This window comes from Sabethes cyaneus, chromosome 3 (assembly GCF_943734655.1).
Source record: "Sabethes cyaneus chromosome 3, idSabCyanKW18_F2, whole genome shotgun sequence".
Taxonomy (NCBI): Eukaryota; Metazoa; Arthropoda; class Insecta; order Diptera; family Culicidae; genus Sabethes; species Sabethes cyaneus.
This window is the reverse complement of record NC_071355.1, coordinates 144000646-144056325: the sequence shown is the minus strand read 5'-3', so window position 1 is coordinate 144056325 and position 55680 is coordinate 144000646. Positions and strand designations below refer to the sequence as shown.

Sequence of the window (55680 nt, the reverse complement as noted above, 5' to 3'; positions counted from 1 at the left end):
CTCCAGGATGTCCCCGAAACGCGCACGTAGCACATCACTCACTCCAGAGTAGCTTTGATCATCCTTGTCAATTTGTCCAGAAATCCGTACTCGTGCATTATCTGCCATAGCTGTTCTCGTTCAACTGTATCGTATGCTGCTTTGAAAGCTACGAAAATATGATGCGTGGGTGCGTTGTACTCCCAAGATTTCTGGAGAATTTGTCGGTGCGTAAAAATTTGATCCGTAGTAGCACGGGCCCCCATAAAGCTCACTCAATACTGCCCTACGAATTGTCTTGCTATTGGGGATAGACGACGCAGCAAAATCTGGGAGAGCACATTGTAGGCGGCGTTGACCAACGTGATGCCGCGGTAATTACAGCAATCTGGCCGGTCGCCCTTTTTGTAGATGTGACAGACTACACCTTGATCGCTTTCCAGTCCATTACGCAATCCTGCATTTTGCCCAACACAACGAAGCCCGTTCCCAGCTCGTTGGTCGCTCCATCGCTCTGGCAAAATTGGGCAAAATTGCCGCCATGGACCCTCCACACCTTCTCGACTTTGCGACAGATCTCCTGCAGTGCCACGATGCCAAACTTTCGGGGTTCTCAATGAATTTCCTGAATTAGAATTTTCCCGACTCTTTTTAGTATTTTGGATTTAGATAGGTAGCCGTACTAAGGCCTACGCTACCGAGTCTCGTGATGGGGCTGTCATCGTACAGTGTCGAGACAACACTGTGGCTCCTTCCCCGTTTGGTATACGGGGTATACTTAGTTTCCACCGGGGTTGGTTACCCGATCTCCGCTAAGGCTGCTCGTATTCCGGCTGGTACCACGTGGAGATAGGGATAGGAGTTTTTGTAACTTATTTAAACGGACATAGCGGAATCTTTGGTTACACGGCTACAGTTGTACCAACAATTGATTTTCATATATTCAATTCAATCGCAAAAAAAACTATAGGACATATTCCATTTTGAAAATTGGTAAAATGCTTAACACTATCTATCTACTGTCTTATCTGACACATAACAAATATACGTGGTGCTCGCGTAAGTTCAATGTCGGAGAAAAATCGTTACGAGCAACGTTTTAAGCGTTACATTTTAAGTGACAGTAGTATTATGCAATGATTTGTTTTTTAAACTAAAAAGTTGTTCGTGCAACTTTTTACAAGTTTAATGTAATACATAATAAAAACATAAAGTTATTATCTACATATACGAAAAAACGAACAAAATGGTAAGTATACCACCTAAGAAACAATTTAGGTTTTATTACATTCTTATGCTGACTTTTATAACCAAATTGGGCAAGAAAACCGCGACAAGAGTGCAGTAAAACTTACATTGTTATTTAGGCATGTAATTTTAATAACACTTATATTCCTTATGGGTCTGGTAAGACAGTAGCAATGGTGAAAATATGCCTGAATATCTTATTAAAGTATCCAAGTAATTTTATGTTTAAATGCTCTAGTTGGACAAATTTCAACATATAGAGTATAAATTTGAATTGCTACACGTTCATACGTTCATAGAACTGTTCATACCTGGTAGCCGTCCGCTCCAGTGTTTGTCCCAATAACTCAGACTATATGCCGTAGGATCTTCTTCAAATAGTTTTGTCTGTTTATATGTACACATGTTCAGAATGATGACAGCCTAAAACACTCATTGATCAATTGAGATAGCTGACAACTTTTTTCTGTCGCTAGTGTATACATTGGTGGAACTACTTACGGAGAGCATTCAGTAATTTACATTTAATTTGAATTAAGAAGGTCGCAAAAAATGCCGAGGGCTATAGTTTTCCAACTGAATAGTTTTTTTCTGGATTACAAAACTAACAGATTGTTTGGGTGCTAATTTCTAAACGTAAGTTTTGGAATCACAACACTAAGCTTGCCTCTGGCACTAGTGTACATGGACTATTGAACATTATACCGGCTCCAGAAGCAAGCTTTCAACTATAGTTTCCAAATGATTTGCATATGTTTTATCCAAGTTAGTACCTATTGCTTGGATATCTGTGACTAAGTATCCTCAATCACTATCGTTATACAAATTACATTTATAGAATGTAGACAGTAGGAACAGCAGAGCAGAAATTTTGATTAAATACGCCATGATCATACGTGATTACTTTCATGCTGCTTTGAATTTCATCTGGTGTCTACTGAATTAACTCATTGAACCCGGTATGTAACTGGATTAATTGGAATAGATTGAGTTTATTTGTTTCTATTTTAATACTCCGTGCGATGTTCAATTTACATACAAATATCATTATTATTATCGATTGCATCCGATTTGATCAAATACTTTAAATAACATATGTTTTTTTCTGGCGTTAACAAGAATACCATTCAATCAGAAAACTGACACATCGGGTCCAAGAATAAGACCGAACATGTACCAGTATCCTGCCACAGGTGCTAGTAATATACAGAAATGTCGCTGCAAGTATATAAATTGCCTTCACCAAAATCCATTAAGATCTAAATTATACGTTGAATAAATGTGTTACGTAGACAAAAGCACATACTATGCGTAGAAATAATGTAAACACATAAGACAAAAAGGACATCATGCATACCAATGTAATCAATCAGTCGCCACTTATTTATACATCTAACCATAAAGGCTCTGCGAAAGTTTTGGCAAAAAAACAGTCTCAGTTAAAAAATAAACAACTCCACTTCGACAAATTACTGCATTCGGATATTTTGTGGAATACAAACGCGTTAGCTCTCTCTTCAAAAGGAGATTCGTAATGATAATAATAGATAATAACTTTGATATGAATTAAATTCATCACATTTAATTGAACGTTATGAGAAACTAAGGATAAAGAATTTACCACAGAGCATCTTCGTGTCGCATAATGAGCTGGTTGAGCATACTAATGTTTCAATCATTATTAAAAATACACATGTACATACAGCCTCCTTTCATAAAACAATCACTTGACCGCAATGAACGATGGGTTTTGTTTCTAATACGACGGAATATAAAAATCGGGGCTTATTCTGCGAGACGACTAACCTACACATCATTTTTAGCATCATAAAATTCAAATTGTTTGAATCTCATCTAATCAGATATTTTTGCTTATTATGAAAAAATAATTTATTTTAGTTTTTCGATGTATTTTTTTTTTGTTTAGATTATAGTCACTTTAACCAGCTTTGGGTCATTCGTGACTTCTGCGAGGTTGGGATTTGAACCTGGGCTCTTGGCGTGAGAGGCGTGAATGCTAACCATTACTTTTTTTGTTTTTTTTTTTTTTTTTTTTGAAACGGTGGTTCTACAATTGATGAAGGGACGGTAGTGAAAAGTAATGAAGAAAAAAATAATACATGCCTGACCGCATTTCAAGGTCAAGACTAAAAACACGAGGTTTGGCTAACCACTACGCCGGGACTGACCCCTGATCGTTGTATTTCATATATGGCACGTCTCAAAATATTCACATGTTTTTATTATGATAACAATCAAATGTCGTTATAATTATAAACCAATAACATTTTCTACAAATTCTAATAAAAAATCATTTTTAAACTTTTTCAATGCATATGCAGACACCGACATAAACAATTATTTACGAAAATATGGTTCTAGCAGGTCCTTATGACACGGAGACACTCTACAGCAAATAAAAATGTATGAAAGAATAATTTTAAGATACAAAAATAAGGTTTACATAATTGTATACCACCAAATCGCAATTCCATTTCGTTCGAGCAAGCAAGCATTTCCATCGTCGAAATAAGTTTATTCGACGAAGAAATATCCCCAAAACACATTTGGGTTGGGAATAGTAAAACAATAGACGCCCCTCAGTTTTAGTAATCAAGTAGTAAAAACGCAAATTATAGCAAGAATATACGGCATTATATATAGACTATCCAATAGATAAGCAAAAACCAAAGCACACTGAAACTAGTAAAAACAAATACAATTGGTAAAACACTTAACTATTATGCGAATATTATTCCAAACCAATAGTGTTGAGCAAGGAAGATAAAAAAAACAAGCAAAATAATTGTACATTCAAACAAGTAATTACCCAAGACACAAAGAAGATAGAGAAAACGCATCATCATCTATTCTGTTTACCTGTAATATATTGTAACAAAATATTTGAATAACGAGTCGCATATTTCTTGAAAAATAAAGAAACAACAAACAAAACATGAGCAACATCTGGAGAAAAAACACAATAATAAATTAGATTGCCTATAACCTAAAAATTACTAAATAACGAGTAATACTGAAGAAACTATGTGAACTCTATACAACACAACAAAAACAACAAGAAAGAAAACAACAAAGCGAAAAAATGAAGAAATAACTCTATTGAAGTTTAAATAAATGGATTAAAACCAATACTTAGCGCTATTTACTTCGAGGATAAAGACTAACACATTAAAGGTAACTTTTAACATCTTTTATTATCATTACTTCTGCATCGTAAGTGCGACCAGTATCTGGATCTATTAAGATTATCTAGGTGTTTTGCTAAATATTGCACTTCATTTTTGATTTTATTATATCATAAAGAACAGACATCTAGGCTAGAACAAATTTATCCAAAACTTATCCCTTTTTACAATATAAATATTCCTCCGCAATTTTTCATGAAAATTTCGGAATGCTAACAGTCATCAGCGGCGCCTTATCTAGGTATTGCCAACGCCCTGCAAGACGACTGAACTGCTCATTGCTGAATACGTAAAAATTATTGCTAACATATTTCTATCTGCTCACGACTGTACATTAAGATCGTCTTCGGGGACATGAACGCCCAGGTCGGCAGGGAAGCAATGTATAGACCGGTGATCGGGACCCATAGCCTGCACACCAACACGAACGATATCGGCCAGCGATGCATCAACTTGGCAGCTTCCTGAGGCTTGGTGGTCAGAAGCACTTTCTGTCCCCACAAAGATATCCACAAAGCCACCTGGAGATCACCTGTCCAACGAACTTCGAACCAAATTCTCATCGAGGGCCGGTTTTTCTCGAACATCACCAACGTACGCTCCCTACAGGGTGCGGATATCGGCTCGGACCATTACCTAGTAGCAGTACACATGCGCCTAAAACTATCGAGGGTTTATACGTCGCGGCAAAACTGCCCTCCTCGGTTCAACATTCGGCAGCTAAAAACCTCACCAGTTGCCGAAAACTACGTGCGCGTACTGGATGAAGCTCTGCCTTGCTCTGTGGAGCTAGATGCTTCCCAGTAAACCATTTGGTTTGTATATCTCGATTGCAACTGAGATGTACGAAATCATATCTGAACGAAAAAGTTATATTTCACGCCATATAAGAACATATATGTACCAAAGTGGAGGCGATATACGTGCGAAAATTTTGACAACCATTTGTAAATCTATTTTGCGTAGTTTTTATAACACGCAACTAAATACTCCTGAATATATGATTAAGATATAATCAAATATTGCAATTGTTTATCCAGCTTTTTACGAGCCATAATGGCGGAGGCGTTCGTAATATTTGAACAGGATTTTTGACACTTACCTAATACATCGCACGTTTACTTTCCGCGCGTTCACGGTAAAACTAAAGGAATGTGTGGAAAGAAAACGTGCGATGTATTGGGGAAATGTCAAAAATGCCGTTCAAATATTACGAACACGTCCGCCATTATGGCTCGTAAAAAGCTGGATACTGCTTTATAATTCACAGTCATGAATTGTATATGAGGACACGCACGACTGCAAAACAACTTAATGTTCACTTCGATTTGACATACTCTAATCATTATACAATTCCAATGTGAAATTGACATGAAAACGATTTAATGTAAACTTTCTATTACGATTTTGTGTTATCTGGGTTTGACCCTCGAAAACGGATGGAGTATGATACGCTCGACCGTCAACGAGGCTGCAACCGCGGTGCTAGGAGTGGAAACCTCGAGTGCACGAAATGATTGTTTCGACGAGGAATGCCAACAAGCGATAGAGAGGAAACAAAGAGCTTGGAAAAATTATCTAAGCATATCCACGAGAGAAACTTTGGATAAGTATTGACGAGCGTGGAATGATTTTACCACGATCCTGATGAGGAAAAAGCGCCAGAAGGAGGACAGAGATCGTGAGCAGCTGGAACAACTATTCCGGGCTAAAGATACGCGCAAGTTTTACGAGAAAGTGAACCAAACTCGTAAGGGCTACACTCCTAAACCTTACATGTGTAGGGACGAGGGAGGAGATCTAACCACAAACGAGCGCGAGGTGGTCGACAGGTGGAAGCAGTACTTCGACGGCGATATAGCAGCAGGAGACGCAATGGAAGTTAACCTCGGAGTGCCTACAAACGACAACAGCGTGCCGGCTCCCGATCTCGAAGAGATCCGGCGAGAAATTCGTCAGCTGAAGAATAATAGAGCCGCCGGAAAGGACCGACTCCGGCAGAGCTCTACAAAAATGGCCAAGAACCGCTAGCTACGGCACTTTAAGTAAAGTAAGAAGGAACTCAAATAATCGCAGGTGTCTGTAGAAGGCCGATAATCGTGTTATGTCCGGCAAGAGTTCAGTTTCAGGGCGCATTCAGGGTAACATACGGACGACAGAGCCAACAATATCTTTTTAAACGACCTATTAAGAATTTTTCGCTAAACCAAAAAGAATGCCAAAAAGTTTTCTATCACAACCCGTCGTTCGTCGTAGCTTGGAATAAAAAAAAAGTATTTAATCGGTAACTGGACGAACGGGAACGTGAAGACTCCTTTAGAGAGACCTAAACAATCATTCAGTTGAGGGAAGTCAGCACTCTCTACAGGGAAAAACACTTGTACAATTTCAAAATTATATACTGCGCAGTGTCATATTTTTACGGTACTTAATGCTACTGGGCCATTCAATTGGTTTTCATTGGCCTTTCCACTAATCTACTTTTACGTAACTGTAGCATACTTTCAACTGCTTACACTGCTGTAGACCCGACGACGAGATTTACGATAATTGTTCTCCATGGTATATCAAGATCGTCACCCGGGTTATGAACTATCAGGTCGATAGAAAAACGTTGTTAGACCAGTGATCAGCTCTGTTGCCTGCACATGAACGAGAACTTTGCAACTTTCCGAGGTCTGATGATCGGAAGCACGTTTTTTTTTCAAGTAAACCCATTCAGAAGGCCGCCTAAGAATCACCTGACCAACGGGTATTGAGCCTAATCTATCAAATTCTCATCGATGGCCGGTTCACCTCACCTCACCTCACTTCTCTCACCCGTCCTATTCTCACAGTCACCCACACCTCACCTTACCGGCCCCATTTGATTTGTACAGTCATCCAGGTGAGCGGAGTCACCTAGGTGAATATCCCAGGATGAGTACAGTGGACCCTCGTTCGTTTGAACGATTCCTCATGCAAACTAACGGGTTTTTTTCCTGTATGGACTCATCACTGCGACTAACTAACTAACTAACTAACGGGGTTAGTTTTTAATTTAAACAACTGGCAACCCTAAATATGCTGGAACTTGTGTGAACTAACCGCCCTGCTCTTTGTTATTGTTTTGGTGGTTTGATTCAGTTGGCAGTTGCAAGCAGCGAATATTTCATTTTCCGATCGGATTTCTATCATAATCGGTGGGAAAACGCAATGTGAAACAGGTTAAACACGTTAGATCAGTACAAACAAATCGTGTTTATGTGCATTGTCTGCACAAGCAAATGATGTCATGTTGAGAATGACATTTGAACCATTTTTAATTTGCATGTCGTGCAAACCAGCGATGCGCAAATGTTTGTATTGATCTAACGTGTTTAATCTATTTCACATTGCGTTTTCCCGCGTTTTTCCAATGGTTATGGTAGAAATCCGATCGGAAAATGAAATATTCGCTGCTTGCAACTGCCAACGGAATCAAACCACCAAAACAATAAAAAAGAGCAGGGCAGCCAGTTCACACAAACTTCAGCATATTTAGGGTTACTAGTTGTTCAAATTAAAAACTAACCCCGTTAGTTTGCATGAGGAGTCGTTCAAACGAACGGGGGTCCACTGTATAATGGAAAAAGTTCTTGATACATCACAAGCAACACCGGGTCCGTACGGTATGCCTTATATTCGTTTTTGTCTCAACACAAAGGTTTTCTGGGACTTGCCCTCTGGGTTTCGGTGCCATTTCGTAGTTGGGTTTAGTTGGCTCATTGAAACTCACCATAGCCATGGTGGCCAGTGGGTACAACTTTCGGAAAACGTTAGCAAGCTTTTGGCAACTTTTTTCACGCCAGGTTGATATTTTTTCAGCGTTGATTGTTGCTGTAAAACTCTCAAGTGCACGTGAGCGTAGTTCCAAAAAACAAATAAACATTGTCGAAAAGTGTGCCCACTAGCCGCCATTAACAGCGCGAAAAGGTGGATACAAGAAAGCATGTTGCTCTACAACTGTGTTCAATTTGGTTATCTGTATGGTTGGAGTGGTATCATCATCACGATTATCATATACACTGAAGTCGCTTTTTACGCGACTATTTTTACGCGGTTTTTTACGCGCTTTTCGGAATTTACGCGGTTTTTTACGTGGTTTTCGGAATTTACGCGGGACGTATCCTTCGCGTAAAAAGCGACTTGAGTGTATATACCGCACTTTCCACCAAACTGGACTCTGCAGTTTGAAAGTGCGACTGCACCAAACTGCGATCAAACTGCGACCAACTGAAATCACTGTAGTAAGAAAGAGAAAGAGTAACAACGATAGTGTTGCTGTTTCGTTCCGTCATATACATTGGTGTTAGGGAAAATAGTCCAGATTTTGCTGCCAGGCACAATATCTACGAGTATATCCAGCATTGTGTGACTTGTATCTTTTGTAGCCTAAGCAGGTTTGCGTTAGGTTAGCCACTTTGTCGAATCTAAATCTTCATAAAAAATGAGCAAAAAATGTCTTGATTTTTAGTTGGACCGATATGGATACTCTACAAAAATGTTTTACATCACACGCTTAAAAAATTTGACCCACTTTCACGAAAAGTGGAACAGCTCAAAACATGCGTATATTTTACACACTATTTTGAGTAACTCTTACTCCTTTTATGAGTTCCACCGTAGAAGCTCATTAATGAGCAATATTTACTCAAAAATGAGTGCCATTTCACCCAAAACTGAGTAGTACTTACATAAACTATTAGTAAATTTAACTCATTTATGAGGTCGACCTAAATTACTCAGAATTGAGAAATTGCCATTACTCAAATTTTTGGGCTGTTCCACTTTTTGTCATAGTGAGTCGGTTTTTACTCATTTTTGAGTTGAAAGTCACTCATTTCTGAGTTAATCTTATTCATTCGCGGGTTAAATTTTTTAAGCGTGCATTGTACTGCAGCCAATTTCCTGGCAAAAATATATTTTTCGGGTCAGAAAATCCATAGAAAATTTCTTTTCTTTCACATTCAGAATTAGGCTGGTGGTTCATCTCGCTGCCACATGCAGGAATTGAACAAAACCATGCTAAGAACATTCCAAACATTTGATCAAAATCCATCAAGCGCTTTCAAGACTCTATTATTTGTAAGAGGTTCTCTAATTTAAAGGGGTACTCAAAATTCGAGCAGTTTTCCGCGATTTTCGAGTAGTTGCAGACATTTTTATAGAAAAATCTGGCATCTCTGTCCCCAACGTGGATGTGGAAACCAAAAAAATGGAAAGGCACAGCAAATTATAACTTTTTAATATTGAATTAATCGTAGTACGCTATGCTTGCTATGTTTGATTACTCTTTATCCGAGCAATACTCAGATTGCTTACATTAGCAAGGCAATTTGGTGTACATTATCGTTTTTAATTTTCTTAAAATGTATATAGACTCCGATCTTTGGTCACCGCAAAAAAATAGTCGTTTTTCGGCAGTATGGCTCGCAGCGACCAATCAGACACTATTCCACCGGTATTTTAAGCGCAGTCATTGCGAAAACATGATTATCGACGATTTGTGGTAAGTGATTGCGATAATGTCGGATATTTCCATTTATACTTACTTCCTCGTGTTCCATACCTTCAGCAAGTCTATCATGGATTACATGAAGCTAAATAAACCTTTGTTCATAGTAGCTAAACTTGCATACGGATTGACTTACATTTACCAACAGCAGGTGAATTTCCTTTACGGTGAGTTTCCTTTCAAACTTTTATATTTTTAAATTTATTAGGTACATTGTCGAGTGACATTCCATCATATCAGTTTGTTAACAGTTGAAAGTTATGTTAAATATTTTAATATAATTGTGTGTAAATAACAACTTGCATGATCATCATTTTACTCCAACCGATTCTAATCTATTTTTAGAAAAGGTCAGCGCTGCAATGTTTAAGCAATCTATTGTATTTTACAATTTGCCTCATTCAAAACCGTAAGCATTTGTTACAATTGTTAAAATTTTCTTTATAAATCATTAATCCGTTATATGTTGTTAGTGCTTCAGTTAATCAACGATCTCACAAACAAAATGAAACTGGGTTTGCCGATATTGACGACGAACCTTTACTTTCAATGGAAAACATAATATCAGAACTGCTTTCTGGAGAAAACTGCACAATAGTTCAACGTGAAGAAGATATTACTTTACGAGATTCAGAGGCATTTTCGTCAGATATTACTAAGAAATTAGATTTCAATAGTATACATTCAAGTGGTTATAAGAGTGTTTCAGAGACAGCTTTCGAAAACTTAAGCTTTGAGGAGATGTCTAACACCTCATGTGCAGAAAAGCAACCAGACGGCGATGTTGAGTTACTCGTCGATAGTGGTCTGCAAGAGAATCTAATCCTACGTGAGAACAGATTTCAAAAGGAACTTGAAAGTCCTTCGATAGCCATTCTGTAAGTATTCATCATATTTTATTACCGTATGAACCTTAATTACATTAAATCTGCCTCAAATTGGTAGGTATATTTAGGAAAATCTTTATACTAGTAGAACTAAAACCGCGCTTATTGTTACTGTTTCTTGCAGGGGAATGTCTGTCGCAAGTACTAGCGATTCACATTTAACACAAGCAAATCACTACGCCGAAGATCCATATTATCTGCCAGATCAATTGTCTAATGCTTCGATCAGCGCAAGGGATTATTCCAACCACCAGTAAATGATGTTAGTAATTACAGGTCAACAATCACTGATTAGAAAACCTATACTATTCCAGGACCCTTACATCTGAAAAAATAGAACAGCTTGACGCACCAAATTCAGAAACCACACTAACTGCCCGCAAGAGAAGAGGAACTAAACATTTGATTATCGACAAAAGAATCAAATTAGAAGCCGAAACCATGAAGCATGCTATGGAGCACAGTGAAAATACCCTGAGATGCCAAGTGAACCAAACCAGATCACAAACCTTTGAAAACACTGAAATATTTTTTGCTAATATTCTAGGATCCTCGCTACGATATAACACCAATTCGTACCATTCGTTACCCTCTCGACGTAATGGCGACAATTTTTAAGCATCCTGCACGAAGCACACGGTCGCTTCTTTTAATAAACTTGTTTAAGCGAAATACTCGAAAACGACTAGCAAACATTGAAGACGAACTAACGAATGAATGGTTTGACGACCTTCAAATTTCGAGGAATGAAATTTTTGAAACTGAGCGGTTTTCTAAGTTCCAAAAGATGAGGCGTTTAGATGAAAATCTCGTTTTAAATGCAGACCAGTTGCAACCGCTATATAGTGATATACAACAGCAACCAACGATTCCAATGCCTACAGTAGAATCAACAAACGTTCGAGACAATTTCGATGAATTTTCCGAAGAAAGTTTAATGAAGCTCCTAGAAAACTTGTGGAGCAATGAGCCGGACTCAGTAACGTTCAAAACATTGGAAAAGTATTTTAATCACAAACTGGATGCAGTTAGATGCTTCTCATCACTTTTAGGTAAGTAATGTATCCCTTTTTTAATATTATTGTGTATTTCTACCATTGATTGACACGATTGTATGTATAAACCACACTTTAGAACTCGTTTCAAAAAGAAAACTAGAAATAACTAGAACCGGTGGTAATCAGATTTATAGCATAAATCGAGGATCTAAATTCTAAGTAAATGTTTCTGGATGTTATCATTAAATTAACGATAATAAGAAGAAAACACGCTGCGATTTTCACATGTTATATTTAAACAAGATTTCGTTAAAAATCATGTATTATAATCAATAAATAAACAGTTTAAAGCACACCACTACTTTAGCCAGTTTTTATAATAGCAGTTACCTACTCACAGTCCAATCGACTGAGCCAACCCAGAGTAGATATGGAGAGTCACAAACCCAAAGCTTGCCGTAAGTAGCGCTTTCAGGGCTAGTCCGAACCACGCTCCTGCTGACAGGGCTTGCAAGGTTCCTTCCAACCAAACTCCGCGGAAAGATATCGCCACCAGTAGCATTATCACCACCGGGAAGTACTTTTTCTCGAGATCGTGACGTGAAAATAGCCACAGCAGTGTAGCGGTGGTCAAATGTTGCACCAAAAGGATATTGGACTCCAAACACCGTTGAATGTAAACCCATGAGAACTCGGCTCCACGAGCGCCGACCCAGAGCATTAAACCACGTGACAAAATAACTTCAGCTGTTGCCCATCCCAGCCCGGCAGTGATGAGTTTGCTATGCCCTTTTCCTGGTATTTTGGATAGTACAAACGCCAATCCAAGCAAATCCACTAGATCAACACTGCAACGGAGAAACTCCTAAAAATAAACGACCAACAGGGTTACAACTTTCGCAATTTTCCGGAAAATTCAGTTTGTCAATCATACCGCAATTACACTAAACTGGTCCTCTCCCGTAAAACTGTCCGTATCCGGAAAGAAAGTCGCCAGTACCAACATTTTGCACAGTTGAGTAAAAATGTAAATTCCGCCAGCTTGAATGCATTTCCAGAATGCTCCATACTCTGAACTGAAGAAAGTGTAGATTAATTACTAATTAATGCTAACTAATGAATTGTGAGAGTCGAACGTTTTTACTTACAGACCAGAGTACTTGTATGTCATGTAATATGGGACATACACTAGAGCTACACAATTGCCGAAATGGTATAAAGTCATTGTTTTCACAATTTTGGTCGAAGTAAGTGACCAAATTGGCAATTTTGATGAATGAAAAATGAATTAGCTCGCGACTAGCGAAACCGAAATAGGATTGGGCGATACCGTATCGATACCCGCGATATCGATACTCGAAGGCCGATATTTCGATAAATTTCATCGATACTTACGGCGTCGATATTATGCTAAATCGATAATTTCATCCCGATACTGTTTTGATAAAGCGGGATATGCATGCTGAAAAAATATAGACTAAAACTAGGCCAGGAAATGCGCAAGAAAGCAATATTTTAAGCATTTTTTCTCGCGCTGTTTTCTTTTCAGGTATCTACTAAGCTTAATTCTCAAATTTACTTTATTGGAATTGACTCTTATGCAAAACCTTGAACAATGTCACCTACATGTTTAACGCTTATTGAACGGTAAGTGCATACACTGAAACAAGAACCATGGTATTTCGCGCCATTTTGCAGAAAACGCTTGCTTTTTGTAAGTACCATGAAAAAGTATTCAAATTTACCATGATTCTTGTACAAGTAACATGTTCTCAGATAATTTTACCACATTTTTTGGTAATGTCTAGTAATTTTGACTACAATTCTGTTATTTTTTGTGTTCGGGGTAACGCCGAAGGTAACACATAGAATTTTAACCAGAACACTGCTTAAGCTAAACAGAATTCTTTTCTGCAAAAATTCACTGGTGTGTCCTCTTAATTTTATCCTCTAATATGGTAACAATTACCATGATCCTTGTTTCAGTGTACGATACGCGATTTTCAGCAATTTAGAACTGACCAGAGAGCACAGAGAGTAGTATTGGGCGTTGACGGCATTAACAAAGACTTTCCAGCTTTTTACGCGCCATAATAGTAGTGAAAGTTGCAGAGGTGGGGCAGAGATCGAGAAGAACTAGAACTGGAAAGGAGCAACTCCCAGCGGAACTCTGCGGGAATGGCCAAGAACCGCCAGCAACGACACATCACTGGATGGTTTCAGGGGTTTGGGAAAGGGCTGCCGGACGAGTGGATTGAGGGTGCGGTTTGTCCTATCTACAGAAAAGGCGATCGAATAGATTGCTGTAATTACCGTAGCATAACGCTAGTCAAAGCCATCAACAGATTTTGTTGCGTCGTCTGTCTCCAGTGGCAGGAAAGTGCGTAGGGTAGTACCAGGCTTTATGGAGGCCCGTGCTACTACGGATCAAATATTTACTCTTCGGCAGGTCATCCAGATGTGTCGAAAGTACAACCCATCATATTTTTGTGGATTCTGGGGCAGCATACGATTCAGTCGGATGCGAACAGCTCTGGCAGGTGGTGCGGTTTTCCGTACAAAGCGACGTGTCCGAAATAGAGCTTCCATGGAGCGAGTGATGTGTTATGTGCGTGTTTTGGGGGCACTCTCTTTGCTCAACATGTTTTTTTATTAATTAATTTTTTTGAATCCCTGTTTTTGTGCAGCATTTCCTAATCCCAGAATGCCGCCCTAAATAGTATCGATAAATCTAATATCGATGCTTCACGAATGATATATCGACGGTATCGATAAAGCGACGGATTTGATATTGATATTCAATTATCGATACTTTCGGGAATTTTGCCCAATCCTAAACCAAAAGCAACAAATTAATGCAAAGCAAGCATGTATGTAATATTTTTTTAGTGACAGCTAGAAAGCAGGCTAGCACCGAACAATTTGTTGGAATTGAAGATGGGAAAGAGAGTCGAAAATATCGATATTTTTTTTTTTTTTTCTTCTCGCTTGGTTTGGCGCAGACCGAGGGGTCCATATCAGCCATGTCATATCATTGTAACAATGTTTACATTTAGAACTTAGTAAACGAGCGCGTTTTGGAATAAATTCAAATTGAAGAAGTGGTGGTTGTGAACAGTGTTAAATGCTTAATTTCAATTCTTTAAGGAATTTCGCGTATTGTATGATCTTATCTATTTGGTTTTCCGCAAGAATGGAAGTTATGTCAATTTTATTATAGAGAACAGGATATTTACTTCTGATACTATTGTGTTTAGGACAATCATGTAAAATGTGTACCGTGTGTTCCGTTATATTACAGTGTTCGCAATTATCATTTGCGATTAAACCCCATAAGCAAAGTCTATCCTTAGTGGCAGTATGGCCTGATCTGAGTCTGTTGATAGTTACTGTGTATTCAGTAGAAATTTCAAAATTTTTAAACCATGGGTCCAATGTAAGTTCTGGCATTATTTTGCGGTGATAACATCCTTTGGTTTCAGACAATGTTTTATACCGTTCTTTCCAGAAGCAAATCGTTTCGTTTCTAAAGCTTAGTATCAAGTCATTTTTGGTAAATATTGATATTAATTTTGGTGGATATTTTAAAAGTACCTATAGTCTGGCGGATAAAAAACAAGCAGATCTCTGGGTATTCAGGAATTAGGACCATGAAGAAATGCGTCCAGCTTTTTACAGAAAATATTTATTAGCGGGTGTTGAAAATGAATAGTTCCATAAAATTCAAACGTTTTTCTGAAAATTGCTCCTACATTTCTGATTGCAAATAACAATAAGGCAAATAACGATTGGCTTTGCTTGACGTATACACAAGCGCATACATACGACTTGGTTCTGGCTTTGTATCCGCCAGTCTATATACTGTAGGGGCTATCGCTGTCATCATGACTGTTCTGTCACTCTCGGTCGTACCGTACCGATGTGAAGTAGTAGAGGTGTGGAACAACGTACCGTTTGTATGTGTTAGCAGCGCAAATAATGTAAACAGCAAGGGTGACGTCAATCTCGCCCTATTCTTCTACGGGTATAAAAAAGCATAAACATTGTGCCGTACAACGATGACACTAACACAACCATACTTTTTAGCATATTACGAACACAAACATGCCGCGTTTGCCGTACCTAAGTAATAGTGTACATAGGTACCGTACTCGTAGTCACGAAATCGAATTGGAATTGCAAAACACCGGATCAGCGAAACAGATTATGTACTTACTGTCCTCGCCGTTGACAATATAGCTTGGTAATTAACATTTTTATTAACTTTTGAAACTGGTAAGCTCGTGAAAAATGTTACAACGTTTTGCACGCACTATTTTGCAACAAAGCAAAAATATTCATTACCCAAAAGCGGAAAGTGGCAAAATTTGCTGTAATGTTACCTTAGTTCGCTCCGCTGCTACTAGAATCGACGACCCTATGCGAGGTAAAGGGCCGATTAATTGGAGAAACCTTGCATTGATTGCCACAGCCGGTCTTGGGAGTCTTGGTTTTATGTGGTATGTTAAAGACGAAAAGGAACAAGGTACGTAACTTAAATATCCACAATGATGTGTGTTCCTAATTTACGCAATTCTAGCCTTGCTGAAGGAACGCAAAAGGCAACTGGGTAAAGCTGCCATTGGCGGAGCATGGGAGCTTGTGGATTCCGACGGGAATAATCGTAAATCGGCTGATTTTATCGGACAATGGTTACTAATTTATTTCGGATTCACGCATTGTCCCGACATTTGTCCAGATGAACTGGAAAAAATGGCAGCTGTAGTCGATGGATTGTGTATTTACGAAGAAGCTGAACCTATTCAACCTATATTCATTACGGTTGATCCACACAGAGATACCAAGGAATTGGTAGGGAAATACGTGAAAGAATTCCATCCGAAACTACTTGGACTAACGGGTACGGTAGAACAAGTAGCGCGGGTGTGCAAGGCGTTTCGTGTTTATTTCAGTGCCGGTCCTAAAGATCAAGACGAGGATTACATTGTGGACCACACCATTATCATGTACTTGGTGGATCCAAATGGTCAATTTGTTGACTACTATGGACAGAATCGCGATAAGGAGCAAGTTAAAAATTCCATACTTATAAACATGGCAAAGTTCAAACAAGCGAATAAAAAATCTTGGTTCTAAAAAAGTTTTTTTCCGTAATTTTGTCATATAGTCATCAATACATGTCTAATAAAATGTAACATAAACTAGATAGCTTTACTAAAAACGAATAATCGTTGAGGAAAGAGCGTTCACTTAACAGCATTTCAATGTTGAAAGGAATATACCAAATCGTTATATTGCAAGAGACCGGAAATCAATCGAAATTCAAGTTCGAACCAAGGAATAAATTTTATTTTTAAAAGTAAATATTGTTACATATATTACTTTTTTGAAAGCGGTCGAACGAAGAAACAATAGCGCGTTAGGCAGCACACAGAGTACGCCAAAATATAGTAATTTTCGAATTAAAACTAGAGTTTTTCTCAAAAATAATCCACCCATAACGCAAAGCGAATGGAACTTTAGGTCTGTTTTGGGCCTGGATCAGGTTCATCGGCTATAGTTCAACCATTGTTATCGAAAATAGCTGGATATCTGAAGAATGGTATAGAGTCTAACAAGTTGATTGCAACAGACCACACGGAATGAATCCTTGCTGACGATAATTTCAGAAAGCTTTGAGGTAGTTTTCACTACATTTGCCTCTATTCTGCATACTGATTGGACCCGGATTCGATCAGAATACAACGTACGTTATAACACACATACAGGTAACACTGATCGTTTTGAGAATAAAACAAAATAAGTTACGTTAAAATAGTGAATATTTATGTGGGATAAACTAATTTAAATATATACATCAACGTAACCAACAGCAGTGCATTTAACTAACAATTCGGTTGTCATATTTCTTGTTCCCTAGATACAACGAGTCTGATCGGAAGGTATGACCAAGGAAAAATTATGCTAAAAACACCACAAAAAAGATGAAGAACAGTATCAATATACCAAATATCTTTATCATTAACCAACGGTTCTTCGTCACCGACTGGAAGTATTTTAAAATTTCTCCATGCGCTGCCTCGACATTTAGCTCCACATCCTGCAAGTTTGTGTCAATGCGTTCCACCATCTCTTCCTGCTCTTTGACCATGTGGGCTAGCTGTTGAAAGATGCCGCCTAGTTCCACGATAGTGCTTTCGATATTCTGCATCGTTTCGGCACGTTCCTGCACATAACTGTCGGATTCATCATACAAAACCAGCTGATGTTGCTGTTGAAGTAGCGGTACTCGTTCTGATGCACCATTCATGTCAATACTGGTCTGTTCTTGTTGCTCCTGCAGCAATAGGCTGCTCTGCGTTGATCCGCGCATTGTCGATGGGGGTAAACTGCTCGAAATTGGCCCTTGACTGAACTGCAATATCATAAATTGTGGTCGGTTAACCCGTCCCATTTATTGTCACAAAAAATACCAACCTGATCGCGGCGCGATTTTTGCTGTTTGAGATTTTCAGTGCGCACTTCCAGTACCTGCTTGAAATCTGAACTCATGTTAGCCAACTTGGCCTGTAAGGCAACAACCATATTTGAGGAATGTGATAGCAAATGCTTTCCGCTAGTCGACTTCCGTTGGGACTTAGAAACCTCCTGGAGTCTAGCAATTTGTTGATTTAAAGAATTCAAATCACCCTTGATGATGTAGGTTAGCTCCTGAACCTCCGCTGGTCTATCATCAAAAAGTGTTTTTCGCTTCGCCACTAAAAAGCTCGAATAAGTTATTTCTCTACATTGGATTACATCGTTTATTACTTACGCAAAGTCAACTTCTCAAGCTTCGTGTATGTACTGGCGATGTTTTTCCCGATATGCTTAGCAATCATCATAAACTCCGAGTAGCTTTGTAGCTGTTTAGCTTTGCGTGGATCTCGGACATTGGCAGCCCGTTGGATGTTTCTTCCTTGCAATGACCGTATAGCGTTTGTAAACTCCGTCGATCTATCGCGAGCCGTCATTATGAATTCAGGTTCGTTCTCCTCGTACTCCTCTTGAAAACAAGGACCACTATTCGCTTTTGCAATCGAATGCTGATTAGGTTCTGGCCCGCTCGTGGAGTTGATAATATTCGATAAAAATTTTTGTGGAATCAAAGGCAACCAACTTGTTCCAGATGCGGCTGGATATTTGGCCTTTTCTTCAAATTCTTCCTTTGCTTCAATTGAATTTATATCGGTGTGAGTTTCTCCGATTTTTACCCCAGAAAATGTCTCGTTTCCTTCCGATGGTGCAACACGACGTCTAGCTATAGATTGCATCTCATAATCAAGCCCACCAAACAAAACATTCAAAGGATGACTTAAGTTACAACTTAATAGTTTTCAATGAGCAATTCACGGTTAGCACATTAGGAAAAACTAATTTCGAATCCGTTTCATCCAGGAAATAAAATATGTTCAAGGAAATGAAACTTAAAAATATTTTCACTTCGTTTTTCAATGACGTGGAATCACAAAACTAATAAGTCCTTTTCTCTTTTTCTAGTAAAGTTCTGCAAACTTATTTGACATTTTCACTTCATTTTTTATTCGTGAAGAATGTGTATTTAATTTGCGATATGCAATGGTGTTGCTGATATTGTTAAGGTTTTTGCGTAAGAAAAAAGAGAGAGAAATACTTCTGTCATTGTCATACAAATTGACAGTTCAAAACGAAATTTTCTGTGCACTCTAACAAAATAGTACCCAACAAAATGTAAAAAACAAAAAGAGGTAAATTTAAATTCTAGATAAAATTAACAAAAGGGCGAATGTCGCAAGTGTAAACAAAACGGGTGAGAGTTATTTTTTGCTGGACCAGCATACGAAAATCAATCCTCACTTGGTTTGTTTACGCGTGCGGCATTCGCTCTTTTGTTAATTCTATCTGCATTTGTCTTACGCACACTTCGCGTATATACGTATCCAGCTTTTTACGCGCTATAATGGCGGACGCTATAAATTGTGTTCGTAATATGCGAACAATCTTTTTGACAACTCTGCATCCATCAAAACTGGGCACTCTTCTCCTGTACGGCAGTGTTACTCTTTCTTTCGTTTACGCAAAAGAAGGAGATCAATAGTTTTGTTTACATTTCGCACATTTTTACTTTCCTTCTTTGGCGTAAACGAAAGAAAGAGCACGGTAGTGTTGCAAGAGAAGAGTGTAAGATTTGATGTATGCAGAGTTGTCAAAAAGATTGTTCGCATATTACGAACACAATTTATAGCGTCCGCCATTATAGCGCGTAAAAAGCTGGATACGCGATTTGTATTCATCGAGAAATTTTTTTTCTACAGTGAAATCATTCCCCGATGCACACAAACTACCAATATAGTCACGCATTAGCAACCCTTATTACATATCCAGCTTTTTACGAGCCATAATGGCGGAAGGCATAATCCATGTTTGTATTATTTCTTGTATTATTTTAACAACCTTTTTCACATTTCAGTTTACATCGCACACCTTCTTTCCGCACTTTCAGCACGTTCCTTTATAGTTTTGCCACGTAAAACTTTCGCTGTCGCGGAAGCTTCGGTCAATGTTAACCGTCAATGTTAGCTTTTGCCAATGTTACCCGTATGGGCGCGCTTCTTGGCACTGACGGTGCACGGGTTATTGTTACGTGCTTTATGACATATGATCGGCGTTAAATCAAGACCGGATCAAGTCGCAAAATTTAACAAAATGAGTTAATGACAGCAAACGATCAAGAATTTTCTAAGCTACATTTTAGTCTAATCAGACTACACAAATGTTACAAACAGCCAGAATTATGAGATGATTTCGAACGTTTGATACGTACCATACAGAGCAGCAAACTTTGAACGCGTTTTCGAACGAGTTTTGTTACCTGGTTCGGTTTACTTAACACCGACCATATATTGGCTATGCTTTTTGCTTTATAGCGTTTGTATGGAATGTCAACTCGTTGCCCAAAACGCCATTCACGAATGCCACCCCCCCCCCCCACCCCCCCTCACCTTGTAACAATGGATCAATGAGTATATCTAATTTGGAGTGACAATTGTTTCCAACTGGCTAGCGCTGCTGTCTTACCTGACTCACAGCTTAGATTATTAAAGGTACTAGATATGCCGGTTTTTGGTTTCCTCATCCATGAGTAAAAAGTATGTCATCAGCACTATCTACTGGCGGCAGGGTTTACTAGACTATCACAGTCTTTGTATCGCCTTCTCATTTCACACAAGTATTAGTAACAGATGATATAGTTAAACGTCCCAGGTAACCAATAAGCATTAGTATAAGCAATAAATCAATCGTTTATTAGCATCCCTCGTGATTTATACTGCACGTTGCTGTTTACGAGCTTTTTGACTGCATAGTTTTTGTAAATTGGCATCCACAATTCTGTTTTAATTCTTCTTGTCGGAAACTGCAAATAAGATAAGCAAATAAATTGCATTGGTAATGCGTATTGGTTACCTGGGGTGTGCCTATGAGAACGCTTTACAAACACTAACAGGTTAGTAAACCCTATTGCCGTCAGGAGCCACTTCACTTACGATTGAATCTGCGAAGAGTGGCGTATCTATATACTTTAATAATCTAAGCTCATATGTATCGCGAATATGCATACGTTATCTTCGTGATGGCTCGAATATCGCCCTGCATCGAAAAATATCGTTAATTTTGATTACTGAAAATAACGTATTCAAACCACAGAGAACAGATTCCATTCAGGAACAAAGTTTTTGAGAATTCTTGGATAAAATTTCAAAGTAAAATCGTCTAATATACTGGCGCCACCACTACTATAGCTTTCCGACTTAATGATTCTTTTTTAGGCTTAATGATTTGCACACTGATAACATTTTGCCTCTAGCGCTAGTAAATATGGATCATAAACATTGCACTGGCGTCAAACGCTTACTGTTGTGATCTTAGCGTAAAATTTTATGCGCCTTTAAAGACACCATCTCTATAGTTTTCCAGTTTGGATGTCTGTTCTCTGTGGCAATACTTAGAAAAACTTCAAGAATTCATGCCAGCCTGCTTTTTATTGTATGAACTGAATAAATCCGTTTATTTTACAATCAAACTGATTTTCTATTGTTTTCTTTCAAATTAGTAGACTTTCTGAATATGTATCAACATTTTTTTTCTGTATGATCATAAAGATAGCTATCTATTGTACAACAAAGAAATGGATTCTCACTATTGGAAATTTACTGTGAACGGATTGCTACGTTACTCAGTGACTGCCAAATCGAGCATGTAACTGTTACGTTGAAAAGAAGAGAAAAAACTAAAATAATCGTGCAACCACAAGAAATCGCAATACAAAATTTCAAAATTCGCCTATTTGCCTATCATATTAATCAATATGATACATCTGACGTTATCACATCGTTTTACTGAAAATTTATAAAAACAAAAAATACTAAGTTATATTTTAAGAGCGGATCCGTCCCTAATTAAAAATGCCTAAAAGATTATACAAGTTGAAAAAAAACTTTCAATCATTTTCTGGATTTCGATCGTGTTTTTCGAGTTCTATAATAGGACGGAGAAATAGCAAAATTCAAGGTTTAGCTTGTATCCTTTGAACATTACAGCATTTTTGTGTATGCCTTCCGTTAAATGTTATTTTTAAACTTTATTTCTACGTTCAGTTTTGATATTCAAGAAATTGTTTAGATAGCTACGAACAGCAAACTAAATACTGATCAAGCTAAATAGCTATACGTATCTTTCTGCCCTTCCTGGCGCTCAAGATATTCCTTTTCTATGAGAATGTCAATACATTTCTGTAAAAAATAAATAAAAAATGCATTTAAAAATCTATAATTGAACAAAGATAAAGATTTACTTGGTCAAACATACCTTGATCACTTGAACCTTAGGTTTAAATCTGGTCGATAGTTGGTTTAGTACTTCTCCGACCAGATGCGTGTGATTTAGTACTTTGCGCATCTTCATAATCCTTACAATTGCTGCCTGTATCAGAATCTTGCGATCTTCCTCGATGTGCTTATGTGTGGCTTCTTGTTCCACCTTCAGTTCTGTTTTGAGCGGGAAGTTTATATTGATCCGAAGTTTTTTACTGCTCAAAAAAAAAAATAGATTAGATGATAGCACTAATGTTTGATTAAAAAATTTACTTCTTAAATCCAGTATTAAGCTCAACACATGATCCCAGTTGAAGGTTAGCTTCATCGTCGTAACATGTAAGCAGCTTTGTTTTCAAGAGTATCTGAAGTACTTGAATTAAACTTTCGTGATTGATACCTAGAAATAAAAAGCAATGAAAATTATGTGTAGGTTATCATAAAATCGTTAATTTTTTCTATGTTAAAAAGTACGAAGGTCTGTACCTAGGGGCACGAACTAATGCAGGTTCAATTCGACAAAGCTTGACAACTGGCTTGAAACGAATGTCAACTGGTTTAACATTCGTCTGGTGCACATTAATTAATAGCCAAAGCAAAGGGCTTGTTGTTGAAGGCACGAGAAAGAGAACGATGTCCTTCTGCGTCCATAATTTCCACTATCTTGCTTGCGAATAGTTGTAGGGCATCTTAGGATATGGTAAACAGTCGAAGTCGCAACATATTCGCTTTTTAAATGTTGTACCGTATACTTTTTGCCGAGATTTTCGTGGCAGTTCGTTGAAGTGTACAACGCACTCGCAAAATGCTTCTTGTTTCAATGTCATTTTCAGCAAAACTAGGCATGCATAAACAAAACAAAAAATATTGACAAAAAGAGGAGAAATCGAGCTAACACATACATACTCTCATTTCTCTCTGAGCTCGTTTGTTATTGAGTGTGGGCGCCTCCAAAAAAATTTCAAAATTTTAGTTGTCACCCGTTAATTGCCTTTCAACTAACATACGAACAGCGAGTTAAAATTATGACAGTTATAATATCATCAATTAAAGCAACATATTAAACGCCCAAACCTCATTTTCGGATCGGACAGTCGCTAATTTTTCCTCACTTTGAAAATTGCTGCCGCACGTCACATGCATGAATATTCCGTCAACCCTTTTGTGGTATCGAAACTAATCACAGGGCGTGGATTTTTAGTTAGACATGCCTTAAATTTTTCTATTATTTAAAGGTTTGTAATGGAAACATGTAATCTGCAGTATTGTAATGGATTCTTAGAGAAATTTCCAATCGATTGATATCGATATCTCTTGAATCTATTGAGGAATGACTGAGTTATAAGCGAGCAAACCATAACCACTTTGCGTTACATGTTCCCTTTTCGTTTTTCTAAAGTGTACCCCAATATAGAAATCAAAGACGTAGTCCTACGTCAAAACTTAAGGGGCAAAAGAAAATAAAGCCAGCTATTGGAAAATATGAATCAGGCAACCAAGTGACTGTAATTCGGGAAAATGGAAACATCACCACGGATTCACTGCAGAATTGCACGGCTTTTAATGAATATTTGTGTAAAATTGGTACTGATCTGGCTTCTTCCATCACGAGTAATCGCACATCCACCGTTTTGGAACGATGCCGTCGACTTTAACATCTATGTTCCTAAGACCAGCCTCCATCAATGAGATAGTGCTGATTATTAGCAATTTAGACTCCAAAAAATCTGCTGGGGCAGATAAAATAACAGCGTTATTAAAACCTATCACGAATTTATCTCATGGCTATTAACGGATATTTTTAATGAAATCTGTTTTCAAATCAGAAGACACGAAGGAACTCAACAACTATCGACCAATCTCAACGTTGTCTATAATCGACAAAATGGTTGAAAAGCTCATTGTATCTAGGTTGATTGAGTATACTTCTCGCTTCAACTTAATCTACAACCATAAGTATGGGTTCAGGAAAGGCTCTAATACGCTCGTAGCTTCAAGTGACTTGGTAGAGGATATTTATGACTCACTCGACAATGCTCGCTTTGGTGGAGTTTTATGTATCGATCTGGAAAAAAGCGTTCAACACTGTTGATCACATGTTACTGGTGCAAAAGCTTGAATCCTTTGGAATGAGGGGAACGGCCAAAATGCTCTTGGAAAGTTACCTGACCAACCGCACTCAATATCCCTTTGTTCTGACGGACCGGCGACTTATTGTCACATAAGTAAAGTAAGCTATTAGGGACACGGTGGAACATATTCTTTTTGTTTCTTCCAATTTTGCTTCCAGACTTCCAGTTGTAAACTAGCCTATTTTTATTTATATCTTTCTATGAAACGGTTCCGCGATCAACCAGCTACAAACGGGCGTCGTAGTGATAGGCAAAATGCATGATCGCGTAAAGGACTGGAAAGCGATCAACGAGAGGATGTGCGTATTGAGGATAAAAGGTCGTTTCTACACCATCATAAACGTGCATTGTTCACATGAAGGTAGATGTTGATGTCACAATCGTCATCGAAGATATGACCGATCGGGTCGGCAGGGCCCCATAGTTTGCACTTTCTTTCCCTGCAAAGATATCAAATATCAAAGGCACCACCTGATCAACGAACCTTGAACCAAATCGACCATATTCTCATAGAGCGCCGGTTTTTCTCGAACATCACCAACGTGCCCTGCCTATGGAATGTGGATATCAACCCGGACCATTACCTAGTAGCGGTACATGTGCGCTCAAAACTATCAACGGCTTATATTTCGCGACAAAGCCGTTCGACTTTCGACGCCGTCAATGAGGCCGCAACCGCGATGCTAGGTGAAAAAACCTCGAGCGCACGAAATAATCGGTTTGATGGGGAATGCCAACAAGCGACGGAGAGGGCAAAAAAGAGCCTGAAAATCATCAAATCAAGATATCAAATTCGCCGAGGTTTAATCGTCACGCAGTAAAGAATTTGCGATCTGTTGGGACAACGAACTTGTTGCATTTTTTCTGGCACACTTCCCTAACACAGACATCAGATTGGACTAGGTTTAATCGCGTTCGTAAGAAATCTGTTGGCACGAGGGGGCTTTGTCACTCTCTCTGGCTTACTTCCCAAGCAAGGACATCAAAATGGTCTAGGTTGAACCGCGGTGTTAAGAAATCTTGTTGAAGCGAGGGAGCTTTGTCATTTGTTTTGGCTTACTTCCCAAGCACAGATATCAAATTGGTATAGGTTTAGATCATCGTTAAGAATCTTCCAACCAATCACGAAGCGAGAATTCTGGAAAAACATAGGTTCATTATTTTCAATTTTTCAATAGTTCAACATCAAGAATCCATACTTTTCTTCATTTGGGTCAATTCTTAGAAGATTTTCCGATTGATTTATGTAAGAATATTGAAAATCGATCGGAAAACCGCTGAGCTATTAGCGCTCAAAACCTTTCATTTTCATTTCACGCTCGCATTTTTCGATTTTTTGGAATGACACCCTATCTCAAAACTTGCCGTAAGACGTAGTCCTACGTCAAAAGCTAAGCATATCCACAAGGGAGAATTAAATTTGGCCAAATATCGACGAGCGCGGAATGAGTTAACCGCGATCCTGAGGAGGAAAAAGCGTTAGAAAGACAGAGATAGTGAGGAGCTGGAACAACTATTCCGGGCTAATGACGCGCGCAAGTTTCACGAGAAGGTGAACCAAACTCGTAAGGGCTACACACCTGAACCTGACATGTGTAGGGACAAGGAAAGGGATCTAATCACAAACGAGCGCGAGGTGACCGAGAAGTGGAAGCAGTTCCTCGATGAGCATCTCAACGACGATATAACAGAAGCAGCCTACAAACGATAACAGCGTGCCGGCTACCGATGTGGCGAGAAATCGGTCAGCAGAAGAATAATAGTCACCGGAAACGACCGACTCCCGGCAGAACTATACAAAAATGACCAAGAACGACTTTACGCAACTTTACTGGATAATTTGAATGATCTGGGAGGGGGCGAAACAACCGGCGGAGTGGATGGAAAGTGTAGTCTGTCCCATCTACAAAAAGGGTGATCGGCTAGATTGCTATAACTGCCGCGGCATTCTGCTGGACAACGCCGCCTACAGGTGCTCTCCCAGATTTTGTTATGTCGTCTATCCCCAAAAGCAAAAGAATTCGTAAGACAGTACCAGCCGGTACTTTACGGTGGCCCGTGCTACTACGAATCAAATTTTTACTCTCCGATAAATCCTCCAGAAATGTCGGGAGTGCAACGTGCCCTCGTGTCATATTTTCGTAAGTTTCAGGGCAGCATACGATACAGTCGAACGAACGAACAGCTATGGCTGATAAGGCACGAGAACGGTTTCCCGAACAAACTGACGCGGTTGATCAAAGCTACCCTGGAGCGAGTAATGTGCTACGTGCGTACTTCGGAGACACTCTCGAATCCCTTCGAATATTTGGGTTCTCTGGTCACCGTATAACGAAATTCAACGACGCATTTAATCTGGAAGTCGAGTCTACGAGCCAGGAGCATACGCCTCCGCAATAAGCTAACGATGCACAGTGGTCCGAAAATCAAAAAGGTTGGCAGAAACCCTATTTTGCAAGTATTTTTAATTGATCAAATAACTCAAAAGTGTTTTCCTACATACCCATATAAACTTAAATTTTCGTTTTGGTTGTTCGTTTATTAGTTATCTAAAAGCTATGGTCTTCTGAACTTGTTAAATAACGTTAAAGTCGGTAAAATCTTTTTAAAAACACGTATGGTTGTTTCTTACCGGTATGTAGAAGATGTTGCATAAATGTCATGAATAATAACATATTTAGTTGAAAGACACCTATTTCAATATTACAGTGGGATTTCGAATTTGGCATGGTTCGATTTTGGCATGCCTCGATTTTGGCAACAAAAGTATCCGTTCTAGGCAACACAAAATATTTCCCTTGCACAAATATACATAAATACCAGTCAGTTTTTGCATGCATGCTTTAAATGACGCAAAAATGATGTCCTTAGTGTGTTCATGCAAAAATTTTTGCTGTTATAGAATGTTTTGAACAATAATATTTGTATTGCCATAGGACTGCGTCTTACCGCAGATTGCCAAAAACTTACTTGCAGCTCTTGGCGAACTATTCAAACATAAACATAAATATTTACTCAATTTCTAACGCATTTACATTCAATTTTTTCATATCAAAAAAGGGTCTCGATTTTGGCACGGTTTCGATTTTGGCAACATAGGCGGCACGCACTTGTTGCCAAATTCGAAATCCCACTGTATTTGGAAGGCTGCACTAATTTTAAATATTATTGGCTCACCAAGTCTGGCTTGATTATGACAAAAATGAGGACGAATATCTAAACTCTTTCGAATTGACAGTCGTAACTTAGGGATTCCGTCGAGTTCCGCTGTCATATTAACTTTTAGTGTGCAGGTATACTTGGCTGGCAAAGGGTGAACATGTGCATTCCATAACCTCTGTTCATTAACTCCTATTCCTACCTCCACGAGGTGCCGGCTGGGGTACGCAACTTCGGTTGTCGTATGCTAACAGGAAAGGGGGCACAGTGGCTCCCGCCCACATTAAGATGGCAGCCCCATCAGCGGGATAAGGACCTTAGGTTAACAGCCTACTGTACCAGAACATACAAAAAGTTACCGAAAATGAAAGAAGAAATCTCTCCAGATTATTGGCAACGACCTTTAGCATGAAAACACGGACACGAATCGGAACATGGAATATACTGACCCTTGCCCAGCAAGGCAAGCTGGCTCAACTTGCAAGGAAAGCTAGCCGCCTGAAGCTTGAAATCCTGGGGCTGAGCGAGGTCCGCTGGCCGGGTACTGGCGAACACAGGACATCATCCGGGCAAGTCTTGCTCTACTCTGGCATACGAGGTGAAAATGCTACTCGAGAAAGAGGAGTTGGATTCCTACTGAGCCCAGGGGCACATGCGGCCCTGATGAAGTGGGAACCAATAAATGAGCGAATAATCGTTGCCAGATTCAGAACACGGGTTAGGAACCTTACGGCAATCCAGTGCTATGCGCCAACAGATGCTGCCGACCTGCAGGAGAAAGAGAGCTTTTACAGCCAGCTGAACAGCTTGGTTGAGAAAATCCCGAAGGGGGACATCCAAATTCACATGGGCGACTTCAACGCGAAGATTGGCTCAAACAACGCGGACCTTGAACGTGTCATGGGACGCCATGGCCTAGGAGAGATGAGCGAAAACAGGGATATGTTTACAGAATTCTGTGGTAATAACGACATGGTCATTGGTGGATCGCTCTTCCCCCATAGACCAGTACATAAAGTCACGTGGGTTTCCCGCGACGGCCGAACAGAAAACCAAATCGACCACATCTGCATCAGCCGGAAATGGAGAAGGAGCCTTCTTGATGTACGCAACAAACGCAGCGCTGAGATACGTCTGCGCGTCGCACGTGTCCAACGACGGGAGGAGAAAGTTGGGTGCCGCTACGACGTCCGCCGATTGGAGAATCCTGAGGTGAAAAGGACCTTTGTTGAACAACTTGAATCTCGAGCCTCGGAGTTGCCAACTGGTGGAACCGTCGAAGAGCAACGGACCGGCATCAAGAACGCCTTCATCACGACCAGTGATGAAACCCTCGGCAAAGCGCGTAGTGGGCGGAGGGAGTGGATTTCGAATGAAACTTGGAGGAAGATCGACGAGCGGAGAGAGGCGAAAGCCGGCATTGAGCGAGCGCGGACCAGATCGGCTAAGACAGCTGCCCGTCAACGATACGCCGAACTGGAGAGGGCTGTTAAACGTGCTTGTAGGCGGGACAAGAGAGCCTGGACTAACTCCCTAGCCGAACAAGGAGAAACCGCCGCCGCCAATGGTGATATCCGTTTGTTGTACGATATTTCTCGCCGCCTTAGTGGTGCCAGGATGAATACAAAGATGCCGCTAAAGGACAGAGCTGGTCAGCACAGCTTAAGCGATGGACTGGTACAGAACAGCTTAAGCGATGGACTGAACATTTTGAACAACTCTTCCGAGTTTCAAATATCAGAGACCAACAAAACCAGCAGCGTACGACGCCTACAGTTCGTCGAATAAATCGCGTGAACTCGGAGGCGCCATCGCTGGATGAAATTGTAGCAGCCATCAAGAGTATGAAATCCAATAGAGCGCCAGGGATAGATCGTATTTCAGCCGAAATGCTCAAAGCTGACCCATCTTTGTCAGCCCAGATGATGCATCAGCTTTTCAGCAATATTTGGGAAACCACAACTTTTCCGGTGGACTGGATGCAGGGCATATTGGTCAAAGTCCCTAAGAAAGGAGACCTAACGGATTGCGGTAACTGGCGTGGCATCACGTTGCTCTGTATTACTCTCAAAGTACTCTGTAAGGTAATCCTCAACCGGATCCAGGAGAAGATCGACGCTACTCTCCGGCGGCAGCAAGCAGGATTCCGTGCTGGCCGATCATGTGTAGACCATACCACTGCTGTATGCCTGCGAAACGTGGTGCGTCTCAGCGGAGACAACGCAAAAACTGCAGGTATTCATTAACCGGTGCCTGCGATACATTATTCGTGCCTGGTGGCCTGATAATTGGATATCCAATGAGGAACTCCATCGTCGGTGTCATCTACGGCCGATAGCCACAGAAATGCGTGAACGTAGGTGGAAGTGGATCGGACACACCTTGAGGAAAGGAGCGAACGAGGTTTGCAGAGTAGCACTCAACTGGAATCCACAAGGACAGCGTAGAAGTGGCAGACCCAGAGGCTTATGGTGACGGAGCTTAACCAACGATATCCGGGCTGTAGACGAGAACCTGTCCTGGCGACAGGTAAAAGCCATGGCGGGTAACCGTCAGCAGTGGAGATCTCTGATTTCATCCCTTTGTTCTGCCGGACCGGCGGACATGGACACATAAGTAAAGTAAGTAAAGTATACTTGTAAGGAACCGATTAAGCCTAAATTTCGCTGCAACTTTCTGCAACTAAGAAAGTAAAAACAGATCTTTGAGAAGATGTGCACATATATATCAGCGAATTTGATTATAACGAATAATCCTTGCAATGTCCTTGCTATAGTCCAGGATATCGTCGAAATGAAAGGTACGAGCATTAATATAGTTAATTAAATTGATTTTGGAGTATACTCCAAAGAAAGTTTCGTAGCGCAAAACAACAATTTAGCTTGTGTCGGGAATATCGAAATAGAAAAACGCGCTTCTAAGGCACATCTGATGCAAAGGCTCATTGCAACAGGATTTACAGGAGACATAGCACGACCATTACATCTTATTGTTAGTCTTGCCTCTTGCATTTTAGATTGAAAACCTTTTTTTTACTGCCATCCGGGGTGACATTGGGCCACGGGGGTGAGATTGTGCCAAAAACCAAAAATGTTTATATGTGAAAATTTATTATATCTGTAGAAACTGGTGACTTAAATTCAAAATGATAATGAACATAACATATTTATTCATAACTTAGAATGGAACACAGATAATATTAGCAAACTATTTAGCCTAAACAGGGTTTCAAAGTTCGCGATCAAAAATACGCGGAAATAACGCTTGTAAAAAATGTCCCGCATAAACCAACCCAAACAAGAAATCGCATCAACTTGCTATCTTGAAGGTATATAAACTAATCATTTACAATGTTTTGAAAGGTTATTATGCGATGGATAAGTTTTGATTACGAAAATAATATTTTTCGAAACTTTGTACTTTTCGAGCTTCACGGGGGTGAGATTGTGCCAAGCCATAATGATCGATCCAATTTGTGGATTTCACATACACAACAAAAATACGTCAGTATACACCAACACACTCACATTCTTTTCTATTGAGCACAATATTTTGACAGGTTAGATTGCATCATCCATTTTGGAGCAAACAGTATCATAGGTCTGCTAAATAATTTAAACTAATTTTTACTTTTTCTCTGGAAATTTCAGATACTTTGAATAAACACTCTAATATAAGACAAATATATTATACCATGTATAAACTACCAGCTTTAAGGAGGGGGAGGGGGGTAGGATAGGCCACATGTTCTGCGGCCGCGGGTTCTTGAACGAAGTAATGGTTACTTTTGTTAAATAATCAAATATTTCATTTAAATAATCAGATATTTCACCGATCGTGATCAATTTGAATACATTCACATAATCAAATAGGTATGCTTCCTTGGGATACACCCCTTCATATATCTCCCCCTTGTCAACCCTAGAAACGCTACTGGCTACATAAAGGCTCTCCATTGACTACGAACTCATTTTTAGTTATTTCAGACCACTCCGGGTTATTTTCGTTCATATTTTTTGTATGATGCGCTGTTTTTGGCCGGCCCCCTGCCCCTAATAGTCCACTTAGTTCATGGACGGCACCATGTGAACTACTTTATACTTATCTTTATGTGTATTGTTTATAAACATGCTAATGTTCACTATTTAGGTTTTTAGCCTAACTTTATGTTTTTGGCACAATGTCACCCCCTAGAAGGGGTGAGATTGTGCCAAAGTTGATGCACTTCCAGTAAAACTAGGTTTCATTGTAACTAGACCATCTCTACGGTAGTTGTTAATTGAACAATTTAGTATATATTGACAGCTTCGAAGTCAACTTAGTTCCTAAATTGTGTGTATACTGAGCTAAAGAACAAAAATATATACTTTTTTGGCACAATCTCGCCCCGGATGACGGTACGATAAGGATGTACAAGATCTCAAACTAATATTTTATTTAAAAAGTAATCAAAACTATTCAAAATATCACACAGTATCGAAACAAGTCATGAAACTGTAATTATTGTTCGCTGTATGTTACATTACATTAATCAGGGTGTCGATTATCCAGCGAAAATAAAATTCCCTGACTTTTCCAGATTGTATTTCGAAAAATTTCAGACGCAAAATATCTCCTTAATTTCACTTATCAGTGTTTATTTGGCTTAATTGGTTGTTTACGCTTGAGTTATCATTTCCTAATACATTCAATTTTCCTTTTTAATTCAATTTAATCTTTTTATGCAAAAGTTCTTCAGGAATATAAAAATTTTTGAGGCAAAATGACTCAACGAGCATCGCAGCATCGTTGTATTATTTAGAGCCTAACCTTCTGTTTCTATTCGAACTACTTGTAGCCAGCTTTTGATATTCACAGGAAAACTTCGGAATTGCGACTCTATCGACCTTCTGCTCGCATTCGAATTTCGAAGATATGACTGATTTGTTAGACTAAATCAGAATTTTGAAGCTGAGATGGTCTTTCATTCGAATACGCATTAAGCGTAGGTTTTCACTAGTGATCGACATGAGAATAAAAATTAAAGTCCGGGTTCTGGCCCGTTCAGGTTGAACATCGTAGTAAATTAAACACAGCAAATTCGTTGCACGTGAGTAAAAATAACGTCTCGTATTTTATTTGATTTAGGCATACGCGAAAGCCTTGAATGAGGTCTTAAGCTTTCCGGTATATTTTCTTCCCATGTCAAAAATCTCTGACTTCAAATGAAATTCCCTGACTTTTCCAGGTTGAAACGAACTTCCTTGACATTTCCAGGTTTTCCCTGATTTTCCAGGTAATCGACATCCTGAATTAATGTGTGCATCAGTCCAAATTCGCAGCTATTATAAATAAATATATCTAATAGAATAAAAATAATAAAAAAAAATAATTTCACACTTTTCTGTGGAACAAAATAGAAGTCTAATATTAATTAATCAAGGGCAAAGCAGAGGCTGAAAACAAAGAAATAGGAAAAAAGTTTTTCTGGTAAACTTCTATTAGTTGTTTCATTATTCAGACTGATACGTATTTCGCCTACGACTTGCCGGCTTTATCAGTGTTTTTTTTTAATTTGAATATTTTTGCATTTCTTTACTTGAAAACATGTTTAATAATAAATAGTTTTTCTATAAATGTGGCGTAGGCGTATGAACCACGAGCTACAAGGACTGCTTGGTGAGATTCCCATCGTACACCTGGCGAAAGTTGGGAGACTACGGTGAGCCGGCCACGTCGCAAGGACTGTGCAGTAAATTCCGTTCTCTTCAAGAACCCAACCGGCACCAGGAATAGAAGGGCCCAACGTGCTAGATGGTTCGACCAGGTTGAAGTCGACTTATAGCCGAGAACCGAGTACAGTGGAGAGGAATTCATGATATGGCAAGAGCCACCTCGACTCACGGCTGGTACAGGTTAATCGAACAAACCTCGTGATTTTAGTCATGGCCTTGAAATGCGGTCAGGCATGTATTAATATATGTCAGGCATATATATAACGGGGCCTTCATCCGAAACCCCGCGCTGAGAACCGCAGCTAACACGCTGGCAGACGAACAGCGTTCACACGCAGTGCCTTGTAAGTCGCAAGGGACTGCATAGTGTCATCGTCCCGCCAGGAAACACAAAGTTAGATTGAACTTCTCGGTCGGTGGTTTCTACAGTAGGTGGAGGAAGAGGCTCAATTCGTGTCTAAAAATAGCCCAATCTATGTCGCTACATTAATAAGGGGGGTTGCGGTCTCCTTTTGTCCAGCGCCTCTATGGTTCAAAGGTACACGGTTACCAGCGAGCCACACGCCCTGGCGGGTGTTGTGGGTTCAAATCCGGTTATTATCTCTGATTATAGCTTGGTTCGATCCATGAACCTTCCAGCATTGAACAAAAGGTAGGAGTAACAACGACAACTTGTTAAGCGTAGCTATCTATTACGCCCCCCAGGGGGCATTTGCCCGGTTGCCCGGTGGGCCCCAGTAAAAATTTCGTTGTTACACAAAATGAGATTTTCCAAAATTTTTATTTCAGTTAAACTCTTTCTACGACTCACGAATGTTCAATTCCTGCGCCCCATGATTTATGAAATCGACCGATTTGATGATTGAAAATTCAGCTTCAAATGGGACTGTTGGGGCCCTGACCTTTAAACCAAAATTTCTCTTTCAATTAAACTTTTTCTATGACTCACAAATGTTCGATTGCTGGGGCCCCATGATTTATGAAATCAACCGATTGGATGATTGAAAATTCAGCGTCAAATGGGACTGTGGGGGCCCCGAACTTTAAACCAAAATTTCTATTTCAATTAATCCTTTGCTACGACTCACGAATGTTCAATTGCTGGGGCCCCATGATTCATGAAATTATTTAAGTTGAACTGTTGGGGTCCAAGCTCCGAAAATTATACCAGCTTCAATGAGTATTTAAAAGTAGAATTAGTATTTCATCCGCAGTTATTTGACTACTTATAAATATTGAACTGTCGGCTCAAGCTCCATACTCAGTTTACTTCAGTGGCGACGGTCCGTTATCGATCCTGTGCCGAATGAATTATGATCCTCCAGTACTCAATCCTGGGCTACCTTTCTTCAAACCCCTCGAACACCAGCTGAACGTGCATCATCCTCGATAGCGCACATCTATCAGTGCGATGTCTACTCCGAAGTCTAAGGCCTCTTCTTGATTCTCTGCTTAAAATAATTTTGGCTACTCTTTCGTCGGGCATTCTAGACACGTGACCAGCCCAGGGCAGACTGCCACACTGTACTACCTTCATTATAACAGCATATTTGCATTCTTCATATAGCTCGTGGTTCATGCGTCTGCGCTACACTCCATTTTGGATTTTGCCAAATTTTACGCTAAAGCCCCAAGCATTCGTCGATCAGCTTTTTTAGCGTCCATGATTCATGTCCATAAAGGGCGACCAAGAGGATAAGTGTTCTCTAGAGCGTCAACTTTATGCGAATTTGCAAGCAACGGGACTTCAGCTACAAAATGTAATGCCTGCGTAAAGGCCAATTCGCAGCTGCAATTAGTCGTTTTATTTTGCGACTTACATCGTTGTCACATGTCACGAGCATACCAAAATATATTCAGTTTCTCTTCGACACCAACGGCATTTGGATTTCTACGCTATGTACTTCGTTTTGGCGGTGTTAATGGTAAGTCCCAATTTCTCAATAAATGACCTAAAGGCTTCTTTCGCTGCTCTACTTTTGATTTCGGTGATATCGACGTCATTCGGAAAATCAAAAAGCACGTGAGGTCTCATCTGCTATTCTGACTCATAATTTTTACTCATCCAGCGTCATACGAATCAACGTAACTAGTTCTGTGGGAAAACCATGTCCTAGCGTTAACTGTCACAGCTCATTTCGTTTGACTGAATCGTATGCCGCCTTGAAATCCATAAAAATATGATGAGTCTGCAAGTTCTACGCCCGGAACTCGTCAGTTACTAGACGCAGGGTAAATATCTGATCCATCTGAGGCGACCCTCATGAAAACCAGCTTGATACTCGCCGACGAAGAACTCAGCTAACGGACTCAGTCTAAAACACAGGATAGGGAGAGCACATTATAGGCAAAATTGAGCAACGTAATGCCTCGATAGTTTTTACTCTCAAGTCGATGTCCGTTTTAAAATTATGGGAAATGAGGCCAATCAACCACTACCCCGATATTTATTTTCCTCCCATATTCTGTTCCTGACAATGAGATGGCGAATTGTTTCGTACAGCTGCTCGCTCCCCGTTTTTAGAAATGCAGCCAGGATACCATCCTTTACAGCAACCTTACCGTTTTTCAGCTCACAGATTGCGCTTTTGACCTCTTCCTGTGTTGGTGGCTCCACAGTTTGGCCGTCGCTCAAAATTCTTATCCTGTACCTGCTGATTCGCTGACCTGCGCTTCGTGTTTACTTCTCTATTCAACAGCGTCTGTAAATACTCTTCCATCTGGCTGCTACCGTCGTTTTGTCAGTAAGCAGGTTACCAGTACTATCATTGCACATCACAGGTATGGCAAAATTCTTCCACCTGACCGTTTTGTAGAAACTCCGTGTGTCGTTAATGACGAACCTCTCCTCTGGACTGGCGAGCACGTGCTCTTCGTACTGGCGTTTTTAGACGGTGGGTTCTTTTTTCCGCAGCTCTACCAGGACCAACCAAAAAGATTCGCGCAGAGTCTCGGGCATTCCTCAAATTGGAATCATGTGAAGAAATTCTACAGAGGATTCGCACAGAATACCTTGCTTATAGAAGCAGGATTCTTATAGGAGAATCCAAGAGTTTAATCCCAGGGATAGTTATAACTCGGCACGGAAATCTCCTGCACTATGAACTGTTCTGTTCTGACGTGTAGACGCAGTAAGCTACTCATATATATTGAACTATTGACATCCTATCATTTATCACGCAAATCAAATCAAATATTCACGCTGCGGCAGATCCTCCAAAAAGTCCATGAATACAGAATTCAACGCACAATTATTTCATTGATTTCAAAGGTGCGTATGATACCATCGACCGTAAAATCATGGCCATTCTAACCTCGCAGGGGACTTTATCAACGTGATGGTCCATCATGTGGGCTGTTCAACATGCCGTTACAGGATGTTATGAAATGAGCAACACACAGGCACAATCTTCAGCAAATCTAGTTAGTAAGTATGGACATTGTCGATAGAACACCATCTGTGGTGGTGGCTGAACAAACTAAATCTCAAAGTAGCGAAGATTGGGTTGAAGAAAAATGCGTCCAAACTAAAGCACCGTGAACCGCTAATATGACGCACACGCTAAAAGCTGGTAACTCGGTCCTAATAACGACTGAGTTTGTTTTGTTTCGAGCATCGAGCCGCTATGCTGCCCGTTCTCTCGATACTCGACACTCGATAGTGCCTGAGTCGAGTCGAGTTGCACGACATGACTTACAAAATAGAGCCCATATTCATTCGATTTACTGTCCTTGTAACGCTGATGTCTTTTGAATAGATGTCGTTTTTTGTGTTAATTTACTATCATGAGAATATTGCAAGCTGGGGCCTCTAATCTCAAAGGCCCGGTGGGCCCTTTGGCTCCCAGTCCGCCCCTGCGCCCCCCCCCCCCCCCCCTTTCCATTCTTTCCCCTCCATTCGTTTGGGGAAGTTTTTCTGGGGAATGGTACATTCGGGGGAACGATTTTCTAGAAATTGGTGTTTTCTGGGGAATTGAGTTCTGAGAAAAGGGAATTGCTATGTTATTTGAAGGGTTCACTTCACTTCACTAGTAAATTTATTAGTACCAAATGGACACATTATTTACATGCACCAATAATATTCAACCGACTCTGTCCCATGGTAGCACAGGTAATCAATCCATGACTTCCGATACTAATATCAGCCGATTAAATTTTGAAGACATTTGAAAATGGATAATTCGATTTCAGAACGTAGTAAAATCACTTATTAATAGCCTTTTCAGACAACTGAAAACTGTAAACCATACTAAATTTTTTACTCACTCGTATTTTCACCTAACTGTTGAATAGTCCATGTTGTTTGCTCATTAAACTGTAACAAAACAGCCATTTGGAACGTGCTGGCCTGTTTAAAATAATAAGTTATTTGTAAGTGATAAGCTATACCTATTATTTTCACCTTAAATACGTACCTGTAAAGTGTATCGCAATCGAAAACAGTTGGTAATAAGTTCTCCGCGACACATGTTGTACAGCCAGTTTAGCTTTCGTCCGGAATGTTGTTTGGCGTAGAAATTGTTGAATCGATGGACAGATTGTTCCAACTGTAAAAAAATGACAACTAGGTTAAAATAAAACATAAAAAACGGACACAACCATACCTCAAACGGCAAAGAAAACGTAAAGCTTTGATTGAACGGCCAAGAGCCACTCGACAGTACAAGAATACTGAAATCAATATCGTTGCCTGTAGATTTGGACGCCTCACGCAGTCCTTTCACATGCTGTCTATATTGTTCATTGAGATCCTTCGAAACTCCTATGTCCTGGAACATTCGCTGTAGTTTACTAGTGTACTCGAAACCACAAGCCTGTTTTAGCTTGGAAATCATCGACGCTTCGGCATCATCACTAGCAGACATATGATGACAAAGACGCTTAGCAAGCATCTTACTGTAGAACTTTTGAAACACGTCCTTATCTTCAATGTACTTGAAAACGACCATCTTCAAAGACAAACAAAAGCTAAAATATAAGCTATTTTTATCTCTACGGGTAGTATACGTACAACTTGATTAAGGGTATCTTCGAGCTCAGCTTCCTCTGGATTCTTGCTGGATTTTTTCAACAACAGATCACAGTATTTCGCAAGCAGTTCAGGACTTTTGCTGGCACTTTTGCTTGCTTCCGTAACTGCATTTGTGTTTATGAATTTTCCACATGCTTTATCCAAAGCAGCAACAAATCCACTGTCATTGTTGAATGCAGTAAGTACCAGAGCGTTATATTTCTTGTGAACTTCTAAAATCGTCTGGACATAAATTTTAGGATCCTGAAAATAAGATTCAATATATTAATAACCTACTGCTCAGGTTAAAACACTAAAAATATTTTACATTCAACGCAGCTTCGCCACACTTGGCAATTGCAGCCAATCCTTGGTTATGAATATGCATTTCAAGAATACTTTTTAGTTCAACCAAGCCTTCGACGATGCGTGCTACCAGTGAATACATTCTACGCAGATCAGAGTTCTTGTCGGAATCGAGTAGATTTTGAAATTCGGTACGAAACTGTTCCAAGTGCTTTTGAATCAACACCCGCTCGCATGTTTTTGCTAGCCTGTCCTGTGTGCTTTCATGCAAATATACCTGCACACGTTTTTGCTCTTCGTTTAGGCGAAGCTCCACGCGTTTCATGTACTCGGTAACGGGATTCTCCCGCAGGAATTCCGCGCTTTCACGGGTGTAAAACCTGAGCAAATACAAACAATTATTAGAAAAGTGTATACTTTATCATACCAAACCTATACGTACATTTCGGTGTCTTCAAGGAATATATTTTCGAAGCTCTCTTTATACACCGATAAATTTTGCCCTTTAGCATTCGGATCCTCTTCGTTTAGACCAAGCTCTACGTAACAATTTATAACACCGGATACCAATCGTGAATTAATTGTTTCACCATTACGTTCTCGTTCAATCAACTTAAGCACTGCATTTGTAACCTGCTTATTCAGATGCTTGAAAAGATTTCCACGCCACGTTACTAACGCCAATTGATAGATTTCATATACGTCTTTGCGACCTTCCTCGCACTCTCGTTTCACCCAGTGTCGATTCAGATAGGCACATACGCCGTTGAGGACCTTACTAGAAAACTGATATTCTTCCCAACGTTTAGTGTAAAAACTGAGTACTTCCTCGTCCATGAGATCGATACCATTCTCCTGTAGGGCTATAAGATAGTACTCCAGAAACTCCTTCAATCGTTTGTATAACTCTTGTCCTACGAGTTGTGCCCCACCTGCAACGTACACACGCAAAGCTCGAACAATTTTTTTATTATAAGCAAGGACTGTACGTACCAGAAGGAACTGCAGTTCCCTTTTTCGACACTTTCGAAGATGTTTGTCCTTTCGCCGGTTGTTGATGAACGCTTGTGCAGTAATTGTAGACATGTCTGAACGAAATAAATTGAAATTGCACTTTAGTTGTCACTGGTTTCACGATTTAGAAAATATGTTATGAACTAAAACTATTTCCATCAACCGTTTATTTGAAGAAACTCTTAGCTCGGTACACCATTGCAGTGATGTCGAAAGCCATTTCAAACTCGCAAAATGATTGCGTTATAATAATGGTTTTTGAGATAAACTGTTAAAGCAGTTAGAAATTTCTAAAACTTATCAAATTTTAATACTATTGAGTATTCATCGCAACAAACATTTTGTTTGAAAATAAAAAATAAACATGCAAACAATTTTTCGACCCGTTTTCTCAAACGAAATTTTATGGAAAATATACGTATTCCGAGCATTAGCTGTTTAAAATAACAATTTTCGTTTCCGTTTCAATTTAACAATTTTGCGAAAATATTCAAAAACATTAAAAATTAATATAAGAGGTTTACCTAATTTTTGCCTTAATTTTAGTAATTTTTCCATTTGTTTTTTCAAATACGAAACGGACTCTTGCAGAGCGCAGACAGGTGAATTATATGAAGTGCTGACAAATCGTATTACTAGTTCCTCACACTGTAGTTATATTATAACAAACAATAAATCTAAATATTCGCAATAAGAAAAACTTTCAAAAATTAATCACTCGGCCATTTAGTTAACTTAAGTTTGAAAATTAGTTGTGCCAAACTATTATTTATAAAAAATATATTCGTTATAGGAAATATTTTCTAGGTGAGTTTGCTCTTTAGATTCTTTTCTAGATCAGTAATTACTGTTATAGCTCCCATCAAAATACAAAATATTCCAAAAGCAATTTTTAAATTTTCTCAACTATAATCATCAAGTAGTAAATTTTGCTCGTCTGCCTAAAACAAGAATAATAGTTTTGCAATCGGAACAGCGATCAAACCCGATGTAGGTATATAAATATTTGGTTTAAATTTACCTTATCTCAGTACCACCAGTAAAGTTTTTTATAGTTTGTGTTTCACGGTTTTGTTTTTAAAGAAACCATTATTGTTGTTTATTATAAACTATGAAAGTGTCTCCAAATTTTGTCTCAATTTTATAGGCAAATTTTAGTTAATTCGTTACTGCTATACAGCTAAACCGATCAAATTATGTACATCCATTTTTGTATGAATAATCTACTTTGACGTAGATAGTTAACAATTAACAAATAGAAACACTAATAACACTTGTAGTTTTCAAATGCCACCCAGTTAAATCCTGATGAGAATCGAAACCAAGTATTAAAAATTTTCAAATCAACACAATCACACTAGTTGCATAAAAATAAAATCACAGATCTTTTTTGTAAAATGTTTATCGACAATCAAGGAATACCACTTTTAAGGAACTTTTTTTTTCTCTTACGTATAGAGCTGCATGTAACGGGCCGATCGAAGACTTTGTTCTTGCTTGTAAACTTGTTTTATTCCACCTTCCAGGTCCGCCCAGATCTGAAATAGAGAAAATGCGCACATAACTTTTTACTTTGATTGCATTGCGGATGCACTTTTCGAAGCTAATTACGAAACATTTTTTTCGTCACCATCTTGTACACATTTGCCAAGAAAAAAATTAGTAATCTGAAAATCATCACATACCTCTTCGAGATTGATGTTTCTAAGCCCTGTCGCTCCATGGGAATTTAGTTTGGACATTGGAAATTTAGTTGCAATAGTGAAAAATCCTGCAAGCAATGGTTTAACAATCAGTACAAAGGAAACAATAACGTAGAAGAAGACCCTTTCTAAGCTGAGCTGATGAACGACTAGTTTTGCTTTCGCAAGAAAAGACTGAAACTTCACGCACACCACAAACATAAAAATTTATTTATCGAATTGAAAAGGAAAATTTACTTAAAGTTTAGTTAAATAATTTTTACTCAAATCGGCCTTTCTGATGATGCGATGTTCGGAAAAGGTAAATATACACTCTAACAGGAAAGTACCCAATGAAAATATTGTCGTTTTCGTTAGAATGCCAGTGTCGCTGCAGTGCGCGTGGCAAACATCATACATATTCAGATAATGTATTTACATTATACTTGCATATGTGTGTGTGCCTGAGATACAGCAAAAGGGGAATCCCATTGTCAAACTTTGACAACCAGTTTAAAATTTCGAATATGGCTGCCAAGTAATGTGATTGTAAACTTCGCTTGCTTCAAATTTCTGAAAAAATCGGTGCAAAAAGACTCAGTTGAGGGATTCAATTCATCCGGACGAAAAGAAAATGAGCGTTTAAAAACAATTCACTGGCATGAAAACACAGCGCACTGATGACAGCCAGGGATGCCATATATAGTTCTGTGTTTTTTGTTGGAAAAATCTGACAATCTGTACGGCGAGGAAAAATATCTGTGCGAAAATCTGTCCAATGCAAAAGAATGAGAGTGAAAGAGATAGAGAGTCATTTTGCTGACTATTTCCGTCTCTTTCACTCTCATGTAAAAGCTCAAAAATCTGTTTAATCTGTGTAATTTGGCGAAAATCTGTATTCTATGCATACAGATTCTGTATCACTCAGAAAAATTTCATGGTAAATTCTACCATTTTAGGGGTAAGCTTGACCAGAAAAGTATGGTGGTTTTCAACCGACTGGGAAAACTGGTCTAGACAACATTTTCATGGTTATTTCGACTATAAGCTTGGACAATGCATGCATGGTACGGTTGACCACGCATAGCAGGGGTAACTATAATCTGTATACCATAAAATTGTCATCATTACAGTGCTTTAGTTATCTTAACCTCTTTTTGTATGGTTTTACTGACAAGAAAATAGTCATCTTGGACAAAAATCAAACGGAACTAGCTGGTTGCAGTGACAATTTTATGGTAAAAATGACCATGCATGAATGTGACAACTATAATTTAAAACTATAAAATTGTTATCATAACAATGCATTTGTTATCATGACCAGGTTTTGTATGGTATTGCTGACAAGAAAATAGTCATCTTAAACACGCAATGAACGTGACGAGTTGGTTGTCGTGACAATTTCATGGTAAAAATGACGTTATTAGCTATTGTTGAAATAACCATGAGCGTAGTCATCTCAACTATAAATTTTAGTTTTTATGATCATTCATGTTTTACTTACTCCGAATGAAACAAGCGAATCTTTTGCAATAAATAAATGTGGTGCACCTGCAAGTATACTTCCAGCTGCACCACATTTATTTATTGCAAGATTCAATTGATTCATTCGGAGTAAATATAACGTGAATGGTCATAAAACTAAATTAGACCAATTTCTCATTATCTCACAATTCAAATAACAAACAATCGTTTATGTCAACATATATATATATATATATATATATATATAAAATATATACATATTGTAGATTACCTATAATTTAACAAGAATGTTACATTTTGGAATTGTTTTCTTTTCTTATAAAATAACATAAGTTGGTTATATTATATAATATCGAACAATATGTTTCTTAGTGGTTTCTTCTGCTGTTACAAATAAGTATATCTATAGATAGCCGCTGTTTCGAAGTCACAGATTTATTTCATTTTGAAATGTTCAGACATTTATTCAAAATAGTCCTGTACGTAACCTAATAATATTTTTTTAATCTTATTAACTGTTTATTGTTAATTTTGTACACATGTATTGGGGGTCCATCAAATTCTTCTGCTTTGCATATAACATATCTGGAAAGGCTATCCATGATTTCAAAAGAACAAAGAGTATGTATATAGCCCTGAATCAACCATTCTTTGCATGATATAAACAATTCTTCGCCGCATATTATCAGTTCTAAAATTTCCATGAGTTGTATATTGTTCATGTTGATCGATGAAATTGTTAAAAAATATCCCAATCGATATTCTGTCCCTTTGTATGTTACTAAATTACAAGTAGATATATTTAAAGTAGGAAGTTTATAAATGTTTTCAAGTAATGAACAATTTCTAAGTTCGGAAGCAATAATTTTCCTAGTTTTGGTGTATTTTATAATGGGTGGAATGAAATTATTGTCTTTCAAATTATTTGCAAATACTAAACCAGCTTTAATGCAAAGGGTTAGACAAATATTAACACGGGACGTTATGTTTCTACAATATTGTTTGAATATTTGATGAAATGCTTCAAATCTGAAGCACCAAATATAGCGGATAGGACCTACATGTTTGATTGATTGTACATAATGTAACGCTATATGATATTTGGGTTTTAATTTAGTTTTAAAAAGTTTTAAATATAAGGTATGATGATATACAATTTGTTCCTGCAAAGTATCTAGAATTTCTGTTGTATACCTAGGTAACAGTATTAAATCAACCAATTCTACTAATGAGCAAGCAAAATCCCAAACTTTATCGTTTAAAGGAAAAAGTGTACCAAAAAGCAGCGGGAAGTAATGAATAAACATCATCATCTCGCGAGCAGTCATCTTGAAAGCTACTTTAGATATGTGCTGCCTTGTAATTTTACGAAACTTATTTCTATTTTCCGTGGGTCCAAAATCGAAGACTTGAATACAGTAATTAATTTTTTTGAGCGAAATTTTCAATTTTACAATCATGTATTCTAAAATGATAGCCAAATCATAATTGCAAATGCCATGCGAAAAAAAATCATGCATGATATCAACCACTTGGTTGTTTACAACATGAAAACAAGTAAGCTTATTTAAATCTGACGGTTCTTTGATTCCTGTTTCCTTGAAGTCTCTATGTTTATCTTCATTGTAATTTTCGACAGTTCTTATCAACGTGTCATCTATTATAATTTGTGTTTGAGCGTTATACTTATTAGTTTTACAAAAACGACAGAAAAACATCGAACTGAATGATGGAGCAAACCCTGAAAGAACGTTAATTCCGAGGTTATCTCCCAAAAAGCTAATTAGAACAAAATATACTTTAACTGTTTTTCCGTTTAGTTTTAGATTTAAACCATTTGTTTCTAAATCTACAAATATATCTATCAACTCCTTTAGCGATTCTGATGGTCCTAACTGTGAAATAGCATTACTTTTAAGGAAGCCAGCTACAAAAATATTAGCCAGACGAGAATTTAAATATGTGGGCATAGTAGGGAAGTTATAATATAAACCGCACACCTTTTGTACACCGGAATGAGCACCAATTGCATCATTAATCTCGACGTCATCCGAAAATAGATGAAATGGTATAACTAATTTATCTTTGTACTCGTTTTTTATAGTCTTCCATGCATACCCATTAATCAAACTCGAAATGTTTTGATTCGACTCCAAAGTATTCATATTATCAAGTGTAATACTCAGATTACTCTTCGTTTCAAACAGTTTTCTTATTTGAAATTTGATTGGTGTGAGACAACCTTTTACTTGCCCGTTACCGTCTTTGTCCACATATTTTAATACACGTGGTTCTTCTGTTAATTCTAAACTTTTCAACTTTGAGTTAAACCTGTGCTCTGTCCTAATAAATTCGAATGGATCTTTCAAATCCCTTAGCAAATTTTTAACATTTGGACTACCTGTAAGTTGACTAACCTGTTCAAAGGCATTTATTATAGGTCCTACAATATTTGATGTAATCGATTGTTGTAAATTTAAAACTTGCTTTCGTGGTAATATTTTTTTAGCGTAAAGATTTAGAGTAAAATTTAAAAAATTTTGCCTGAGCGTATTCCTGATTTCCATAATTTCTTCTTCATTGTCGGCAGATATTTCTAACGTTTGTACATTTACTGGGCTTAATGTTACTGATGATGGACCAGGTTGTTCAGCGATGATGGCACTACTTTTCTGAAGATCCTGTTGTTCAGTCAATTTGACGTTTTTGAACGATGTAGAATGCTGTTTTAATATATGTCGTTTAAATGAATATATCGACTGGAAAACAGTGCGGGGTACGCACACTGTACAATGGTAAGTAGAATATGGCAACGATCCGTGAATTCCAGTAAGATGTTCGAAATATGTTTCGGCTTGATGAAAAACGTCATCACATTTGAAGCATACCAGACAGTCTTCCATCGTCAGTATTCGTGTTTTTGATAGACTAGTGTATCAATAAACGGGTGTTTATGCATATAGCACTTGTTATTTTAAACTGAATGAGCTGCACACAGCGGATAAAATATATAGTCCTATATGACTGAAGTTTTTAGAGCGTCTTAGTAGAATACGAAACCTAAAAATAAAAAATAAGAAAACTTATCCAATTTAATTCTACTATGTGTCTTTTATTCAATGACAGATACGTATTTCGCCTACGACTTGCAGGCTTCCTCAGTGTCTGTTTTCGAACTAAATTAGCCAAAGCAATTTTACAGTTTTTATAGGAGCTTGAGGTTCCTTGATGCTGGTATACAAAAGGCGATAGGTAAAGCGGGTAGGTAAAGCGATACATTGTTTGCTTAAGACTACCTGTGTCAAACGATACCATGTTTGCTTAAGACTACCTGTGTAAAGCGATACAGTGTGTGCTTAAAACTACCTGTGTAGGTATACACAGTTGGTGTAGGTAAACTGATAATATTGTTAGCTGTATATTCTATTGGTGAACTAATTCTATTGCAGGAGTCTGAAATCTAGAAAAATAAAATATTAGTTAAATGAAGGAAAACCTGAAAGGGTCTAATGGGATTATGCGAAAATTGTGAAAATGTGAAAAATGTGAAATCGGGATCCGAGGAAGGAGAGAGAGTGAAGTTTTTTAACCAGAAGTTGTTACGTCTGTGTGTATTCCTGTATGTCTGTGTTTTGGCACATATTTGAAAAGCCAGGAGTAACCGTTTCCAGGGTCTTTATTTAGTAAAGTGGAGGAGCACCTCTTGTAAATCTCTAAACTCTCCGCTACATCCATCTTCCACGCAGAGCAGTTGTTAATTACTTTTGCGTTGTCAATGGTCAGCGGATGGTTGTCGTTGAAGACGTGCTCAGCCACTTTAGATCTAAAATGGTGAGTCAGACCTTTCTCGGCATCTCTTGATGCTTTTGTTACCTCTGCCAAGTGTTCTTTTGTTCGTGTTTCCAGATTCCTTCTAGTCTGACCGATATACACCTTCTCACATTGTGGGCAACTGATTTCATACACCCCGGATTTTCTTTGTTCTTCAATCGGGTCCTTAGTTGATCCCAACTTATTTTTGAGCTGGTTGTTTCGGCTCGTGTAGACTAGATCAATTCCAAATTTTCTCATTTTCTGACGGAGAGGGCGTGTAATGTTTCCGTCGTATTCTACTGCCACTCTCTTGAGTTCTGGTGTGATTGGTGTAAGTGTTGTTAGTGATTTTTTGTATTCGTCTCTTCTTTTTTTGGAAATCATGTTCTGTATTGTCGTTTCTTTGTATCCGTTCAGTTTAGCTATTTCAAGAATGTGTGCTAGTTCTTTTTGTTTCCCTAGCTCACTTAACGGTAATGTTTCCATCCTATGTATCATGTGATGGAAAGCTGCCATTTTGTGTTGGCGCGAGTGGTTAGATGAGCTAGGTATAACTCGTTTGGTGTTCGTTGGTTTTCTATAAATTTCAATTTCTGTTTCTGTGCTTTCAATTTGTCTTATTATTACATTCACATTCAGGGACAGTTATTACAAACAGCTGGTGCACCAATGGGCAATCCTTTATTACCGTTTCGATTTCCATCCATAATCAATCTTTTTAAATTTTAACTTACAACAGGGGTATCGCTTACATACTTAATTTTTTTTACCGAACTCTGAGCAGCCGAACGTTCGGCAAAATTCGATGGTGCCAATCGACGTTTACGGATCATTAGTAATTCGCTATGACGGCGTTACTGATATTGTTCAGGGTTTTGCGTGAGAAAAAAAGAAATGGAAGTATTTTTGCTTTTGTCATCACGCACACGTTGACAGTTCGGCATGAGATTTTCTGTAAGTGCGAGCAGCCTACGAAATCTTTTTCAATGCCGTCATCGCGAATGTTTGGCATCATAAAAAATTTTTACCGAACGTTCTGCTGCTCAGAGTTCGGTAAAATTTACGATATTTTACCGAACTCGGTACTTTTTTTTAAGTGTGTAAACTAACAATTATTTTATAAGTGGTTTTTCCCTCTGTTCGTAAAAAAGCACCACTTTGGCGAATATGGAGACATTCTCAGCCAATACCAAATTTGCAATGACTGCTTCAGCGTGCGAAAAAATGGACAGTGAGTTTTATGTCTGTTTGTCTGTGTATGATACTACCTGTTTGTAAGTTCTCGGATTCCAGCTGGTTTAAAAGATTTATACAAAATTTGTCTTTTATAGTGGAGTGTTTCACATATTCAAGAAAAGAATCAGCATAATTTTCCCATTCCGTAAATAGGCAAGACGTGTTTGCATCACTGAGTATGTTGGCAAAATCTGCATCAACCAAAAAATGGAAATACAGGTAAAATTATTATATTTAAAATTGTTGGACAAACACTAATTTCAGTTGACACTCAGGCTCTGTCGAATACATCGAAAGAATCGGCGCTTATCGGTTTAACGCTATATATGTATTTCCATCTCATTTTGGCACACTCTTAATTAACAACAGCGCGTGGCTAGTCACGTGATCTGTTTGGTGTTTATTAGGCACAGAAAACGTCCAATAGTAGTTCGAGGGCTTTTCTCAACCACATTGGGTGTTGGAACCTGTATCAGTGTCAATCTACATCATGTTTGAAATCGCTCGTGAAACCTTCGCAATCAATTTGTACTATAAGCTATCAATTATACTAGATTCTATACCATTCCCCCGATAACCATTCCCCAGAAACCCATTTCCCAGAATTCTATTCCCCAAAAAGCATCATTTCCTACAAAATCATTCCCCCGAATGTATCACCACAGAAAAAATTCCTAACCCCAAAAAACCCCACATGCCAAATTTGATTCCATTTGCTCGATTAGTTCTAGAGTTATGAGCAAATTTGTATTTCATTTGCATGGGAGCTCCCCTCTTAGAAAGGAAACAGTTCTCAATACACCATAAAAAAATCCCACCTTCTAAAATCCCCACATGCCAAGTTTGGTTCCATTTGCTTGATTACTTCTTCAGTTTTTAGTAAATTTGTGTTTTATTTGTATGGTAGTCCCCCGTCTTACGCCCACCAAAAAATTAGTCTCTCATCCCCTTCATAAAATCGCTCGTCATTTTATCTAGCCAACGACATATAAATTGTTCAGTTTCGTTCAGTAGTTTAATAGTTATTATCATTTGAAATCTATCATTCAAACGTTACACTTTTATTTTCGTTTTCACAAAGTGCTACCCAGTCCCAGTATAGTAAATAAAGACGTAGTCCTACGTCAAAAGCCAACCGTTACATCTAGAAAATACAGGTACAGACGAGCTTAACCTAGAAATCAATATACAGATGGTGTGAGTATCAAAATATTACAATAGGAAATGCTATCATCAGAAGTAAATGAAATACGGCGCCCAAGTTTACGGATCCGCAGCCCACACCAATCTTCAATAACTGCAAACACTTCAAAATAGTTCTTCAAATCTCCATGATACCTGAAAACCACACCAATACATGTTATTCATACCGAAACAGGACAATTGATGATCAAAAGCAGAACAGAACTAATAACACTCAAAGTCAAAGATATCTCCAAGTGTATTCCACCAAAATCAACTGCAATATTATTCAGTTCGTATGTCATTCGGCGTGTGCGGTCGTATTCGTGGACGCTCCGCTAGAGATTCGAACAATAGTTAGCGAGTGCTTTTGTGGTGAATATCCTTTGTTCTCTATTCAGCAGAAGTCATCAAAACAAATCTGAAGGAACAAGGGGTAACCGCCATAAAAAGAATAACGAAACGAAGTAGCATGGGGGATGATCGGATAAGCACCCCGACAATTATACTAACTCTCGAGGGCACAGTGATCCCCAACGAACATTTTTGTTTAAGGGTAGCTTATTCAACTATTGTAGAGCTAAAACCAATGGAGCAAGCGCATGATAAGCTGCTAGACAACAAAAATGTTCCTTGGGTCCCCCAACACATCAACTTTGGGTGGATGAGGTGCAAAACATGACTATACTATCCTTCTCCATTACTCTGTTATTCCTGCTTCGAATTCGGACAGACACGTGTTCGTTGTCAACAACCCTCACCTAGCTGCGGTAACTGTTCAGCTCAACATGAACGGCTTAAAGTGAACCATGTACATCGAAAGCATACTGCAAACGATGCAAATCGAATGACCATCAATTATCTAGTCGAAAATGCCCTTCATATGTAAAGGAAGAGAAAATCCAACATGTGGACGCGGGAATCTCCTACCCAGACGCAAAACGAGCTTACGAACAACATAACGCAAAATCGATGGCTAATGTGGTCACCAGCTAATGTGTCGGCTAAACTCGATCACGTCTTAACGGAGTAGGGTAAAAAGGATGCGAAAATCGACGCCCTATTAAGCGAAATCCAAAAGCGAGATCGTAAAATTGCACATAGAGATGAACGAATCAGAGATTTGGAATCCACTCTGAAGATGAAACCACATGAAAGACTGACCGCCGCCAAACAATACGGTACCATCCCAGACTTAATCGCTAAGGTAGAACAATTAGAAGCCGAACTTGCTACCAAAAACCGAGAGCTTGCTAGCATACTAGACACGCACCCTATCAGTGACATCACCTGTGGAAAGAAGACTTGTGTTTCTACGAAAAAATAAGCAGTTAAACCAAACCGATCCACGAAATCCCAACAAGCAAAACCACCAGCAAGCAAAAAACAAACATTTATCACTCCTGACGCCGAGAACCCAGGAACCGAAACACAAGCTACAGGTGCGAAGGAAAAAATCGTTAATAAGAATGATCATAACAAAATAAACCCAAAACGATTGACAAATGATACATCACTGATGTATATCTTCGGTTCTGAAATGGAAATCTCTCCCTCCGATTAGATCCGACATCCGATTAGATAGCTACCGACCAGACCGTTCTTTATCTAGACATCAGAACTCATCTCTAATGCCATCGCCATGGTTACATCGCAAATCCATGGCTCCATCGCATCGCGAACGGACTGAATTAAAAAATAAACCAAGTAATGCTCATTACACCTGTCACCAACTCACCACACCGGATAACCATCTCGACAACGCCAACATCTCCAATAATTTGTATAAACCAAAGCACGTCCCTGCACTGGCTCCGACCGGGGCCGTTCCAGTTTTCACCGCTATTCTATATTTCGAACGGATTGGTATTTCGAACGAAATTTCCGCCAGCAAAATCAAATGAGCAAGCATCTCTCGGAACAAGTCGAACGAAATAAAGATTCGTTTGAAATACAGAATAGGGGTGTTTGACTGATGCGTCCTCGGCGGCTGCTGTTGTGGGAGACTTGCACTTTCAGGCAAGTACTTCAAATATCGCAACTGGAACAGAAGCTGAAGGCAGAGCAATTCTTTCAGAAACTCCAACAAATATAACCAATAGAAGACGAAAAGGTAAAACAATTCCAATTACACATCACTATAGCCAGCGGCTTAGCGAATCGTCGACTGAAGGACTCGAAAACAAAACTACCGCAAACAACAATCAAAGCGACCATCACTCTAGCGACGCACATAGCGCCCCTAGTCGTGAACGTGATACGGACGACAGGATAACAAATCCCAAAGGAAACCAAGAAAATGTGATCGACAATGTATCGCTCTTCAATGGAATGTAAACGGCCTTCAAGCGCGATATGCAGAGTTACAATTAATTGTCTCCAAACATCTGCCACTGGTAATTGCAATACAAGAAACCCACCTCTCGCGCACGGATCTAATGAACAGGTTTCATCAAGCTGAATACAAGTGGTCAATTCACCTTGGTCCGAACTCTCCCTCACAAAAGATGTTGTAGGTCTCGCTGTTCACCAAAAAACGCCACAGAAATATCTCAAATTAAGAACATATCTACAAGTAATTACCGCTCGCGTTAAGTCCCTGTGGAAGCCACATACGCATCAGTATACATACCATGTCATATGCCACCTCGAGAATTAGCATCAGAGCTGGAAAATCTGATCACCGAGCTACCTCCCCCGTTTTTACTTCTTGGTGACTTTAATGCCCACCGCCCGTTGTGGGGCAATAGCAAAGTAGACGCCAAAGGAACTATTATAGAGGACTTTGTTGCCAACCATAATTCAATCATCCTCAACACAGGAGATCATTAGGCTAGACCCAAGAAGCGGAACAACCTCCGCAATTAACCTTACCATTATATCACCGGAGCTCGATCCGAAATTAATATGGAAGGTAGAAGAAGACAGACACACGAGCGATCACTATCCGACAACCATGAAGCTACCGGATATCATACCGATATAGCAAACACGTAAGCGTTGGATACACGATCAAGCTAACTGAAAAGAATACGAGAGCATTCTTGTTGAACGTATACCTCGAGAACAATAATTTTCTGTTGCAGAATTGAGCAACCACATAATATATGCAGCCGAACATTCCATCCCAATGATATCTGGAAAAATCGGAAGAAAATCCGTTCCTTGATGGAACATTAACGTACATGATGCCGTATGAGCTAGGCAGAAAATGCTATATAGCATATATGGCACACCGGATCAATCTCTGCTTCGTGGAAAGAAGGAATCATTGTACCTCTCCAAAAACCTGGCAAAAATCCACGAAAACTAGGAAACCAACGTCCAATTACGCTGTTAAGCTGTTTCAGCAAAACCATGAAGCGCATGGTAAATAGAAGATTAGTACATTACCTTGAAAGTAACCATCATCTGAACCAACAGTTCGCCTTCCGGTGTGGTAGGGGAACAGATACATATCTAACCTCATAGTGTTGGTTTCGGTGAATCAAAATCAGTGGCCAGGAAACTCCCGATGGAATGTTCTATTTTCTCTGCCGAAGCCATGGCGATCCTTTTTGCACTGAACAACGTGATGACAGAGCATCACAACACCGTCATCTTCACCGATTCTGCGAGCGTTCTTCAAGCACTAGGAGGAAAGGAAGATCCAATCAATCAACAGCACTATGCTGGATCCCTGCACATATCGGAATTGCTGGTAACGAACTGGCTGACCAACTTGCCAAAGCAGGAAGCAACAACGACAAGATTCCATACCGGATACCCAGTGGACTTAATCCGCACATGCAAAACGACAATCCGACATCAATGGGAAGAGCAGTGGCATAATAGTCCCAGTTTCTTAAATTTAATTAAACACACAACTTACCATGGCCTGACCGATGGGGACCAACAGAGCAAAGAGCACTCAGTCGATTACATATAGGACATACAAATCTTACTCATCAGCACTTGTTCAGGGGAGAAAGTAGCGTGTGTTCGACGTACGGGGAGTCATTAACTTTTCCACATATCCTTGTCAATTGCCAAGCCTATGACAGCCACCGCTCAAAGTGCGGTCTAAGCGGCAGAATAGAAGAAATTTTAGGCAACCAGTAGTTCGCAGAGACGAAACTAATCAAGTTCCTTAAAACACTAAATGAATAGAATTAATTTAAAACAAGTTACTGATATTAAAATAAATTTACTATTTTGGGGCGAATGACTGTCCAATACACATCCAATAAATACCGAGTTCGGACGCTTTGTAACTAGGAACTGGCAAAGAAAAGATACATATATAGAAAAACCGGCAAAGGCAGTAACAAGCAATATCTAACACAAAAGGAAAATGGTATGAGATAATAAACGAACCAGTTCCCAAGATTCGGTGCATAAACCTAACACTCACCACAGATGAACCGCCCCGTTAGCTTCGAGGTACGATGCCGGTCTTACAAGCCAGTCGTCGTATGTTCTTGGCTAGGCGGTGCTTGTTAAATAGTCAAGTACGATCGTTGCACTGACCCACCCCCTAATTTTCATGTACTCTTCGAGTCTGTCGATAAAGAAGGGTAATTACTAATGACGGTTGAAGCCCCACGGCTTTGGTTTACACTATCAGATGAAACAATAACCTTTAACAGAACCAGATCCGCGGACACACACTCACTAAGGATGGAAGGGTCTAATAATGGGGATGGGAACCAAACGAAAACTGTGTGACCACTGTGATGAAAAAGATCCGGAGCACATCCTATATGTGTCAAGTACAATCAAAATAGAGTCGGACACTATACGTATTAGAATACCCTGAGCTGGCAAACCACTCAAAAACATACATCTCAAGATGTATGCGAAGCGAAGAAAACGAACTAAAACCACAACAGAAAATCAAATTGTTGAAAGAATATTAAAGTAATTATTTGAAACATTACCTACCCGCAATCTTCATCACTACCAAGAATTTTTTTTTTTTTTTTTTTTTTTTTTTTGTGGGGTGTTGAGGTGGAGCTGCCTGGCAGCTTGATTTTCAAGGCTCAACCCAAAAACTAAATTTTAACTTCTATCTTGCAGAGCAGTACTCCAGACGGACTAGCCTATGTTGGCCGGTTGAACACTGGTTGGCCAGTACTGTCTTTAGATAGGTTTCGAAAATAAAATAAGTTTACTGTAGTGCGATGTAGTTGTGCATGGTGGCTGAATATGAGTCTGAAGACGAGTGATAAGGTCAGATGAGTAGGTACGTCACGTCGAACGTTTCTCCTTTCTTAACTAAGAAACAAGTCGGGAAACGGATTTGAATTTGGTAATGCCTCATCAATTTTCAGATACTTTGTGGGATTTCAGAATTTTTAAATCTTGTCTTTTTGAGTCTTTAGAGGTAATGTCACCCACTAAAATATTGTTCTACTAACATCATGCGCATATCTCCATCAACAGTGTACATACTTGATATGTGCATAATGGCAGTATATGCATTGCATTGACGTAAATCTAAACTTTGTTCGCTTAATACTTCTGAAAACTTCAAGAAAACTCAATTGATTGCCAAATGTATTAATGAATTTTTGAGTTACTGTCGACCAATCTAACACCCGCTTCTAGGCAAATTTTCATTTAGTATGCAATGTTGCATACTGTGCATGTTTTTCGCTAAAGAAATAATAATAAACTTAGTAATATTTAAATCTATTAGAAAACATTATAAATTATGAATATCACTGGTTCGCTTACCTTTCTCTTGCCTTTTTCTTTGTTAGCTTTACCTGGATTCTCTGTAGCCCGTCACATCACCTGAATCAGTTATTGGTCCATATTATTGTTGTTGTCATGTTGTTCCAGATTCTTTTCTTGTTCAGGTCATCTTAGATTGCCGACATTTACTTGGTCTTCCAGCGAAAACAAACTGAAAAAAGAAAAAAAGACTAAAACCCCTTGGGCAACTGCCCTGGATAGATTAAAATTCGCGATTCGGGCAAGCCAAGTCAAAGGTAATATCTTTGTGATTAACCTTACCAAAAGCCTTGAATCAATAGAAAATAGATATATGTATATAGATTAAGATTCGTAAATCGAAAATCGAATCTTCAAACGTCTTGCTACTATTTTGAACGTTTTGCCAAATAAATTGATTCAAAAATCCTTTTGGTAGGCTTCACCACATTTGGCATCACTAGTGTGCATCTTTCATTTGTGTAAAGATACAGACCAGCCCTGGG

General features: G+C 38.9%; 4 protein-coding genes across 5 annotated transcripts; 1 reads left to right on the top strand and 3 right to left on the bottom strand.

The window, feature by feature from the left end:
* Positions 1 to 12133: 12133 nt before the first annotated feature.
* On the bottom strand, positions 12134 to 13177 carry LOC128743142 (transmembrane protein 147). Its single transcript, XM_053839667.1, has 3 exons — positions 13003 to 13177; positions 12789 to 12930; positions 12134 to 12719 (listed from the first exon to the last, which is right to left on the bottom strand). Exons 1-3 carry the CDS (start codon positions 13077 to 13079, stop codon positions 12249 to 12251), a joined length of 690 nt encoding a protein of 229 aa, XP_053695642.1. The 5' UTR covers positions 13080 to 13177; the 3' UTR covers positions 12134 to 12248.
* A 2838-nt stretch (positions 13178 to 16015) lies between these two features.
* Positions 16016 to 17290, top strand: LOC128742946 (protein SCO1 homolog, mitochondrial). Its single transcript, XM_053839445.1, has 2 exons — positions 16016 to 16379; positions 16434 to 17290. Exons 1-2 carry the CDS (start codon positions 16145 to 16147, stop codon positions 16988 to 16990), a joined length of 792 nt encoding a protein of 263 aa, XP_053695420.1. The 5' UTR covers positions 16016 to 16144; the 3' UTR covers positions 16991 to 17290.
* Positions 17291 to 17667: 377 nt separating this feature from the next.
* Positions 17668 to 19386, bottom strand: LOC128742480 (syntaxin-5). Its single transcript, XM_053838855.1, has 3 exons — positions 18669 to 19386; positions 18332 to 18612; positions 17668 to 18269 (listed from the first exon to the last, which is right to left on the bottom strand). Exons 1-3 carry the CDS (start codon positions 19165 to 19167, stop codon positions 17814 to 17816), a joined length of 1236 nt encoding a protein of 411 aa, XP_053694830.1. The 5' UTR covers positions 19168 to 19386; the 3' UTR covers positions 17668 to 17813.
* Positions 19387 to 21914: 2528 nt separating this feature from the next.
* LOC128744580 (cullin-1-like) lies at positions 21915 to 41919 on the bottom strand. 2 transcript variants are annotated; one of them, XM_053841701.1, is made up of 12 exons: positions 41765 to 41919; positions 41532 to 41617; positions 40059 to 40153; positions 39508 to 39997; positions 39088 to 39445; positions 38760 to 39023; positions 38353 to 38697; positions 38164 to 38295; positions 38015 to 38096; positions 23017 to 23143; positions 22739 to 22958; positions 21915 to 22662 (listed from the first exon to the last, which is right to left on the bottom strand). In XM_053841701.1, the coding sequence occupies exons 1-12, from the start codon at positions 41819 to 41821 to the stop codon at positions 22582 to 22584; spliced, it is 2337 nt and encodes a 778-aa protein (XP_053697676.1). In that variant the 5' UTR covers positions 41822 to 41919; the 3' UTR covers positions 21915 to 22581. The 2 variants fall into 2 exon arrangements, with proteins under 2 accessions (XP_053697676.1, XP_053697677.1); XM_053841702.1 differs by having other exon boundaries at positions 39508 to 39979.
* Positions 41920 to 55680: the final 13761 nt, after the last annotated feature.

What these genes read in the sequence shown, in the direction of transcription:
- LOC128742480 (XM_053838855.1), bottom strand. Translation starts at nt 19,167, where the DNA reads ATGCAATCTATAGCTAGACGTCGTGTTGCACCATCGGAAGGAAACGAG. An exon ending in GCTTGAGAAGTTGACTTTGC is followed by an intron (nt 18,613 to 18,668) that starts GTAAGTAATAAA and finishes CGAGCTTTTTAG; the next exon opens with TGGCGAAGCGAAAAACACTT. An exon ending in AAAAATCGCGCCGCGATCAG is followed by an intron (nt 18,270 to 18,331) that starts GTTGGTATTTTT and finishes ATGATATTGCAG; the next exon opens with TTCAGTCAAGGGCCAATTTC.
- LOC128743142 (XM_053839667.1), bottom strand. Translation starts at nt 13,079, where the DNA reads ATGACTTTATACCATTTCGGCAATTGTGTAGCTCTAGTGTATGTCCCA. An exon ending in ACATACAAGTACTCTGGTCT is followed by an intron (nt 12,931 to 13,002) that starts GTAAGTAAAAAC and finishes CACTTTCTTCAG; the next exon opens with TTCAGAGTATGGAGCATTCT. An exon ending in ACCAGTTTAGTGTAATTGCG is followed by an intron (nt 12,720 to 12,788) that starts GTATGATTGACA and finishes GTTTATTTTTAG; the next exon opens with GAGTTTCTCCGTTGCAGTGT.
- LOC128744580 (XM_053841701.1), bottom strand. Translation starts at nt 41,821, where the DNA reads ATGTCCAAACTAAATTCCCATGGAGCGACAGGGCTTAGAAACATCAAT. An exon ending in AAGATACCCTTAATCAAGTT is followed by an intron (nt 38,698 to 38,759) that starts GTACGTATACTA and finishes TTGTCTTTGAAG; the next exon opens with ATGGTCGTTTTCAAGTACAT. An exon ending in CTTAATACTGGATTTAAGAA is followed by an intron (nt 22,959 to 23,016) that starts GTAAATTTTTTA and finishes TTTTTTGAGCAG; the next exon opens with TAAAAAACTTCGGATCAATA.
- LOC128742946 (XM_053839445.1), top strand. Translation starts at nt 16,145, where the DNA reads ATGTTACAACGTTTTGCACGCACTATTTTGCAACAAAGCAAAAATATT. An exon ending in TAAAGACGAAAAGGAACAAG is followed by an intron (nt 16,380 to 16,433) that starts GTACGTAACTTA and finishes ACGCAATTCTAG; the next exon opens with CCTTGCTGAAGGAACGCAAA.